This window comes from Pipra filicauda, unplaced genomic scaffold, assembly GCF_003945595.2.
Source record: "Pipra filicauda isolate LSUMZ 115617 unplaced genomic scaffold, ASM394559v2 scaffold78_size3787270_pilon, whole genome shotgun sequence".
Classification (NCBI taxonomy): Eukaryota; Metazoa; Chordata; class Aves; order Passeriformes; family Pipridae; genus Pipra; species Pipra filicauda.
Genome location: NW_024104964.1, coordinates 1,938,028 through 1,995,570, shown reverse-complemented (window position 1 = coordinate 1,995,570; position 57,543 = coordinate 1,938,028). Strand labels below are relative to the sequence as shown.

The following is a 57,543-nucleotide window of genomic DNA, read 5'->3' as shown; positions in this document are numbered from 1 at the left end:
CTAGATTTGTTTGGACAAGACCAAGAATTAAATACTACCCTCAATTAAAAAATCCTTCCAAGGGAAAGGTGGATGAGATCAGGGATTCAGGAAGGGAAGCTTAACCACAATATTCACAGCAAGGCTTCCATCATGGGTTACACCTCTCTCACCAAATATTTCTTATTTTATTCATTATTCACATACACATGGCAACATATCACCAATAAAAAGGTACCTGGCTATGGCTGTTTTCCATCCCTGGAAGTGTTCAAGGCCAAGTTGGAGCAAACTGGGACAGTGGAAGGTGTCCCTGCCCCTGGCAGAGGGTGGGATGAGATGGTATTTAAGGTCCCTCCCAACCCAAACCAGGCTGGGATTCTCTGATTCCATGAACATCTGGATGTACCAAAGGCTTCTTCTCCAGGGCAGAATTTAGGCCATACATGACATTAAATACTTCCCATTTTCATTTGCTTTGTTTCTCATAAAACCTCTCAATATAAAGCAAAAATACTAAACATTAATGCCCATTGCAGCATTTTTGACCAGAGGGACAAAAGTCATTTTCCCCCTGGAATGGTGAGCACAGCAGCTCCCTCTCCTTTGGGAAGTGGTTGTTGAGCACTCAGCTGGAGGCAGTGGAGCTCTGCCAGGCTGCACAAACCCACCCTGAACAGCCAGGAAAGTGGAAGAGCTTTCTCCTTGTAGTGCCTCCAGCTGGAATTAACGCTGCAGAAAATTAGTGCTTAGTGCTCCTCTGCTCTTCTTCACAAACTGTGGTTTTTTTCCCAGAGCTTTAAAAGTCCTTTAGTCAGTCTTGTTCCCGGATCAAAGCCCCTCTGAGATCACAGCCCTTGGTTGTCACTTGGAATTTTTTGCAGGATAAACAGCGTTCCAGCGACTCCAATGCTCATGAAAAGCACCCCCTTGGCCACGCTGAACCCTGGGCTTTGTGCAAGATGTTATTTCTCCCCCTGTTCTTTAACCCTCAAGCCTCAAGGACATTTTCATTTTGCCCCACCCTCCTGCTGGTTAAGGAATAAACCCAACGGTTCTCATACACTGAGGTGAGGAAACAAGGCCCTGTTTGTCAGAACACCGTGACTAATCAAGGGAAAAAAGAGCATTTTCTCTGAAGTTCTGGGAACACACAGTGATGCAGGAAAGGACAAAGGAGGAATTATTCCTAATCAGAACCGACAAAACGAGATTATTACGAGATGGGGCAATGATAAGAAAACTCCTTGACCATCTGAGAGAGGTGCTGAGAAAACAAACCACTCATTAGTATGTAAATAAATTATATATATATATAAATTACCTAAAGACAGTTGCTCCAGTGATTTTATTCCATGTTCATCTAATACTCAGAGTAAAAACATAATTCTAGTTGATTTTTAAGTTGCTAAGTAGTATCTACAATAACCAACTGTGAACCTCACAATGAGAACAAAGCACAGTAGGGATTTTAATTTGTTCTTTGAAATAATTTTAGAAGATCCTGAAGAGTAACTCGCCTTTCTTGCTCTCAAGGTGGTCCATCTGCTTCAGACCTGCATCATCTGGTGTTACAGAAAGTCCTTCAGAGAAGTAAATTCAGGGATCTGCACATTGTCATCACACCATTTTATAGCTGTGAGCTGAAAATTGGGTAATAGTCACAGAATCATTAAGGCTGGAAAAGACCTCCATGAACATCAAGCCCAACCTTTGAATAATACATATACATACACTAATGTTAATGCAGGTTATAGTGTTTAACATTGAGCAAATCATTTAAAAAGTAATCATTTAAAAAGAAAAAATGCCACAGATAAATTAATAAATCTCTGAAACATCTCCATGCAACAAAACTTCTTCTTCCTGGAGAATTAACCATAAATTCCACCTGTTTTCCAGCCTAAATACCACCCCTAGATACTCAAGGGAAGGTTTCAATGAGGAATATTGGTGTGTGTTTTATCTTTGGTCCGAGAGATGTCAGAAATCATGAAATAACAAATATTAGGAGCACCTTTTAGGTCTGTTCAGTGACAGTGCAGGATTGTCCCCACCTGGGCTTCTGAGGGTGTTTTGGTCATTTTGGGTTTCAGTTACAGGCACCAGGGATCTTCCAGCTCAGCATCCAGAGAGGGCAGATCCCTGGAAACAATCACTGCAGAGGGAACAGCGGGCACAGAGGGGGGACAAATGGGAGGGGACAGTGAGCGAGACACCCAAAATGTGCCTCATCTCTGATGGGCCCTTCCAAACACGTCACCCTGCAGGAAAGGTGGTTTGTGAGACAATGCTCTGGAATTCAGCAACAATTCCCTCGCTTGTCCTCACCTTCTCTGGAACAGCCCCTGAGTCATCCCCTTGTTGTGCAAATATTTAATTTAATTTCTTTAAACACGGCAACCGAACACTTCAGGAGTGATTGTTGTGTTGCAATCGCCGTTAAGAGTGACATGAACTGAATCCTTACAAAATCAGTGTCAAAAAAAGCCCGTGTTTCATCAAGGGGGGGTTTATTGCTGTCAGGTAAGTAAATGTTGACTCAAACAAATTAAAATTGTGGGGGATGAGAGGTATTGTCTCAGCATCCACCAGGATCTACCAGCAGGAATTTCATTTAGGCAGTGCTCGAGAGGCTTCGTTTTTGGGATCTGGAGCACTGCCAAACATCTCTGGAGAGGCAGAAGTGCTGCAAGAGGTGTCCAACAACCACCATCCCAGCTGAGCTCTCTGTGGCAGCCACAGAACACTCCACCAGGCCCGTTCTCCAACCAGCATTTCAGCTCGAATGGCTGCTTTAATGGCTGTTTGTTTTTAAACAGGCCCGAGCATGTGCCCCAGATCCATTTGTTACCCTAAAACAAGGCAGGGGGGGTGATTGCAGTTTATTAATAGGTGTCATTTATTGCTCCTGTTTATTCTGGGTGATGGTATCTCTGGGCATGTGAGGGATTTGTTTGCTGCTGGATTTGTTTGAATTGTCCATAACAATTTCTCTGTTCCATACCAGTTCCAGAAGCAAAAGAAAACGATCCAAACAGCTTCACAAAATGCTCTGTGTCTCTTTTCAATGCCAGACTAACAGCGATAATCTGCAATTATTTACCCCCCCTGTTTACAACACATGTCCTTTCACTTTCCCTGGGTTTAGGTCATTTCATAAATATTCTGATTTTTTAGCAAAACTTAATTTGGGAAGTACAATGAAAGAGGATCCTGTAAATGCTCACGTGCTCGAGAGTTTCTGTGCTTCTCTGTTTCCCTGGATCCCCAAAGGGTTTCTTCTGCACAAAACGTTTGACACTGTACAAGGATTGATTTGATACATTAAAGATACGGAAAATTTAATTAAATTCCTCGTGGCTTTGAACACCTGAGGGAAAGGGGGTACAGTGGGACATTAAAGGTGACTCACACCATCAAACTTTTGGACTGGAGGAGCCTCCAAGCAATGAGAGCAGAAATCCTAATGCAGAGTCCACTGGAAAAGCAGGCACAGTTAAGGAGCTCTGGAACTTATTTGTGCCTCTTCAATTTTACAGGATGTGGGCACACATTGTAAAACCAACATCCAAATATGCAAACTAATGGAAACAGCCCCAACCAACCTGCAGGTTTTTGGCCAGAAGGGGTACCCAGACCCTCCTGACAGACATAAATATTGTCCCTGACAAGTCAAGTGTTTGGGGTAACCCAATTGTGGCCTTCCAGGACCTGAAGGAGCCGACAGGAAAAATGGAGAGAGACAATTTACAAAGCTCTGGAGTGACAGGACAAGGGAATGGCTTCCCACTGCCAGAGGGCAGGGTCAGATGGGATATTGGGAAGGAATTCCTGGCTGGGAGGGTGGGGAGGCCCTGGCACAGGTTGCCCAGAGAAGCTGTGGCTGCCCCTGGATCCCTGGAAGTGTCCAAGGGCAGGTTGGAGCAACCTGGGCTAGTGGAAGGTGTCCCTGCCCATGGCAGGGGTGGAACTGGTTGAGCTTTAAGGTCCTTCCAACCCAAACCATTCTGGGATTCTGTGATCACTCCTGTTCTGACCCAAAATACAGCATTTAAGTGATGGTTTTCATATCCTTTCACTTTTCATTTCCTACTCTAACAATTCTGGTCAAAACCAGAAGTGTAACAGGAGGCCAAGTGAAAGGCCTTGGTGGTAATTCCTGTCACAGAGATTATTTCTAGGCTTCATCTGCTTTCTTTCTTCTTGTTTATCTTTTCCTAGTTCCCTATGGAGCTATAACAAACTTCCCCATAGGCCAATCATATAATAAACAGGTTTTTAGAAAACGTGTTGAAACATAAGAGAATTGATTTGGCTTTAACATAACTTTCCCTTTTGTAAAAAGATTGGGGTCTGTCTCTGCTGACACTGAACATAAATGTTTCCCTTTAAAAAAAAAGCTTTGTCCATGATTTAAAAATAATCAGAAGCCAAATTACCCCGAAAAAAATGAGCCATACTAAACCAACGCACATATTTTTGTGCCTACAGGCAAGGTCAGCCCAGCAATGCATTAGAAGATCAACTATCCTTGATTTATCCAGCAAAATATTTGGAAACTAATTAAAAATAAGATCTTGGGATTAATTATAGAGACTAAATCAAGCCACAATTATCGATCAGAATAAAATAAAGCCCCAAACAATTCAGTTCAAATCAAGTAATGGAGCTTGTTCTTAATTATAGCAAGATGGTGAAGATAAAAGTGGAAAAGTTGCACAACAAAATAAACTGAATTTTGTCCAAATTCATTGTATGCCGTTACAGTCATCTGGTAGTGATTATGAGCCAGTGAGGTCTGTTCTATCCAAAGGGTATAGAAATAGCCTTCAAATATGAAGCAAATTAGCAATAACTGGCCTCTAAACAAGCATTTGATGTATGAAAAGAGAAAATGCAAACCTCAGAATGCTTTGTGGAGCAGCTGCCTGAAACAACCCTCATTTCCATTTCCATTTCCAAAGGGTCCAAGTCAGCTGTGACACAAGTGTAATGCAAACTTGGGAACTCTCCCAGAGTGTCCTGGTTTCTGAAGGGGAACAGAGCAGGGAAGAGTGAGAGAGGCTCAGGAACTGACACCAGTCCTCTCTGAGCCTGGACCAGGTTAACTGGGATGAGAGGGAAAAAATGCTAAAGAAGGACAGAGCCTACATACACCAGACTGTAGCTAACTAGAATGTATGGAATCATGGAATGGTTTGGGCTGGAAGGACCTTAAAGCCCAATGGGTCCATGGGCAGGGACACCTTCCACTATCCCTGGTTGCTCCAAGCCCCGTCCAACCTGGCCTTGGACACTCCCAGGGATCCAGGGGCTGCCACAGTTTCTCTGGGCAACCTGTGCCAGGGCCTCCCCACCCTCATAGCCAAAAATTCCTTCCCAATATCCCATCTAACCCTGCCCTCTGGCAGTGGGATGCCATTCCCCTTGTCCTGTCACTCCATCCCTTGTCAACAGACATCTCCATGTTTCTTGTAGCCCCTTCAGGCACTGGAAGGCCACACTTAGCTCACCCTGAAGCTTCTCTTCTCCAGGCTGGACAATCCCAACTCTCCCAGCCTTTCCTCACAGCAGAGTTGCTCCAGCCCTCTGATCAACTCGGTGTCACTCTGGACTCCTCCCACAGGTCGGATCACTCACTTCAGCTCCTTTTGTTCAGATCTTGCACACTATAGAGCTTCATTTTGCTGGCACCCAAGGGCCTGAACCAGCCTACCTTGAGGCCTGGCTGCTGGAGGATGCACTCCCAGCTTTTAAGGGTCAAAAAACCACAGGGCTTAAAGAAAGTACCTTTTCTAAATGTTGTAGAGGCACAAAAGCTGTGCTTGTCCATGTTTACAAACTAGTCTTGTCCATGTTTACAAACATCACCCTGGACCTGTTCAGCATTTGAGCTTTCGTTTTCCCCGGGTCAAACTGTTTTGTAAATCCAGAGTCACGTTGGATCAACAGCAAATTACAGCAGCATAATACCTGCAGAAATGTTAGGAAACTGCCCCGGGATTGTCCCTGCTTTGTGACGCGGGTTCTGTGCCCCTGTCACCCCGACCCTGGGCTATCACAGCCCCTTTGTTGCCCTCGGGAGGAAGGAAACAGCCCTATCACTGCCCGCGGGGCTGACCCAGAAAGCAGGAAAAGGAGGGGAACCCGAGGGAAAGGGAAGGGCACAGAGAGTCAGGGATGGGGTCAGCGCCGCAGGGCTCAGCTCTGAGCCTCCAGGGGACTGCAGGCTTTTCCAGCGGGAGAGACAAAGCTGGATTTACAAGATTTTACCTCTTTTTAAGCTCTTACCTCTCGCTAGAGCCTCTGAACTCCCCCAAAACCTAAAGCAGCAGAGCTGTGAGTGTGAAGCCTGTGTGCAGGGTGGGTTTAACTCCTTCCCTGGGCCAGCTGCAGCTCGTGAGCACAGGGATGGGAGCGGGAGGGACTGAGCCCTCTCAGCCCTCACCTCCTGCCACCCCACCCTCCTCACATCCTGCACCAAAGCCTTTCTCACCGCTGATCCTGCTCCACCTCCCTGCTTCCCTTCCGTGGGCCTGCCCTACCCCTGCTCCCAGGAAATCCTCAGGGCTCATCCCGCATCCAGGCTGTGCTGCGAGGGCACGAAGGGAACATCGGGAAGCAATCGGCACTGCCCAAACCCCTCCCGTGTCAGCTGAGGAGAATCGCTCACCCTTTTGGATTTCATTTTAAAAGGAATATCAGAGCTGTCATCACAGCGAGGGTAAATGAGGAAAGGCCGGATCTCGGTTCCTTCCAGCCAAACAGAAAATATTGGAGACAAACATGGCAAGTGTCCCAATAAGGAAAAAATTAGCCTGCTCCCTCTCCTAAATTTTACACCAGGCAGGGACACCTTCCACTAGTCTAGGTTGCTCCAACCCCAATGCAGCCTGTCCTGTGTGGATGTGAAGATACCAACTCTTAATTACAGAATTTACTTCAGGAAGAAAAATCATGATCTCAAACAAAATTAGGACCATTTATTGCGCTGTGTGGCACAGAAAACAGCTTTATAAAGAATGATATTATACCTTTATTGTAATAGTTATAATAATGTAAAAATTGTAGTAATTTCCCTCACTGAGGGCAGCCTCAGAAATACTGAATTACAAGTTCTATGAAAAAGCATTACAGTAATAAAAAGAGACTTAAAGCTCCACGGGAGACAGTTTAAGTCTTTAACCAGACTTCTGATTCACTTCTCTGAGGTCCCAGCCCAGAAATATTCCCCAATACACGTCCAGAAGCATAAAAATAGACTCCCAGCTGCACATGCAAATACCCATTTGCTTGGATGGTAACAGAGTAGATCATTAAACCCGAGCATTTTTAACACAGAAAGGGTTGCAGTCTTTTACATTTTACTGCACTCAGTGTCTCCAAGAGATGCTTCCAGGACCAGCAAGGCAAGAAGCCCACTTGTATCCCAAAAACCATCCTAAGGGAATCTGGCCGCTGTCTCAGTTCATTTTCTTCCCGTTACAAGAGATATGACCACACTGGTTCCAATAAGCTTCACTCAGTGAGATTTATTTCAGGGAGGAATGCTTCCCTCTGCTTCTTGTGCACAGCTTTTGGAATATTTCAGCTGTGTCCCAGGGAAAGCACGTCTGGGTCTGAAGGAGCCTCTGTAATTTTGGGAAGTGTTGAGTTGTTGTAACGCTGAGAAGGAGCTAAGTGTGTTTTTCCACATAATTACCTATGTTTGTTCTGATCTGTGTCGTTATAGTGGCACATCTGTCTGGGAGCAGCAGTTTCTCCTCAGACGTTGCTCTTGGCTGAGGGGTTGTCTGAGGACCCCCAGCCCCCCTCAGAAAACCTGGACTGCCCTCAGAACCCCCAGTGCCCCTCAAGCCCCTCCAGCTCCCCTCAGACAACTCCCGGCCACTCTCAAGTCCCCCTTGTATCCCCCTCAGACTTCCCTGGTCCCCCTCAAGCCCTGGCATCCCTCAAATTCCCATCTCCCCCAAAACCTAAGGTCCCCCTCAGGCCCCCCTGGCACCCCTCGAGTCCCCCAGCTCCCCTCAGAACCTCCATTCCCCTCAAATGCCCTTGGCTTCCTTCAGTACTCTGGCACCTCTCAAACCCACTGACTCCCCTCAGAACCCTCAGTCCCCCTCAACTCCTCCTGGCACCCCTCAAATCCCCCTGGCTCCCCTCAGTACCCCTGGTCCCACTCACGTCCCCCTGGCTCCCCTCAGCACCCTGGCACCCCTCAAGTCCTGGCTCCTCTCAGACAATCCCGAGCCCTTCTCAGGTCCTCTCCGTCTCCCCTCAGAACCCTCACCCCTTCTTTACGTGCTCCTCGCACCCCTCATCTCCCCTCAGCACACTGGCACCCCTCAAGTCCTGGCTCCTCTCCAGCCCCCCGTGGCTGCCCTCAGATCATCCCCAGCCCCTCTCAAGTCCCCTCCACCTCCCCTCAGAAACTCCGGTCCCTCTTGGGCACTCCTGAAGTCCTGGCTCCCCTCCAGCCCCCCTGCAGCCCCCCCGGGTTCCCTCAGCACCCTCCCCTTCCATCTGCCCCGTCCCCCCGGCAGGTGGGAGGGCTGAGGGAAGGGGAGTAGCCCAGGGACAGGACTCTGCCCGCTCTGACAGCGGGCGGGGACGGGCCCCCCGCTATTAGTACAGGACCTCCGCGGGGCCGCCACAGTACCTCCCGCACCATGCCCGGGCTCCGCACTGCGCCCGGGCCGCCCGCCTTCCTCCTCCTCCTCCTCCTGCTGCTGCTCCCCGCTCCCGTCCCCGCGGACCCCGGCGCCGGGTGGCAACTGAACCCCGGGAGCCGCCGGGCCGCGGCGGCAGCGAGGGTGGCCCTGCAGTACCGCAACTTCAAGGCGGGATCGCCCGGGGGGCTGCGGGCACTGGGGCAGGTCCGCAAGGCCACCGTAAAGGTACGGGGGGAGCGGGGGCGGTGCGGGGCCAGGGGGCGCGGGGCTTAGAGCGACGCCGGGGAAAGTGCAATGAACAGCAATTATTATATTGTTGTTATTGTATATAGCTGCAATTAGCAGTAATTATTATATTAATTGTTATATAGAACTGAGGTTAGCCCGGTCCCGCGCTGGGCACCGGGAGTGCCCTCCCGCCCCTCTCAGGGGCCGCTGTCCCGCTTCCCCTTCCTCAGGGACACCCGGGTCCCCTCAGGGCACCGCTGCCCTCCCACCCCTTCCTCAGGTGGCTCAGGGCACCTGGGTCACCTCAGGGACCATTATCCCAACTCCGTTCCTCAGGGACACCTGAGTCCCCTCCAGGACCACTGTCCCACCATCCCTTCCTCAGGGACACCCAGGTCCCGTCAGGGGCTGCTGTCCCACCGCCCCTTCCTCAGACCAAGAACTTCATCTAAAGGCGATGCAGATCAGAAAACACAGCTTTATCTTCCAAAAAGCACGGCAAATTGAGGTGACAGAGAGGGGCAGCTGCAGGGGCAGAGCCTTCCCGTCATGGATCCTGCCAGGGATGCTCGGGGTGGTGCTCGGGGTATGCGGACCCTGCTCCCCAAAGGATGAGCCCCGTGCTGTGCAGCCCTTCTCCTCCTCCAGCTTTGGGGGTTTTTTTACAGCTCGATCGGTTTCTGAAGGCAAGAAATCAGGCAAAAGCTTCTGGGGAGTGTTTGTCCCGGGCTGTAGATCCTGGAAGGAAAGCACTGCCTTCCTGGAGAGCCGAGGGGATGAGATTTAAACCCAGCCCTCGGGTCCTGCTGCTGGGCAGCTCTCTGAGCAAGGGCTGCTTGGTTTGGATTCCAAAGGGCCAAATGCAGCACTGGATTCCCCTGGATCCTTTCCATGGCTCTGGAGACCTTACAACACTTGTCCTTCAGCATCTGCACGGCGTGTGCAACCCAGGCCCTCTCTCCTGAAACTGGGAATGTCAAATCTTCCCTTTCAAGAAAGAAGTTCTGAGCCAGCCTAAAAAGTTTAGGATGTGCTGTTGCAGTCCTGATCCTGAATCCTTCCCATAAATCCCACTTGGCAGTGGCTCCAAAACAATTTGAAGCCTGACTTGCACGCGATATTTAACAGGTCAAAATAATTTTCAATTAAATCTGACAAAATGCAAAATACTGTGAAAAAAATCAGACTTTGCTGTAATGCAAGGCTGAAAGACAGTGTTAGCCCTGCCGGGGAATTCTGCTATGGATTCATCTGGAATCATGCCCTTCAGGTAACTCTGTGTTCTCATCATCATTCCCAAATATGCCATTAAATATAACATTAGGTGCTGAGTATGGACTTGCTCGTGGGACATTCAGTTTTCCTATGAAATTGCTGCAGACACCCCTGACAGGAACCTCCTGTGCTGTTTTATACTTCTTTCCAAACGGATAAATGTTCCTTCTGTATTTCCTGGGCAGTTTGCATATGGATATATGGATATATTTCCATATATAAATACTTGTGCCTGGCTGAAGAACAAGCTGGCAGCACTGCAATTCCCTGCTGGAGCGCTGCAATTCCCTAGGAAAGAGACTATCAGCAGGAAGGGGTTGGTGCAGATCCCCTTCCCAGCTGAATATTTGTGAATATTTGTGAACTAATTTGGGTTGGGGGAGGGAAAGGGATTTTCCCCCCCACTCTCAGCCACCTGACTCCTAATATAGGAAGGAGAATAGTTGGTTTGTTATAGAGAAGTGAAATTCCTCCTTATTTCCTCCCAGCTCTGGATGAGGAGCTCACTGTAACCACTCTCTGCAGTCTAATTCCCCTTTTTCTTTGCACACTCTGTGAAAGCAAGAGGAGAAAAGTGCTAAACGTGGTCACTTCCTTCTTTTCTGTCCTCCACTGGGAAAAAATGACAAGAATTTCCTGGAAGGAATGTGCTCTATGAGGTGAAGGCAAGAGACAGAAATGTTGGGGTTTGGGGGTTTTCGGTTTGTCTGGGTTTTAGTAATTTTTTTAAACAAGGCAAATTTCCTATTGGTTCCTATATCACTGGATCCCATAAAACCAGGATGATTTTATCATGGAATTCAATAATGAGCGTTGTAATTTAATCCTGACATTATTAGCCCACTAGCTGGTGAAACTGGTAATTGGAAACAGGACTGGAGACAGTCTCCAGCCTGGAAAGGATCTTTCATGTTCAGGTAAAATGAGACTTCAGGGCTTTTCTCTCCTGTCAACAACTAGCAGAGAGATGCCAAACATGGAATAATCCCTGCCTTGCTGGTTGCTCTTTGTTTTGTCCCTTCTTTTTCCTTTAGCGAGGATCCTCTGGGAAACAGCAGCTCGTGGAATTGTTGAAACAGCTGCACTTTAAAATACACTTTAGATAAGAAAAGTCTTAGTTTGTGCCAGCTGAAGATCCCAGAAGTCAAGAAGGAGGCTTTCAAAGCACTGATGTAGCATTTCCCATCCCAAGCTGTCCTGGAAATCAGAACTTAGGAGGAGGTGAAGGGTGAAGGTAAAGCCAGGTAATCTTGTGGCTAAACTGCAGCACTGGATTAAACTGGACTAGAAAGTCCCCATTTTACAGGTGGATGTTTCTCTTCACAACCTCACCTGGACACAAAACAGTGCAATACCACAACTCTGGTTTTAATATTAGAAGTCAATTAAAAAATTCCTTATTTTCTTACTTCCAACAGTGAGAGCCCCCCGTTAGGGTGGGAAAGGCAGGACCTGTGGCAGGGACAGCTCGCCCTCCTCTCTCTGCAGTTCCAGCTTTTCCTGCTTAAAAAACTGGCTAAAAACTGGATCCAGGGGGAAAGTGCTGGTGGGAAACACAGAGGAGGAGAGATGGAAACCTGCAGTTTGGGGTGAGAGAGGGATCCCCCCTTCCTGTGCCAGTGGGGAGTGAGAGCAGTGATTGTAAACTGATTGTAAACTGATTGTAAAATGACTCCCTCCGTTGGGACCTGCTCTGGAATTGCTGCTTTGGCCTCCACGGCACTAAAAATCCGTCATGAAAAGCTGCAAGAATTCTGAGCCTGGAAATAAAACAATCCTGTGACCCAGATATTCAGTGGAAAAATGAATTACTCACTTGTTTTCTTCTCTTTTGGACACTTTTATCTTTGGCTTTCAGATATCCCTGGGCTCTGAGGAATTCACACTCTGGGAGGGTTTACAGATGATAGTGGGAAATAATAATGGAAAGAAAAGTGATTTTTTTTCTTCGAACCTACAAATACTTTCATAAATGTACAATTATTTCCTGCCAAATGGACCTTCTCCCTCCTCCCTGGGGGACTCAAAGAAGCCCCCCCAGCCTGAATCTGTATTTTAGCTGTGGGGCACCTCTTGAAAGCTTTCTAGGGAGTAGTAGTACTAATACCTACTAGTAGTACTGTGGTGGAGTTGTTGCAAATGAAGGGAGAATATCTGCTTCAAAAACATCTCCTTCAAAAATACCTCCTTCCAAAGCACAGAATTCTCTATTCAAGTGCTGACCCTTTCAGGTTCTCTCATGTGCAGTGATGACCCAAAGGGAATAGGCCTGGCTCACTGTGCTTCAAAATAGCCAAATTTGATCAAATTAGGAATGTTATAAACCCCTGCAATAACAGCTCTGGGGTAGCTTTACAATAATCAGAAAGTTAGACTTAACTGCAGTGATTATTGTGAGAGATTAGACCCTTCTTCCTTATAATTTCATTTGATTACTGATTCTTTGGCACTTCAGAAAGTCAGTTTTTCCCATTCTGCTACGCTGAGTGACCCCTCAGGGCACATTCTCTGCCATTTTGAGGACAGTATTTCAGGTAACACACGAAAAGGGGCAGGAGGAAGAGGAGAACGAGGAGGAAAAGAAGAAAGGAATTAAAGAAGTCTGAGCTCGTTCCGTTTCCTCCACCTTCTTCCCAGTGGGATGTGGCTCCAGCTCCACACTGGGCTCACCCTAAACTTTCAGGAGGGGGTTTTATAATATAGAACAAGTGATTAAAGCAGTTTGTCCTCTTACCTGCAGTTTACAACTCTGTGCAGGTACTCCAGGCAGGGGGGTGTGGGGCTTTGCCGACCTTATGGCATCAGTAACTTCCTGGGAGAAACCGGGAAGGGAACGTGAGGGCTCAAGGTTAGAGAAACACAAACCCACGTTTGCTTTGGCTCCTGCTCTGCAAACTGCTGCAGACAGCCACAATTCCCCTCCTGCTCCTCTGAAGAGCATTGTGTTCAAAACCCGAGCAAGGGGAACAAATGAGTGCCCGTACACTCAAAAATACAGATATTTCAGAGCTCAGCCTAAAAGTTGGCAGGAAAATAAAAGACTGACCACGAAATAAAGAGCAGATAATGACAAGACTTGTTATTGGGCTCTGCTCTTGCACAACTGGATGAGGTAATCCCAGGGAAATAAGTATTTTTCATGGCCAACATTAAAAGACAGTTTCTCTTTCAGCCTGCTTGGAGCTGAGACAGAAGATCCCACACTAGAAGGTCCATTTGTTAACTGAAACCCTCGAGTTAAAAACCCCCAAATCCAAGAAAATTACACATTTCAGAGGTTTGCATTTCTAAGGCTTTTCAGGTGTTTTGTCCTCCTGGCTGCTTCCTATCAGCAAGGAGTTATCTTTTGCTCTTCCTTACCAAGCAAAATCCTGGATAATTGAACGGGATCCTTCAGGACTGGTATTTTCAGGGCAAACCAGAGCAAACAGATCAGAATCTGTGTGGTGAAACCAGTTTCTTTCCCATCACAAATGACCAAAAGCTCAGATATTAAATGAGCCTGTGTAATTCCTGTTCAGCTGTGACTCAGCAGGATTGGATTAATTTATATATGATAGTCAGTGCAAAAATACCTCCTTGGACACTGAACACTCCCTGGGAATGTCAGTATTGGTGAAGTTACTCTGGAACAGTCTGGCCCAGGGAGGACTTTGAGCTGGATTTTCCCTCTTGCCTCTCAGTGAGGAAAGGCTTTCAAACATCCCTTGGTGTGCAGGTTATTTATGGTTGTTTCCCCTCCTCACTGCTTGTCCCAGCACATAAATAAGGCTTTAGTTCCACTAATGGCTGAACCTTTTCTCTTCCAGAACATCCCAGACTTTGGGCACAAGTATTACCTGCAGTTCAGCACAGAAGACTACAGGACTGGGGTGAGTTTGGGATCCTCTGTGTTCCCTCTGACCATGGGCATGGAATGAACTTCAGCAGCTCCAAACCAGGGACATTTATGAGCTCAGGAAACGGATCTTTCCCAATGGAAAGACCTTCGTGCTCCTCCCTGCCTGCCCGTCAGGGGCTTTGCCCCGAGGAGCACCTGAGAGATCCTCAGCCCTCAATCCTGAAGGATTTCGAGTCACCTCAGGCAACCAAAGGCCTGAGTGAAGCTTCCCCGTGGCCCAAGCTCAGTGACAGCGTGACAGCCTGGTCCTCGTTATCCCACTGGGGACATTATCCCTCTGTGCTCTTTATCCCACTGTGCTCATTATCCCACTGCAGCTCCTGCTGTCCACACCCCAGAAAGGGAATAATGAGCTGGCAGCTGCATGTTCTTCTCAATTCTAACCCCCTCCACTCTCCCTGTCACACTTGTCACCAGCAATTTCACTGCCCTCTTCCTTCATAGTTTGTGGAATTCAAACTATTCTCAGAACTTAATATGAAGCATTAGATTATTTTCGTTTCAAGGCTGAAGTATAATACAATGAAAGTCCCTGTTATCAATTAATGTTATTTCTTAAAACTCTCAAACACATTTCCAAGATGACTTAGTGCATTAATCAAAAACTTCTGTTAACTCCCTTCAACCTCGTGGTTTTAAACCATTTACTTTTCTGGGGAAAAAAATTATATCCTTCTGAAGACTTTCCTGACCCTTGACCAGCTTTACCCAAAGATTGAATTGCTGGTAACTAAAATCTTGATCAAAGGTAAGAGTTTTAAATTCTCCCTTGACAGGAAAACGCCGGGAGCTGCCTGGCCACCGTGTTGTACCCAAGGAAAAAGTCTCCTCCTGTTGTCAGCATCAAGTGCTCACACACCAAAGACCAGAATGAAATCCAGGAAGAGGACAACAGACTCTACCAAAGAATCAGGCAGCAAACCAAACCAATAACTGGGAGCAATATTCCAGGTATATTCCCCCAGCCAATCAGCTGTATTTGGTTTATCTCCCAGGGCACTGTGAAGAACACAGGCAAACACATGCACTGGAAGGAGACACGTTATTTACAGCAGCACCCTGAAACCACAGTGCTGTCAAAACATTCCCCCTTCCAGGGATCCTCTGGGAGAACAAAACCCCCTTGCATTTAACACTGGCATCAGCACCACCTTCTGAAGGTGGTTTGGGTTTAAAAGCACCATTTTAAATTCGAGTAAATGCAGAATGCCCTCCAGGAATAACAAGAGCCCCAAGCCACAACCTCTCCAGCTGTGGCTGGAAATTCACTGGGCATGACTAACAGAACTTTTCCATCCTGGAAAAATTCCATCTTTTCCTCCCAGCTAGGTAAAGACTTCCATTATCCTGGATTTTGGGGTTCTTACCCCACTGTGGGACCCCGTGAATGTTGTCTTTTGGCAATGTCAGTCCTGCCACACTTTCCTACTTTCCTGGGGTGCAGCTTTAGCATCGTTCTCCTCCCTTTTCCCTGTGACACGTCCGAGGGAAGAGTCTCATCCCAAGACCAGCCTGTGCCAGGCCAAAGTGCTCTGTGGTTCATCATTTTTCAGCTGAACAGCCAGAATTGATATTGTTTGTGTTTCTGTGTGCCCTGCAGACAGCTATGGCAACATTGAGCCTGCCCTGGAGCCAGCCTGGGCTCTGGCTGTCGCTGGCAGCAGCTCCTTCATGTGGGAAAAGTCCACAGAGGACGTGGGATACTTCCTGGCACAAGTGAAGTCGGTGAAGCAGTGGGTGAGTGGAGCAGGGAGCAGAACCCCCCAGCTCTCACTGCTGCCGTGGGTGTGATCCCCCAAACCCCAGGGCCTCCCCTTCTCCAGCATCTCCACCTCTGGACAGGCACTTTGTCCAGGTGTTGGTGGGAAAACTTTACTCATTTGGACAAAATTTGGCTTTCCTTGTTGCATGAGTGGCTTCTGCAGGTCCTGCAGTTCCTCAGCCCCACACCAGGTCACTCCCACACCCTCTGACCCTTTGTGAGGCTCACAGGCACCATCAGGCTCAGACCTGGCACAAACACCCGCCTGCGGAGCAGGTCTGACCCCCCAGCACATCAAACAGCAGCTCCCAAAGCTCTGTGTCCCTGTGATCCACAGGCAGGACCCAGTCTTTCTCCATTCAGCACAAGATTTCTCTGAAGCAGAGATTAACAGGCAATATTCTCAAATCCATCAGAGGGGGAAATTCAGTTAATTAGCACCTGGGCCAGCCTGGTGTCATGGCAGAGAGTGGGGCTGCAGAGCCACACAGCAGCCATTGCCTTCAAGAATTCCATGCAGGAAGTGCTCCTAATTCCCCATCTTTCCATGATCAAAACCCACCTCACTCCAGCCAGCAACCACAGTCCCTAAGCAAGCTCAGTGCAGCCAAGTAAATCAAAGCAGAAGCTAAACTTCAACAATACAAACCTGTGTTCATGATAATCCTTCCCTTTTTTTCCATACCCAGATGAGGAAAGATGATTTTGTTGAGTTCGACTACACTGTCCTGCTCCACGAAATGCCAACACAGGTAAGAAACAGGGGTGTAATCCCTCCTGTCCCCAGGAGATGGGCAGTACAAAGGTGATGAGTATACACCTATAAAATCAGTATTTCTCTATAAAAGAGGTGTGTTTCAATCCCTCCTGCAGGAGATGATTTCCTGCCACATGCGCCTCACGTGGCTCCCTGGGCGGCCTCTGAAAGTGAAACACTTCTGTGCCTCCGAGACCCACGGGCTGAAGGAGGGATCTGGGCTGGGATCGGGATCAGCTGCTGGCCTTTCAGAGGAAAGGGGGGACAACTTCTGAGGGAGAGTGTCAGAATCCCTGGATTCAGGGAGAAAATCCTTGTGCTACCAGAGCTGGAGCCGGCATCGGGTTTCCACACAAGTCAGTGATCGGGATGCTTTCACTACTCTGTTCTGTGCCAAAATTATTTCCTGTCACTTCTCAAACTGCAAGACTCAACTTCTAGAGAGTTCTACCTAAAGCCTTTGCTACTGCACATATACACAGATGAACATACACAGGTTGATTTTATGTCACTAATTAACTGTTACGTAGAGTTTGTAAACAAAGTTAATATATTTGGGTAAAAAATCTCCAGGAAAGTATTAATCTGTCAGTAAGAAATATCTGCCTACTAATTTTTTGGGTCATTTTTCGGGATGGAATCATGCTGGTTTTCAACTCACCTCTCCAATAAACCAAATACCATCACTCAGGGGCGAGGCTGGGTTTTCTTTCACTCTGCTGCTCTTGGACCCCAAATTTCCACCTTCTCTGTAAACTCTAAACCAAAACAGACCTGCAGAGCCAGGAAGGCTCCAGATGGATGAATTCCCACATTTGAGATGGGCAGGACACCCCTCAAACAGCTCTTCTTGGTTCCTGCCCTGTCCTGTTCCCATCCTGAACACCACAAAGTTGTGGGTTTGTCCTTTGCCTCCAAATCCTCCAGTTGGGTTCCCAGAAGATCCACCACCATCCCACCTCTGCTCTCTGAGGTTGTGCCAAACTGTCTCAAATTCACTTTTTTTCTCCCCATTTGCCAGATTTCTGCCAGGACAGACTAAATCCTTACCAAGAACACCCCATTCCTGAGGGAAACAGGTGCTGGGGTGGCTGTTCTCTGGAGTTTGTGGTGGTTTTCATTATCCTGGATCTGTAATCAGTAACAATGATTCCAGGATTTCACATGACGGTTTTCCCTGCTTGTATTTAAGCAGGGTGATGTCAACCCCCCAAATTCCAGTGTTTTACACACACAGATTGTTAAACCTGATTTCCTGACTGAAGCTTTTTCTCTCAGCACACACCAGGCACCACAATAAATTCGGGGAACGACATCCCATGTCCTCCTGGTGTTTTCTTCTGTGCTGGTAGAACATTTCTCCTCATCAAAAGTATGAAATCAGAGCTGAGAATTTCAACATTGCTTAAAGAAGCTGGTGATTAAAATAGTTTTTGAAACATAAACAAGAAAATGGGATGGATTTTGCACTTTGGGGCTCTACTTTAGTGTCCTTACCTTGTTTTTGCCACTGCTCTCCACACTCAGACCAGAGGATTGGGCACTTCCAAGTCACCAGGTCAGTGTAACTCCCAACTACTCCACAGGAACTTCTGGAGAAGCAGCAAAGCTGTTGGAATTCTAAGGCAGCTGCTTTTAGGCCAAGATTTCAGCCTAAAACCTAAAATCACACAGCAAAATTCTTGGGGTTTTGGTTTTTTCCAGATCTGTGGAGCACCAGCACATCTGGCAGCACCCACAAGCCAGGAATTCACATCACAGTGGCCTGAGCAGAGCAGGAAAACCATAACCATAAATAAAATCCCAACCACCCCATTCCTTTCCTGTTTCCACACTGCTTTCATAAGACAACCCTGAATTTTGGTAAAAGGTTGTTCAAGAAAATCTCCCAATGTCTGAGGACCTGCAGGACTTTTCTGGAAATCAATTCCAGCTGAGCAGTTGACAACAACAAAGCTGTGGATGGGGGGGAATCGGGGATTTGTCCCAAAGCAATACACAGGGATACACCACATGGATACAGCCCGTGGATACACCACCCCACGCCTGAGCCCTGTTAGCACCTCCACGTGCTCACAAATCTGTTCCCAAGGTCAAAATAACTCCTTTTCCCTGTCTTCCCGTGAGGGCTGTGGAGAAGCCTGGCTGCTGCACTCCTGACTGTGTCTGGGAATCATCCTGTGCCAGGAATGTCGCTGGGTTTGAACTGGAACTTCATCCCCCGTTTACTGGAAGTCTGTTAAGCTCAGGAGGTCAGGAAGGGAGAGAGACACTTCAACATGGACCTTCTGGGAGTCATTAAAAATACAGAATTATGGGAATATCTTCTCCTTCCCATGGAACTCCAGGATCCTTGTTTTGTCTCTGCAATGAGTCAGTAAGATTTCAGTCAACTGATTCCTGCGCTGAGCATCGGCTGGACACGCCCTCGGGATTGGGAGATTCTGGGAAGAGAAAGCTCTGGTTTGGTTTTCTAACAGAGAGCCAAAGTCAAGCCCACACAATGAATCCACATCACAAGCCCACAGAGGAATTCCAGGTTGCTCCCAGCTTTGGGAAGAGTTAACTCCCACCAACACCCTTCTCAACTCTGTTGTGCCACCAGTGAAAAGCAGATTCGGTGCCAGGGCAGTGGCACTGAGCGATGGCTTTGCCCAGTGGGTGGAGACTTTGAAGGATCCTGTGCCACTTCTGGAGGATTTGGAGGGAAAAGTGGCATTTTTCCCTGGAGGGAAGCTGGGAGCACCCTGTGAGAAGTGCTCTGTGTGGGCTGACAACTCACTCCCCGTGCCTGTCCAGCAGCTCCTACCTGACTCTCCTGCCTCAACATTTTCAAACTTCCCAAACCTAATTACACAATAATGATGTATCAAGTAAAAAATACAATTATTTTAATAGAACTTAATTAAGACGAATTTCAAGACCAATTATCAGCCGTGTTTTAACATCTATTTTGTTAAGGACAGCATTTACACGTGAACGATTCCGCTGTGATCCTCTGGTGGCTCCTGAGAATTCCACAGAGGAAGGGTATGATGACAAAATTCCAAGTCCAAATCCCACTGCCAGCCTGCCTTCCCCAGCCAGCCTTCTCTGCTTCCACGGCTTGGAAAACTGAGCTGCTGGAGGAGATTGGGAAAAACTGTTCAAAGGACTCCGGAGGAGTCAGATCAGCTCTTGGCTTTGCCCTTTTTGGCAGGAAGTCGCCCCGTTGCTTCCAGGTATTTGTTGATTATTTCTTCCTGAGTGCTGGGTGAACACGGGTGGTATCTGGAGTATTCCATGGTATATTCCCCCTTTCCCTGTAAAATTGGGAAAAGAACATCCAGGTGAAGATGGTACATGTGTAACTGTGCTGAACAGCAGGTCACTCCCTTGTCTGTGAAACAACATCCAAGAATCCTTCACAATCCCACACAAACAAAATCCAAAGCATGGAAGAACTTTTTGAGCAGGAAGGACCCAGCTCTGGGTTTGGGTTTTATCTCCTTCCCTGCTGCAGTTGCTATGGATGCAATGATGCAAAGTAGCCCAAATTTACAGAAATAAACACGTTTAAGCAAAGAGGACATGGAGGACTCACCTCTGTGCAGGACCTCAGCTCGGTGGCATATCCAAACATATCGTTCAGTGGCACCTGAAATCCCAACACAGGCTTGTAAAAACAAAACACTTTTTCCATCAACTTTGAGTCACCACCTAATTGATCCCAATTCTGACACAAAGAGTCAGTGCTGCCTGTAAAAAGCTCGGATTGAATGATCTGGTGTTGTAAAGCACCTGTTATTTTAACTGATTTATACTTGCAACGTGTTTTCAGCAGGAAACTTCAAAAATCTGAGAGTCTGAATGCACCAGGAACTGGAGCATCCTGGATTCAGGGCTGTGTCATCCAGAGATCACAAGGTTTGAGGTAACTCCAGACTGGAGCTCTGATTAAATTCCTCAGTTTTGGAAGCAGAAGGGATGCAGGGCAGCCCAAAGCCAAAGCCTTGCCGAGATGATTTTCCCTCCCACCACCCAACAGGAAAACACACGTTTTTAGAAGGGACATAAGAAAGGGAACACGGAAAATGAGTCAACCTGGCTCCAAGTTTATCCACACAAACTAAGGAAAACAGTGATGGAGTCAAAAGGCAACAGGAGGAAAGGAAAAGCCGGGAAGAGCACAAACCTCAGCATAGAGGGTGAAGTAGCCCTCTGCCCCGTCCTGCCCCGTGATGACCCCGTGGCGCCGGTTGATCCCAGCTATCACAGCTCCCTGGAATTCCGTGGGAGCCATCACCTCCACGGCCATGATGGGCTCGATGATTCGCACCGTGGCGTTTTCCATGGCTGGGAAAAACAGCGGGAGAAACAATCCAGCACCACAAGCCTGGGGGAAGTTCAGATACTCCCATGCACAGCAACAAATGGTTCATGGTAATGCCAAGGGTTTCCTATGACAGCGAGGGAAAACAAGCAGCTCCATGGAATTCCAGCTCCCCGGCTTGTTATTCCTGACACCATAATCACAGAGTCATTAAGGTTGGAAAAGACCTGCAAAGTCATCAAATCCAACCTCTGACCCTAAACCATGTTGTGAAGTGCCACATCCAGGGGCAATTCCAGGGATTGTGACTCCACCAATTCCCTGTCCCAGTGCTTCACCACTCCTCCAGTGAAGACATTTTTCCTAAAAAAGGCACAGTTTGACCAAATGTTCTCTTCCTACCCTGTAAGGATGGTGCTGCTGATGTTTCTGTACTGTATTCCAGGAAAACAGGATCTCCTTCACAGAACCACAAGAACTGTTGTGCCCCCCTCAGAAATTCTACAAACTCTTACACTGTGCTCTACACAAGTGGCCAGACTTTGGATGGATGGGTGGGTGGGTGGATGGATGGATACCCCAAATAACAAATGAACCTACAGAAATGAGGCTGTTAAATTCAGCCCCAGCAATAACAGCCAGGACACACCCAAGCAAGGAGCTCCTACCTTGTTTTAGGGCTCCTTCTCCTGCCCTGATGAAGGAGATCTCGTTGGAGTCCACCATGTGATGGGCACCATCCTCCAGGACGAACCTGATCCCGGAGATCTTGTGCCCGGACACCAGACCCTTCTCACAGGCATCTCGGAATCCCTGGAACAACAGCCCGAGTCAGCACCAGGAATCTGGAACCTCTGTGCTGTCAGTCTTTGGCACCTCAGTTGGACACTGATACTTTTTAAAACTAAAAACCAAGGAACAAGGAAAACTGCCCTCAGGATTTGGCTCTGTAAGGGACTGTATGGCCAAAACCCCAAAGAATGCTCTGTGTGGAAAGAGCTCCTGCCTGGAGAACAGGATTCCTTTAAGACTGCATGTTTTTTTCAGGATTTTGCAAAAGTCTTCAAGTGTTGCATCATAGAATAACGAAGGAATTATTCTGGGTTATCATAGGAATTCCAAGATGATGGCAGGCTAATTAAAATAGTCTGTGATAAATCTGACAGAGAGACAGTCACAGAGATGAAAAAGGAATTCAGAGATGAATTGGGAATTCAGGCAGGAAATGCAGTTTAATTGCAGCTTCCTACATAATTGGCCTCAGAGAAGTCACAGAAAAAGTTCCATATTTTGGGGTTAGAGATGAGAATTGTGGGGCCACAACCAAAAGCAGAAGGGCCAGTAAGAAGCAGACTGAGCAGGAGGCTTGTTGGACTGTGAGCAAGGAAAGGAGGCACTGCCAGGGAAACAGAGCCAGCACACACCACCAAAGCAAACAGAGCAGCTTCTAAAGACAGTGGAAAACCCAGGAATGTGAGATATGAAGTAAAACCACACAAATGATTCTGTTTCCACTGAAGAAACGGGAAGAGCCCCCTTGCCTGTGGCAAGGCCAGCACAGTAAATGTGGGTGATATGGCAAGAAAACACAGAAATCAGTATTTACTGTAGCACACAGATGGTTTGTACCTTTTCCACAGCGGGCACGAATTGTTTGGGAATATTTGTGCCAACGGTTCTGTCTTCAAACTCTACTTTGGTGTAGTCCTCAGGATCCAGGGGCTCCAGCACCCCGATCACTTTGCCATACTGGCCCGCTCCTCCTGTCTGCTTCTTGTGGGTGAATTCAAACCTGAAAACAAACAACACCCCAAACACATGAACCTGCTGCAACCCCAGGGAAAAAATTCCCATTCTGCAGTTCATAGAATCCCAGACTACTCTGGGTTGGAAGGGAATGTAAAGGTTATGGAGTCCACCCCTGCCATGGGCAGGGACACCTTCCACGGGCAGGGACACCTTCCACTAGCCCAGGTTGCTCCAACTTGGCCTGGGACGCTTCCAGGGATGGGGCAGCCACAGCTTCTCTGGGCAACCTGTGCCTGTTCCTCACAGGGAAGGATTTCTCCCCACTATCCCACCTAACCCCGTTCGCAGTTAAAACCTTCACTCCCCCCGGCCGGAGGGACCCGCGCCCTCTCGGCAGCATCAGCGCCGTCCCCGCCCGCTCCCCGGGGCGGGACCCGCCGCCCGCGGTCCCTCCCCGTGCCGGTGCCTTCCTGCGGGCGGAGGAAGCTGCGTGGCCATGGAGCTGCCCCCGGCACAGTTCCCCTCCCGCCGGGCCGCCGCCGTGGCCGTGGCGTTCCTGCGGTACCGGCGGGGCGGCCCCGGGCGGGCGCTGCGGCTGCGGGAGCTGCGCCGGGCGCGCACCGAGGTGAGAGCGGCACCGGCAGCGAGGGGCGGCAACTAAACCCCCGGGAACTGCCCTCCAGCGGGGCCCCGGAGCTCGGGGACAGCTGCCCAGGGAGGGTGTGGAGTCTCCTCTCTGGAGACACCCCAATCCCACCCGGAGCGTCCCTGTGCCACCCGCTCCAGGTGCCCCTGCCTGGGCGATCCCCCGAGGTGCCCTCCAACCCCCGCTGTCCTGGGATTCTGTGTCACCGCGGCTCTGCCCACCCACGTTTGGGGGGCACGGAAGGACCTGTGTGTCCCGAACAGCCCGGGGGCTGGGAGCAGTCGGGCAGGCTGGGAAGGTGGAATACACCCCGTGCTGTTCCCACGATGGCATCGGGCCCGGGGAACCTGCCAAGGACGCTCAGGAGGGAGGAGGGTGCTCGGACTGCGGCTGCCAGGACACACCTCGCTGCTCACCCAGGCTGGGTTACAGGGAAACAAACCCATGAGAACAGGGCACAGCAAACCCCACCTGTGAGAACAGGGCACAAAACCCCAAAACAGGGGCACAGCAACCCCCCCACTCCCTTCAGTCATTACAGCCAAAAAACTCCATGACATGATTCATAATGAACTGCAAAAGGGACTTCATTGGAGGAATCACTGAGCACTCCCACCAGCAGCACATTGCTGGATGGAATCACATGGGGAGCCCCAAAATGTTAATTCAGGGCTAGAAATGAGGGTGGAGAGGCCCTGGCACAGGTTGCCCAAAGAAGCTGTGGCTGCCCCATCCCTGGAAGTGTCCCAGGCCAGGTTGGAGCAACCTGGGCTAGTGGAAGGTGTCCCTGCCCATGGCAGGGTGGGACTGCATGAGTTTTAAATTCCCTCCCAACCCAAACCATTCTGTGATTCTCTGATCTTGTCCACTATGCAAAGTCATTCAACATTTGACAAAATAAACATCCTTAATGTTTTCCCTTTCTCAGGACATCAAGGATGTTGGGCACAAGTACTACCTGGAACTGGAGCTGGAAGATGTCCTGGACAAAGTGAGTTCAGGTTGATTTAATTAAACACTCTGAGGGCAGAGCTTGGCAGCACTGATGTGTCATAAACTCATTTGATGCTGCTCCTCTGGCTCAGCATCCAGGGGACACACCAACTAATCATATTTGGAATCATGTTTCTGATTTTCTATCCTGCAAATCAGGTAAAAAAAGGCTAAATTTTACCACCATAAAAGCCCTGCCCATGTGGTACCTTCCACTCCAGCACCAGACAGTGCTGGAGGGATGACAAGGACATTTCAGTGTCACTCAGCTCCAAGTGAACAGCACAAGGGACATTCTGCACCCCATCCACTGCCCTTCCCATCACTGCAGAAAGCAAATCACCTTTATGCATTCACAGATAAACCGTGAATTTAACCTTGTCTTAAATAATCACAAATCTCTCTGGGCCAGACTCAGAGAAAGCAGCAACTCCATAAAAAAAAAGACATGTCAGAAATGCAAATTACCCACATTACACATGTACTTAATGAAATATTAATGCACATAATTAACTCTGTGACAGGACAGTACTGTTAACTGCACTGCTGAGGTTCTGTATCATCTGGGCAACAAAAACATTGCTCCAGATGTGCAGTTCACACTTGAAGGAGAACTAAAGAGCACAGAGGAAGCAGATCACGTGTTCTACACTCGAATCAGGAGCCTGGAAAAAGAGCTTGTGGCAGAGAACATTCCAGGTACAAGGATGGGGCTGGGGGAGAAGGATCAGGCCTCCCCCCTGCTCTGAACACGTGCTGCTTCCCTTTCTCTGTCTGGGGGTCTCTCAGTCACAGCTACTCAATTTATTCTGATTCCTGAAATCCAGAATTGAGGCAGGATTTGCATGTGGCTGTTCTGCAGAACCACCTGCCACTGTCACCTGCTCCCTCTGAGCTGTCCTTGGCACAGCACATCCCACACCCCGACTGCACAACGAGGGGCTGCTTGGACTTCAGAGCCTTGAAAACTTCATATGTCAGGGGAAAAAAGTGGAGGAGAACACCCTGGAAATGTCCAAGGCCAGGCTGGACGAGGCTTGGAGCAACCTGGGCTAGTGGAAGGTGAACTTTAAGGTCCCTTCCAACCCAAACCACGCTGTGATTCCACAGGAGGAATCACTGCGGGGACGGAGCAGCTCTTCCAAGATCCCGTGGAAGGTTTTGTGACATGGATGGGAGTGACTTTAGCACCAGGTGATGAAGTTCTGTTGCTGGCTCTTGTTTAACCCCCGGGAATTGTTTTGTTTCCCAGACAGCCATGGCCACGTGCCCCCAGAGCTGGAGCCCCTCCACCTGCTCGCCTGGGTCGCCTCGGGGTACCTGGTGTGGCAGAATTCCACGGAAAACACCCAGCTCCAGCTGGCCCAGATCAAACATGTGAAGCAGGTGGTAAGTCTCCATCAGACAGAGAATTCCAGGGTGGTTTGGGTGGGAATGGACCTTAAAGCCCATCCAGTGCCACCCCTGCCATGGGCAGGGACACCTTCCACCAGCCCAGGTTGCTCCAAGCCCCGTCCAACCTAGCCTTGGACACTTCCAGGGTGTTCTCCTCCACTTCTTTCCCCTGACATATATTCCAACCTGGCCTTGGCTCTCAATGCTCTGCAAGAAAAATAGTGTTTAGGAGCTGAGCAGGATCCACATTCTTAAAAATCCACATTCAGGAAACCTCAATTATGTCTGAACTTCCTGCTCTGGTTTGGTTTTAAGAATCTAGTCCAGTGTTTGAATTTTGTTCCACTACCCCTTCCCTCTAATCAAACAGCACTTAAAAGGGATTTTTATTTGAGCTCTTGGACTTCCCTTACCATGATGAGCATCAACTGAGTTTATGGTGAGAAACCTGAACTGAGGAAGACAAAAGGGGAAGACGAGGGAGAAAGGGAACAGAATATTCCAGGATAAGATATTTCCTGTTTTATTTCTGGGTGGTTATAAGGGATGGGTTTATCTTGAGCACACCTGGATCTGCCCTAAACTCAGGAATCAAAACCTGGCAAATCTCACTGTAGCTCCTGACATTAACTGAGTCATTAATTGCCACCACCAGGCCTGACAGGCCCCTTGCCTGGAAGAGGCTTAAGTGAGAGAAAGCACTTTGCTTTCACAAAACTTACTGTCACAGCCAAGTCCTTTTGGTTTGATTTGTAAATTAATAGAATTCTATAGATTCTCCCTAATTCCTCTGCTCTGTTTGGAAAAAAAAATATATTGTGAGTTAAGAATAACCTCTAAAGGGCTGGTCAGCTTAAATCTGAGGCAATTTTGGATGTGAGCCAGGAAAAAGAAACAGGATTTAGAAAACTCAAGGCCCAAATGGTTTTGCCACTCAGAACAACCAGTGAATTCCCAGGAAGTGCTGGGGATGAAGGAGAGACAAATGGCTTCAGGGAGCAGGATTTGTGAATGTTTTGCTCCCTCTGATGGCATCTCGGAGCAATTCACAGCTGCTGCAGGGCTGTGCACCAGCGAGAGTTCAAAGATTTTAAACCCCTCTTTAACAAATTCGAGGACAAGGCAGACAGAAAACTATTAAATTAACCCAGCTGCCACCTCTCTTGGGGAATTTTGTTCCTTTTCCTTGAAAAATACATGGGAAAAGAGTATATTCCAAAGGCCAGTGTGTATTTTGTCACTCAGAATCCCTGTAAGGCCTCTGGGGTGTGTCCTTATCCTACTGACAATTTGATTTGGGATTATCTGGGTTAAACTGACACCTTGTAGAAGGAGGTGTTCCCATCCCAAAGGAGTTCCTGAAGTTGATATTTATCTGATTTCCTTAAGGGAGGCATTAGCAGAGTTTTAAGCCTCACATTCATCTCTCCAGTGCAAATTTGGAGTGACAAAAACACAGATCAGGATCTTTTTTGTTTTGTCACAGTGACTGAGCTCCACCTGCTTTATTGGTTATAATAACCTGTTTTACCTGAAATACAGCAGGGAATTCTTGGGATAACCAAAGAGAACTGACTCACTGCTCTGTAGGTGGGGAGAAGCCCCAAATTCAGCCCTTTTCACCTTGTCTTTCCAGAGGAGAAGTGATGAATATCTGCAGTTTGACTACCTGGTTCTACTGCACGAAATGGTGTCCCAGGTAAATACTGGATTTCTTAAAAGCCTTTTTTGTTGTTGTTTGAAGCCTGGCAGCTCTGCAGCCTCCAGCTCAGGCACACAGACGGTGGGGTGGACACAGAGGGTGAGGGTGAGGTCAGGGCCACCTTCTCTGTCCATCCCAGCATTCCAGGACACAACAGCAACAATTTCTAGCTGTTTCTGGGCTTTCTTGGGAATGGCTGAGGTTCAAAACACTGGTGGCTTCACAGCTCTTTCCTCCTGGGAGATCCCAGTGCCAAACTGGCTGGGGATCAAGGGAAGAAGTGGCATCCTGGAGTGCTCAGCAGAATTCCAGGGGGGTGGAAATGCTCCCATGCCAGAGGACAGCACTGGTGCCCAGCAGAGACCTCACCCATCCCAGTTATCCCAGCACAGACTGGTTCCTAGCAGAGTATTCACACTTGGAGCCATTCCCCATCATAATTCTGTGATCTGAGCAAGTGTTTTCATAAGGAAAACACAGAAAATGTGAGAGAGAAGTTCCTGATTGTGCAACCTCCTGGAAAACCCACCCAGGGATCTCCCTCCCAGCTCCAGCTCCGCTGCTTCCAACCCCTGCACTCTCAAGTTTTAAATTAACAGAATTCTATGGATTCTCCCAGTTTTTCTGTGTGTTTGGAGAAGATATACTGTGAGTTAAGAGTAACTCCTAAGGTGATGTTCAGCTTTAAATTTAAGCCAAGGTCAGCTTTAAATTCAAATTTAAACCAAGGTCAGCGTTAAATTCCAGCCAAGTTCACTCGGGGCACCTACGTGGGTTTGGTTCCTGAGTTTTCCACGAGGAGAAATTCCTGACTAACCAAGAGAACGGAAGCCCAGTTTGTTCCCTGCTGTCACTCCCACAGGAGATCATTCCCTGGGAGATGACAGTGCTGTGGCACCCTCGGGATGGTGTCAGAGTGACACGGGAGAGCCGCCAGCCCGGACACACCTCGGGATAAGGGACCCCCTGATCCCACCTGGAAGCAGCTCCAGAGCTCCAGCAGGCATTTGGAGGGAGGGCAGAGGAGGGGAAGGGGTGGGGAAGCAATCAGGGTACAAAGACATTAAATTAAACTTTTCCTGTGCCTTGGGATTTGATCTGATCTTTTCTTCCCTGCTGCTTAATCAAATGCTGCATCCAAAGAAATGACTAAAACAATTCCCAGAGGGAATACTCACGGCACAGGTGCAGAGATGTTCTCCCTGAAGGCAACTTTGGGCTTCCCTGTGGTGCAAGGACAACCATATTCCCTCTCCATTCGCTGCAGGAAAAAAACCCAGAGTTGTTCCATTAGAGCAATTCTTTGGAAATTATTGTATTAATTTAATCAGGGTTAACCAGGGGTTTTTCACTGATTTTGGGGGGCTTTTTGTTGTTGTTTTTTTTTTTTTTTAATGTTATAAATTGTTCACTGTCATTCTGCATCCAACTTTGCTTAAGATCTACACAGGGAAAGGGAACAGCATTAATTTTTCTATTAAAGTTTAAGTTTTTCAAGAAAAAAGCATCTTTTCTTCATTCTGTCAACATTTCAGACACATCTCTTGTGTTAATTAAAATACAGGCATCAACTGGAATGAGACTAATCACTGTAAGTAGGTATTCCCTTCTCCCTGCATCAGCTTTTATATGGAAGGATACATTTAAAACCACAGAAACACAGTATTTTTCTGTAGTAATTAATTATTATTAATTATTAGTTCATTATAAGCAAAGGCTGCTAAAGCAAAGTGTAGTGTTTAATCCATTTTTATGGATTTGAACTGAAGAAGTGAAAATATTCCAGGCAGAAGTTTCCTTTAAAATGGAACCACTGGAGAGAAAGAACCTGCAGAGGTTGATTTACAGTTAAACTCTTCCCAAAGCAGCTGGAAAGAAGAAAGAGGAGGGGGAAAAGGAAGGAGAATTCGTGGCTGGAAAACCAGTGAAAAGCAGAGTCCATGGAATCTGCTTTCCCAATTACCTGGGCATAGATTTCCAGGTGCAGCTCCCCCATCCCAGAAACGATGGTCTCCTTGCTCTCATCATCAAAGTGGACTCTAAAAGTGGGATCTTCCCTCGTGAAGCGGTTCAGGCCTTTGGAAAACTTGTCAAAGTCGTTCTGAAATGCAATTAAACACACAAGATTTGCTCAAATTCCAGAAATTATCCACGAAAAAGGCCTCGACTTTTCCTATCAACAGCTGAGCACTTCTGCTCTCTGAGGTGATTTTCTGAAACACTTCTAACTGTGTTTATTAATGTATTAATTGTGATTTAATTTCAAGTTCAGGTCAAAGAAATGCACCTTATTTATGGCTGAGTGACACCATCCAGCCCAGCCACGTGCTGGGTTATCCAGAGATATAATCTTAGGGATTGTGGATAAAACACTTTCAAACAGTGCTTGTTTTAGCCTGTTCCTTATTTAAGCTGCATAAAATCCTAAAAAGCAGCAAAGGGAGGGGAAGCCAGGGGGAGATGTGGATCCCCAGGCTCCTACCTTGTTGGAAGGCTTCATGGCCACGGAGATGACGGGATCGGGGACGTGGATGGATTCCTGCAGTGGCCACCAAGGAAGAGGTGATGATTACAAACTTCCCCAGCAAAATCCTGGTAAATGCCAGTGCCTGAGGCCCTCAGGGAAAGGGGAACTCACCATGGAGATGGCAGTGCTGGTTTTATCAGTGAAGGTGTCCCCGCTGGCACAGTCAATCCCAAACAGGGCACAGATGTCTCCAGCATAAACTTCACTGACATCCTGGGGAAAGAAAAGTTTCCTGTTTAGATAACACTGAAAGATAAGAGAGGCTGTGGCTGCCCCATCCCTGAGAGTGTCCAAGGCCAGGCTGGACAGGGCCTGGAGCAATCTGGGATCATGGAAGGTGTCCCTGCACATGGCAGGGGGTGGCACTGGGTGGGCTTTAAGATCCTTCCAACCCAAACCATTCTGGGATTTCTCCTCTGATTCTATAACCTACAAACTACACCTGGTTTACAGAAGACACATAAACATATTCTGTGTTTTAAAGCTTGACATTGAGCTCCTCTAAAATTCCAGCTGGGATAAAATGCTCTGTAAATCTTCCACCTCTTTATTCCAAGGACAAAAAGGAGAGCTCGGCTTGGATGCTAACTTGTTCTAGTTTAGGGATGTGAAGCAAACAATGTGCTGTGTTCCAGGCAGTCCTGGCCCACTGCAGGAATGCCAGACAGTGGCTCAGAGTCCATCCCTAGGGATCACTCACCTCCATGTTGTCCGAGTGCATCCGGACGAGCCTCTGCACTCGCACCCTCTTCCCAGTCCTGGTGTTGTAGATGTAATCAGACTTCTTCAGCCTCCCCTGGTAAACTCTGATGTAGGTTAACTGCCCAAATTTACCAGCCTGGAAGCAAAATCCAGGGAAAAAAAATCACATATGATCCTTCTGGGAACCAAGAGCACTGTTACTGAAAAGCATCACCTGCACTGACTGAATGTTTCTGGTTTGAATTTCCACACTAGAAATGTAACTGAAACGTTTCTAAGAGTCTCAGCTTTCCCTTGGCTCTGGGATGGAATTTGGCATTTCCTGGCAATTTTCTGAACTCATATTATCCCTCCCAAACCTTCCCAACAGAGACACACATTGACATGCAACATGAAATCTCAAGTGCTGCTCTTTAGGCAGAAACAAATTGTTTCCTTAAAACTGTGCACTTTATCCTCTCCAAACCTCTCCTGTTTCATTGTTTTCAAATCCAGGATTTTTCTCTGAAAGTATCTGAAATAACCCATAACCTCCCCAAATGTTTAAGTTTTAACTAAGAAAACCATGAAATACCTGAGGGACATGACCCCATTCTAAACTTCCAAATTGGCAAGTGTTGGACACGCTGGTGGATTTTATGGTGGGAACCAGTTTTTTAAAGGTTAAGTTTAAACTGAATTTAAATATAAACTGATTTTAAAGCTTGCTCTACACAACTTTGGCAGCCCCATCTGTTTGGATTCACTCTGTGAGTCGTTAGAAAGAACTCAGTGGACTCACCTCCAGTTTGAAGGCAAGGCCGATGAAAGGTTGGGAATCATCACGAGCAGAGTTCAACAGGAACTTGGATCCATCCTCAGAATCCCTTAAAAACAGGGTTGGAGAGGGAGGTGAGGTTATGAGGCAACACAGGAGCCTCCTCTAAGCATCTGCTGGCTCTTTACTGGCTTTAATGTTGGGGTTCACACCTAATTGTTGGACTTCTCTCCCAGGGAACAAGGGACAGGACAAGAGGGAACAGCCTCAAGTTGTGCCAGGGGAGGGTCAGGTTGGACATGAGGAGGAATTTCTTCCTAGAAAGGGTGGTCAGGCACTGAAGGGGGCTGAAGGCTTGAAGGGCTGCCATCATTTCTGATGAACTACCTCATAATCATTTTCCATATTTAACATTTAATGTGTTAATAACACCAGTATAAAGGGTAACCCTCAGATGAAAGGAGCTCTCTTAGTTTTGGGAGTTTGTGCCAAATTCTGGTGCTATTATTTAATACAAATGGTAAATGATCCTGGATCTTGTTACTGATGTTTCCTGCTATGTATTAAACAGCTTTGAAACTATTCCATAGGATCATGAAATGGTTTGGGTTGGAAAGGACCTTGAAGGCCTCCTAGTCCCATCCCCTGCCATGGGCAGGGACACCTTCCACTAGCCCAGGTTGCTCCAAGCCCCGTCCAGCCTGGCCTTGGACACTCTTGTTTGCTCCTGGCTGTCCTTACCCCTGGTTCAGAATAGCATAGTTCTCCACCTCAGAGGGATTGGGAAGGTATTCCAGGACAGCATCCAGCAGTGGCTGCACCCCTTTGTTCTTCAAAGCACTTCCCACAAGGACTGGGGTAAAGGACTTGTTCAGCGTCGCTCTCCTGATGGCAAGCTGGAAAACAGCCCTGGTAACTCTCCTCCTGCACCCTCAGGAGCCTGAGATTCCCTGGCTTCCCTGGGCATCTCCACTCCTGGAGCAAGGAGCTGCACCCCTCTGGAGGTACCTTTAACTCAGCAGCCGTGGGAATCTTCTCTTCCAAGAACATCTCCCCGAGCTGATCGTCGGCGTTGGCGACGCACTCGACGAGCTCCCGGCGCCGCTCGGCCGCCTCCGCCCGCAGCTCGGCCGGGACCTCCTCAACACGGAGGGTCTGCCTGCACACACGGGGACAAACCATCACCCACAGGGCATGGACCACGTGGATCCATCACCTTCCATCACTGCCATGACCAGCCCGACCAAGGAAAACTCGCTGCTGACATGGATAATGGGAAAAATCCCCTACGAGGATCAGCTTTGGCGCTTTGGCAGGAGAAGGTTCCTCCCCACTCCTGGCAGGAGTTTGAAGGATGCAGGACAACCTGTCCGACAGCCCCACCCACATCTCATCTTCATCCCAGAAGCCACATGTGCACTGTCAGATCCCGTTATGGAGCAAGTCTCCCTGTTTCTCAGGGTGGGAAGTGTGGCCACCACCCCTTCCCACCACCCAGCTCCTCCTGCAGCCACCCATCCCAGAGCTCACCTGCAGGGCCAGGGGATGGGAATGCCAGAGGCTGAGCTCAGCCCTGGCACAAGCCCCACCCTGATATTCCCAGAGAGCAGGGTTTCACCTCTGCAGGAGGAACTCCTCGTGTAAAGAGCAGCTCCAGCCAAGAAAGGAGCAAGTTCCACAACTCACCCAAGTGCCCCATCAAAATAAATGGCTTTTTCTTCAATAAGATCTATAATTCCTTTAAAGTCTCCCTCCAGCCCAATTGGAATCTGGACAAAAGCTGCATTGTGTTTCAACTTGGACCTGAAAGAGGGAGAAAACAGAAATTAGTTCAAGAAAAGCGTTGTTTTTATGGGTCTCCTCCAGATTGTCTTTAAACAACCTCCCACAAAATCCCTGGATTTCATCCTTTGGGCAGTGCCAAAAATCTGTCAGTGCTGATAAAAACCACCCAGGTGTTTTCCAGGGTGGCTCAACCCTCTGTATCCCAACAGGAGCAGGGAGCAACTCCCCTGGGAAAGAAGGCAGAGGAGACTGGTTTGAGATTGATTATTTGATTAGGGGAGAAGGCTTCATGCATATTAATGAGTTATCTCACAGATCAAATTAGGAGCAAGGAGGATTCCAGGCATCCAAACCACCCCATCACCTCCCTGCTGGAATTCCAGCGGCACACGTGCTACCAGGATCTAGGGAAAACCAAAAGGCTGCTTTCCAGGTGGCTCCACATATAATTCCATCAACAAAATAAATATCAAACCCCAGCTCTTGGTCCCTGCAAGTCTTGGCTGACCAAAATATTTGGGGATTTTGGAGACTTATGGGTCAGATCTTAATCTGAGTCAGGCATTCCCCAAACTGCAGGTACAAAGAGAAGCCTCTCCAACATTCTTCCCCTGCCATGGGAGTATTCAGAATTATTTCCCAAGTCATTTTAACTGGTAAATACCTGAGTTGCTGCACGGCCCTGGCTGGGTTGGAGCCCATCCTGTCCAGTTTGTTGATGAAGGTCAGGAAGGGCACGTTGTACCTCTTCATCTGCCTGTTCACAGTGATGGTCTGGCACTGGACTCCTCCAACAGCACAGAGCACCAGGATTGCTCCATCCAGGACTCTCAGAGACCTCTCCACTTCAATGGTGAAGTCCACGTGTCCTGAAGGACAATAAAACTCATTAATCATGACAAATGAGTGCAGAAAGGAGCAACAGCCAACAGAGCCAAACCCTCCAGCCACAGAGTCACACCAGCTTGAGTGGCTGATCATGGAACCATGGAATGGTTTGGGTGGGAAGGAGATTAAAGCTCATCCAATCCCACCCCCTGCCATGGGCAGGGACACCTTCCACTAGCCCAGGTTGCTCCAAGCCCCGTCCAACCTGGCCTTGGACACTTCCAGGGATGGGGTAGCCACAGCTTCTCTAGGCAACCTGTGCCAGGGCCTCCCCACCCTCCCAGGGATGGATTTCTTCCTTCCTGAATTAAATCTCACCTAAATTCCCCCTCTGTCAGTTTGAATCCACGCCACATTGTCCTGTCACAACACAAAGATGCACCATGTCCTCTGTATCCATGAGGAACAGCAACCCCCAGGTGTTCCCAGCTCCCTCACCTGGGGTGTCAATGATGTTGATGTTGGTGTCTCTCCACATGGTGTAAGTGGCCGCAGACTGGATGGTGATGCCCCGCTGTCGCTCCAGCTCCATGGAATCCATCACAGCTCCAACTCCATCCTTACCTTTCACCTTAGGAAAGAAGAAATTAAAAAAAAATGTAGTCCCAGGACTTTACTAAGAACACACGTCCCATGCCTGGAGGTGCCCAAGGAAGGACCGGACGTGGCACTCAGTGCTCTGGGCCGGGGGACAAGGTGGAGATGGGGCATGGGGTGGATTCGATGACCTTGGAGGGCTTTTTCAACCTCAGTGATTCTGGGATTCAATCCCCTTGCCCTCCACTAATTTTTAAAGGGTTATCAGGGGAAGCAGGAGGGTTTCAGGGCTCCCCCTGGAGCAGCCCCACCTCGTGCATCTGCGCGATCCTGCCCGTGTAGAACAGGATTCGCTCCGTCAGCGTCGTCTTCCCAGAGTCGATGTGGGCCGAGATCCCGATGTTGCGGATCCTCTCGTTGGGAAGGACCCCCGAGGAACAGTGTCTGCAGGAGGTCAGGAGCAGCTGGAGGGCAAGAGGAGGTCATGAGTTGGTGAGGAGCTGACCCAACACAGCAGCGAGTGACAGGACAAGAGGGAAAAGCCTCAGGCTGTGCTAGGGGAGGGTCAGGTTGGACATCAGGAGGAATTTCTCCCTGGAAAGGGTGGTCAGGCACTGGCAGGGGCTGCCCAGGGAGGTTTGGAGTGCCCAGCCCTGGAGGTGTCCAGGGAAGGCCTGGCCGTGGCACTCAGTGCTCTGGGCTGGGGACAAGGTGGGCATCGGGCACAGGGTGGGCTCGGAGATCCTGGAGGTCTTTTCCCACCCTAACTGCTCCTGTGACTCGCTGTGCCGATGGATAAACTTCCAAACCGCTTCCCTACGGCCTCTGCTCTGTGTCAAACCGGTCACTTAAGGCCCAATGGCCTTTCCAGCTCACCCGGGACTGTCCCCAGCCCGGACGCACCGCGCGGCCCCTCCTCGCCATCCCCACATCCCCACCCCGCTGACATTCCCGCTCTCCCGTGTCCCCCATCCCCGTGCCCGATCCCACGGGGCGGGTCACGCGTGTCCTGCAGCCGCCGGGGGGTTCGGGCGGGCCCGGCCCGGCCCCTTCCCCTCCCGCCCCTCACAGCGGGGCCGCCGCCTCCTGAGGGGCCCCTCGGGCGGTACCTGGAGGTGCCGCGGGCGGCCCGGGGCCAGCCCGGCTCTCAACACCCTCAGCATGGCCCCGAGCTCAGCTCCAGCCCGGCTCCTGTCCCAGCCCCAATCCCGGCTCCAATCCCGGGTCACTCCCGCCCCTTCCGGGGCCCCGCGCAGGCGCCGCCCGGGCCGGGACCGGCGGCTCCGGGCCGGATTCTCCAGGACGGACCGGGGGAACCGGGAATGGGGGACGCTCCTCCCGACCCCGATCCCTCCGGGGAGCGCCCCCGGCCCCGCGCGGGGCATTCCCGGTGCGCACACGGGGAGTTCTCCACGTGCGCCGTAAAACGGGGACCGGGACGGAGCCTGGGATGAAGTGAGGGGGCACCATCCACGGGCGGGCAGCTGGAGTTTAGGGATTGTCAGTCATTAGCTTCAGCTGGAGTTGTTTCTAATTACTAATCAGAAACAACTGTTAACAATTAGCGGTTAGAAACAAGGGCTCTCGGCCCTAAGGGCGTCAGAAGCGCAGGGACAAGGGGAAGGCGATCCCGCGATGTGCAGGAAGGTGTGTGCGGCACAGGGACCCGTCTGGAACGCGCTCTGAAACGTTAAATATGTTATCAATATAAAAAAATTCCCCGCTGTTGGATAAACCAGGAAGTTTTTCATCCCGGGGAAGGCTCCAGGAGCAGCTCTGAAGTTGGGAACGGCCCAGCCCTCTCCATACTCGAGTCCCACTTCCAGCAGTTTCCTTCTCTCAAACTTTTTGTGGAAAATTCACATTTTCCTCTGGAAACGGAGGGGTTTCCATAGAACCTCGGAGTGGTTTGGGCCCATCCCATTCCACCCCCTGCCATGGCAGGGACTCCTTCCATAGCCCAGCTTTCCCTGGTGGTGTCACACCAGAATATTTCAGAGCCCAAACTAAATAATGCACAAGTCCCTCTGTGGTGGAGAATAAACCAAAGCAGCCCCATAAATAATAAATAACTTTATTCAAGAACTGCAGTTTCAGATGGTTCTACAGAGAACAGCTTCTCGTGCATTACACTGGGAACAGTCTTGGCATAACAAAGTGATCCATAAGGAATATTTGCCCCTTCCCACTGTAATTTCCAAACCAAAGGATGTGCTTGTTTTATTATGACATGTCTGTATCATGGGTTTTTTTAATCTCAGACAGAAATCCAAGTTGTCAGGTGAATTTTCTGTTGAACAGCAGAGTCTCTCCAACATTCCTGCTCAAGTTCCAACTTGGAAAACTTTGCTGCTGTTAATTACTGGGAAGTTTGAGTGACATACCTGGAAAACGCCTCCACAGCACTATATTGTCTATTAAATTAATTGCAAAAGCCATGTTGTCTTCAGTGGAGGGAAAAGGAGCCCCTGGATTGTGCTCTAAGGGGTGTCAAAGCACCCCCTGACCCCCCCTTGCCTTCACTGCTCATTAGATGGTTGAATAACCCCAATTAATGCCACTAATAATTGATCACATGAACTTATTGCCACTAATATTTGCTCTAAGAACAGGAAGAGACCACTGCAAGAAACAACAAGTAATTGTCCTTCCCTTTGTCAGAGCTCAACAAAAGTGCTGGTGATTATTTTTCAACATTATTAAAAACATTATTTCATTAAACTTAAATAATCTGGGGAAACTGCAGGAAGATTAAATATGATTTAAAGGCTTTCTGGCCAAACAAATATTACTCTTAACTTACAAATGCTATTTTATCATATAAACAGTGCTTCTTAAGGCTACACTTAATATAGTCTTGAATTTATGTAATGTTATTTAATTTACAGAAATTCTTTATGCTACAACATGTGGATAATTCTGTGTGACAAAACAGCACGTGGACACCTGGAATACAGGGATTTTCCTGGCTTTTCTAGAACATCAGACTCAAACAACATCATCCAGGGACATCAAATGGAGATTTGGGATCATCACAAAGAACAAACTCAGCTGAGGGGAGATGGTTTCCTGTCTCCAGGGCTCTCCTGGCTCCTTAGAACAGGAGAAATGGTGACATCATTCCAGTTAAACTCATTTCTCCCACATATTTTTCCCATTAATAAGTGCCAGCTGAGTTTCTTAGGACACATGAGGTGATTAAAAGCTACTACAGACAATCCTCAACAGCGATGGGCCAACTCCAAACTAAACACACAGAGCATCAGAGGTACAAAATGGACACTTGAGGAGCAGAAAATGAGGTGCAAGCCCAGCTTATGAACTTAAAAACGATAAAGTATTGCCATTTTAGTATTTCGCTTTTCTTCACGTTAAAACAGGGTGAATGGGGGGGGTTCTGTAAGAATTTCCAGTGTGATTTTAAAGAGAGAGATATATATATAGTGGCTCTAAGGTATTCCAATTCCTATTAAGCACCACCTAAAAATCATTTCAGCCACACAAACTGAAGAGAATTTATTTTCTGTGCAACTTATAGAGTGGGGAAAAGTAGCTGCACTGCCAGGCTTGATAAAGTCTGAGACTGGTGCAGTTGTAGCAGAAAAACTTTGCAAATCACTGCTTTTTTTAACAGAATTGGTGATAATCCATAAAGTGCTTTCAGGCAGAAAGTTGTTGGGTTTTTTAGTTCACTGAAAGGAGAGGGTTTAACTGAGGAGCTGAAGGTTGAGGAACATCCAGGAGGAGCAAAGGCACAACACAAACAGAGATTGGTCACATATCCCGTGTATTTGTATGGACATGAGCACCATTATCTGCTGGGAGAAACTCCATCCCGGGGGAATGGGGCCACTTATTTCCTGTTGCTTTTGTTGAGGGGGACGTGTGTTCCTTTCACACTGAGAGACTCCAAGGAATCTTTGGGCACTCTGGAACCTCCAGTTCCAAGTAGCTTCTCTCTGGAAAACAACAACAACAACAATCACAATCGCCAGGGGAAAAGGAGGGATAAAACCTGCTGTTCCTCCTCAGCATGACAAGAATTGGCTGTTCATGAACACATCTGCTCCAGAATTGGATTTTCCTTGTGCTGCTGGAATTTCCTTATTCAGGAAATTACTCCTACCTTTTATAGGTATATATTATATATATTATTATTATATATATTATATAGTCCTGCCTTATATAGGTAGGAAACTGTTTTTACCTTTTTGATCCATTCTCCTTGTAATTGATACTTCTGGATTTTGGAGTTTCTAAAGAGCTTCTAGTTCTGGATGGTCTGAACTTCATGACCTCCTTCTGCCACTCCTCATCAAAGCTCTGGGCCTCATCTGGAACACAGATAAATTTATATTTTATTTTTAATAAAGACAAGAAAATAAGCATAATGAATATCAGTGAGTTTGAGTAGTGATTTTTTATTTTGTAGTCCATGATTCTCCACATGGTCTGCAGCTATTTTTTGGGGAAAGAGGATTTGATGTGCAGACTTTCAGTCTGTTTAAAGTCCCTTTTAAGATGCCTCAAGCTGGAACTCCCACACTGCTGTGTGAAACAGTGTAAAGCCCATTAGAGAACTGCCTAAAAAGACCTACTTTCATCCAGGTTGATGAATTCTTGGTTCATCTCCTCATCCCCAGTCTTGCAGTTCTTGGATTTTTTGATGACATGAGCCCGATCCTGGATGTGATGGCCAATGGCCATTTGTTCCAGGCCACTTTCAGAATCCTTAAGTGCTTTTCTTGTTTCCTTAACCTGTACAAAAAAAAGGGGAAAATCAGTATCTTTCCAACCAAAACAGAAGTTAAACAGTTCACAGAATCCCAGAGTGGTTTGGGTTGGAGGGACCTTAAAGCCCATCCAGTGTCACCCCCTGCCATGGGCAGGGACACCTTCCACTAGCCCAGGTTGCTCCAAGCCCTGTCCAACCTGGCCTTGGACACTTCCAGGGATCCAGGGGCAGCCACAGCTTCTCTGGGCAACCTGTGCCAGGGCCTCCCCACCCTCCCAGGGAAGGATTCCTTCCCAATATCCCATCTAACCCTGCCCTCTGGAGGCCATTCCCTGTGTCCTGTCACTCCAGACCCTTGTGAAGTTATTTCCTCCCCCAAATGTTTTATATCTTTCCTTTATAAAAGTCAGGTTTCACAGGCTTTTCCAATTATCCCATTTACTGTGTTGGCTGAAAATACACCAACAAAACACAAATCAAGTCTATTTTCTTTTTGCCAACGGACAGGAAGATTAACCTTAACTGGACATTAATTATTGGGGAGGGAGGGAAAAACCCCAGTCTAAATTTACTACACAGCCAAGTCTTCAACATTCTCCTTGACAACAGAACGAGCAACACCCGATGGCAAAATTCCCAGTGTGAGGAACAACTCATTATTAGGTTGTGGTGTTGACTGGCCTGAAACCCAGGCAACCACTTATCCTGCTGTCCATGGGGTATTATTATACCCACTGTGATGAGTGAGAGTGTGCAGGAGCTGGCACAGCCCCAGGGCTGCCCCTTTAGGGAGCAGTTCTAGGCTTTCAGGGCTCAGGTTCCAAGGTCTGGGCAGAATTAGACACAACAGCTGCAGGGAAGTGGCTGGAAGGGCAGCTCCAGCTCGGGGTTATGTAATGCCTGAGCAAAGGGGGCATCCAAAGGCAGGGCTGGCAGAAATAGATGCCTCTCCTGGAGTTTAAATGGGCAGGAAAAGGATTAATTATAGCAAAGAGAAAGACATCAGAGGCTGCCTTGGAGAATCAGCTGTTCTGGCAGTGTTTTTCCAGTTTTGGATAAACATATAATTTATTTAGGTTCTATTTAAAGCATATAAATTACAAGGAGGAAAAGAGTCCTTTAAGAAGCCTTTAATATAAAGCAGTGTTTGAGAGACATGTATTTTCCTCACTTTTTACATTTTCTTTGTGTTGCTGGTGGGTGTTGGGCTCTGCTCCCAGGGAACAAGGGACAGGAGGAGAGGGAACGGCCTCCAGCTGTGCCAGGGGAGGCTCAGGTTGGACATCAGGAGGAATTTCTCCCTGGAAAGGGTGGTCAGGCACTGTCAGGGGCTGCCCAGGGAGGTTTGGAGTGCCCAGCCCTGGAGGTGTCCCAGGAAGGCCTGGCCGTGGCACTCAGTGCTCTGGGCTGGGGGACAGGGTGGGGATGGGGCACAGGGAGGATCCATGGGCTGGGAGGGCTTTTCCAACCTCAGGGATTCTGGGAATGACAAGAGTAACTCTCTCCAGTGAGAAGAACTTTGAGCAAAGCGTGGTTTGGTGTGGCTGAACCTCAATCCTGGTAAGGGCAGCCCAGCTTTAGCTGGATGCCAGGAATACTTACACCTCCCGGGGCCGTGCGAGTCTGGGCCGAGGCTTGGAAAACCTTTGGAGGTTCATCCCCCACTTTGGAGTAAGTCATCATGGAGGAGGAGCTGAACGTGTGTCCATCGGGGTTCATGGACAGGTCATCCTACACAGCAACAGCAACTCATCAACAACAGTGAAATCTGGTGGTAACAGGTATTTCTTACTATTTTATTGTGATTAAATTAACTCTCCTGGCACCCCGGATAAGGCCTGGTGGGCAACACTCTCAATTTTACTTTCAAAGACTAAAGAAAAATTATAACCACAATATAGTCTGGGCAAAAAATATAAATTCTCACTGTCTCCTTGAGATGAGTAACATTTTTCTGAGTGACATTTCAAATAACTGTCATTCTTCAATAGTTAATTTTATAACCAATTTTAGAAGAACTTACAAATTTCCTGTGCATTTCCAGCATACTGTTCCTCATGTTTGACATCATCCTGTCCATGGCAGAAAATGGATCCCCAAAATCTGCATCCTGATAAAAAGATATCACAGTTAAAACACACTCTTCTAACTCTTCCAGTCCTGAAGCTGTTTTTTACATGCATTTTTAATGCAACTCAGAGCATCAGAAAGGTTTTCAGACTGCAATTCACACACACAGACAAGCCAAAATGCATCTTTTCCAAGGAAAACTGAAGGTAGCATGGAAGCTTGGTTAAGTTGGAGATACTGGGAAGATGGAAGTGGAAGACTGGACATTCAGATGTCAAACTGGAGACAATATGAGTTTATTTTACAAAAGTTTTCATGTACCTTCCAACCTCATCAGGTTCTGCTGTAAAAGTACTGTGTGACCCTTCGTGCTTTAAACTGAAATAAATTAATTCCAAAGTTTAAAAACTGAATCTGCAGCTTAAGCCCCAAACTAAGTAAAATTCAGATATATAAAATCTTCAGCTCATTTCTTGAGTACAAGAATTTGGAATCCTTAAGGGCTCTGAATTACAGGCAGATTATAGATATTTTACAGGATATTCCAGCCCCCCAAATTACAGCAGAACAACACTCCAAGGCCAGTTGCAGTGAGATTCCCCCTCCAGGAGCTGGTTTGCCTCAGCTGTGACCAGAGCTCCTGGTTTTGTGGGATCACCCCCACAAACACGCTCAAGCTGCCAATGTCCATCCACAGGCAGCACTCAGAGCTTGGAGTCTCTCCAAGGACCATCCCATCCATATCCAGGGATCAAAGCCCAGCATTTTTATTTAGCAAGGGGAAAAACAGTCTTTGCTGAAGGATATTATTCCCTGTCTCTGAATATTCACCCCCAAAGGCAGGTTGCAAGCACAGAGCCCATGCTTTGGTTACACACACAGCATACACCCACTAGCAGGAGTAGCAGCTACTCCTGGGATACTAACCCCTATCCCAAAGCCTGCAAAGGGCATGAGGGAGTAGCTTGTTGCCTGGAAAAAAAAAGGACCAACAGATTTAAGTATTTTACCTGTTGTCAGAAATAACTTCTATAGACAGCAGGTGACATTAAACACTTCCAGTCAAATCAAACCAGTCACTCAGGAGAACTTGGTAATTAATAATATCAAGTAGTCTCTGGGTATGTAGAAATATTTATACTAATGATATTAGACAGTGAGAGCTGCCACCACATTTAATAAATATTGATAAGGATGTACTAAAAGCACTTAGAGCTGGAGGCTGAGAAACATTTGCACACCACAAACCCCCTTGTGATGTGATTTAAACACGGCTCAGAGCTCCAGACATGGCCTGAAATGCTCCACTCCAGCTGTGCAACCACTGAAAGCTTATTAAAATCAACAAATCAACACCTCTGACCCACTGCCAGTGAGCACCCCAGTATGACAGGGCAGGGAGATCCTGGGAAACACTGGGATGTTTCCAGGAAACTAAGATGGGAGGGTCAGAGAAAGGCCTGCCCAAAGACAGGCGGGGCACACAGAAGGACCAAACCCTTCACAGGAACTGTAACTACAAAAGGAAGGAATTATCCAGTTCTGGAATATCTTCAGGAACTCTTCAGATTTCTGGCAGTACACACTGGGCAGAACTGTAAAAAATAATCTATTTCTTCCTATATATATATATATATCAAGTGCAAAAGAGATCCTCTCAAATAAGTTGTTAGCCATAAAAAGTTTATAAACTTTGGTTTATAATACACACTGAAAGCTGTAAAGTAGTTGTCTAATATACAGGACAATCAAATAACCCAACAAACCTAAATGACAGTGTCTCTTAAGATATTCACTCCATTCCTCCTGCTCCATCCCCTTTCCTCCTCTTCCCTCAAAACTGACACTGCTGCTGGTTTCAAATTTGAATGCTTTAGTGACACACATGGCAGGTTTTGCAACTAATTTAGTTTCTTTTAAAGCAGTTTTAGGCCTGCTACAGTTTAATTAAACATAAAATTACAACACTAGTAATCAGCGTGGGTAATTTGAAACAAGTGTATTTTACATGGCAGTAAGGGTTCAGCCTTTTCCTACATAAAAACCTAATTTTGAGTGTTTAAATCACTGGTGGAGCAAATGATGAGACTCATCAGTGCTGAGTCTCGTGTGACATCTGCCAAGTCTTTGGTGAAACGTGAGGGACATCAAAAGATCCTGGAAAGATTTTGGCAGGTGTGGAATTCCTTTGTGCTTCTCAAACTCTCACAGTGCTCCTGGACCTTTAACTTCCTGCTGCAACCAAAGGAAAGCTTTGCTGGGGGGCTCACATTGACCCCTCCCTGCAGGAGCAGGGACACAACCCCCTAAGCTTTAAAGGCAGTTTGACATTTCCTTTACTAAAGGAAAAAATCCAGGTTTAGGCACCTGCTGATCCAAAGCCTAAGGATCAGGAGAGCAAAGCTCTGCCCTAATTAGATCCAGCAGCTTCTATATTTGAAGGGACTGGCAGTGGATGAGGAGGGGAAGGAATGACACACTGGGTTTGAGCTCTGCTTTACTGAGCTCAGACTATCTGGGCTGGACCAACCACCCAAACCTGGCCCAGAGCCACGAGCCCTCATCACGTGCCTTTGTCTTCCAACGGTTTTTAAACTCCATTCAGCAGGAGATTTGCAGCTGCTAAATATGTACAGGGAAAGGAACAACCTCCCAGTGTATATCCTCTCTAGATACAGCACTGGGAAAAGGCTGAGCTGCAGCAGGGCAGCAGAGAACTGTCCTGTGTGCCCAGTTGAAAAGACACTTTATTTCAAAGTATCCCTGCCAACCTCTCAGTCTCAGTTGGCAACATCCAGAAATACTAAATTTTGTATCAATTTCCCTGATCTTTAATTGTTACAGGCTTGTATCCAGAGCAAACATTAAGAATCAGCCCAAATACGGAGCGTGAAGCCTTTATTCACTGCTGCAAAGATGAAATTGTGTTTAAAATCTCTACTTAGAGGGTGAAACACGGGGGTGTGCCAAACATAATAACCGAAGGTAGGACACTAAAATGCACAGGGAAGGCATAAAGATACCAGGGAATGGTTTGGGTTGGAAGGGACCTTAAAAGATCATGTCATGGATAGGGACACCTTCCCCTAGACCAAGTTGCTCCAACCTGGCCTTGGACACTTCCAGGGATGGCAAGAGCCATATCCAGGTACCCTCTTAAGTAAAGTGAACATAAAAAGGGAATAGGTGTTCAGGGAAGTCTCTGTCCTTGGACATTTTTTAATGCCTTTATGTAGCAGAAACATTTACTACATAATCTTGACTAAACCAAGCGCGAAGTGTTTGGTTTGTCCGTGGAATATCGTGTGTGACTGAGCAGGGAACACCCAGAGCTGAGCTCAGCCTGGCAGGGATGAGCCCAAGAGAGGAGTTATTCCCATTGCACCGGGCGATGAAACAGCAGCACCAAGGTTCCCAGGGCCGTGTTTCCCAGGAAATGCCCGTTCCCCGGGCAGTGGGATCCGCTCCCCGGGCAGTGGGACACGTACCCTGGGCAGTGGGACCCGTTCCCTGGGCAGTGGGACCCGTTCCCTGGGCAGTGGGACCCGTTCCCTGGGCAGTGGGACACGTACCCTGCGTGTCCCGCGCGGTGCCAGCCGGGAGTCCGGGCGCGCTCTCCGCTCCAGCGCTCGCTCCCCTCTGTCCCTGCCCTCGGGCAGGCTCGGGAACGGCTCCCTCCCGAAGGGCTCCGAGAAGCTCCTCATCATCTGCCTCACGTGCTCATGGTGGGCAGCAAAGGGATCCCTGGAAAACACATTCCACAGGGTGACTCGCTGGGGTTCATTCCGAGCCACATCCAATGGCTCTGAAAGCTTTCAAACCCCATTTTTCAATCGTTCCACGTGGTTCTTTATGCAAAAACCTTTATTTTCATAGGACCCAAGTGGACAATCTCCAGTTCCTAATGAACTCTTTTGTTTCTCAATGGCTGTATTACTTTTTCCTTGTCTTTTCCAGAAATACTCCATCCTTCCCAGCCATCTCCCACTCCAGCCTACGTTTATTCTCTGCCAGGAACTATAAACTCACCTATGTTTTATTTATCTCTATTTCCACTTCCAACACCTGATATTAAAAGAATTTATTTTTGATTTTCCCCCTTTCGTCTCCCAAAGCCTGGCACAGTCCTACTCACTGACCTCCTCACATCCCACTGGATTCCCTCTCCTCACCCCTCAAATTTATTCTGCTGCCAGCTCCCATCCTGCTTTTCCTCCTCCTTGTCCCAGATGCTTGAAAATCCACATTATCCTCTAAATTCAGGCCAGCTCCATCTCCTTTAGTCACCCACTGTTGCACCTTTGCCTTCCCTCTCCACAAATCATGTTCCCACATCCCTTTTCTCTGCTGAGGAACAAAGATTCCCACTGACTTTTTGTGTTCCTGTTGGTTTCCCCCCTTCTCCTCTCCCAAAAACCTACAGAACCCCATTGGCATTCCCAAAGTTTGACTTGCAGGGAAAACACTGCTCAACTTTCTTGATTTTCTGCATTTTCTAATTTGGACAAGAATTAAATATTTCTAGTTGAGGCCAAAAGAGGAGCAAACCAGGATTTTTTTCAGGAGCACAACGGATGAGCAGCTGTGGCCTGAGGTCCAAACTCCAAATTAATACTTCCCATGGATTATTTCCTCCCTCCATCTAATTTCCCTCTTTGTCATTCTACTGAAAGCCACCCTATTAACATGAACAGTCACTTCCCAGGTATGTTTATTTAGACTTAACAGCACCTCATCCTCCCTCCTCTCAATCCCTGGCACTCCCCACACCCTCATCCATCCAGGACACCACAACCTTTCCCGGGATATCTCCTGAGGAAAAGCTTCAGGCTGTCCCTCCAGCTCCTTCCATGCCCATTATCTCCTGGACAGCCTTTCTGCTCCCCAGCCCTTATCTCCAGCCCCCAGTTTCCACCTCACGTGCCCAGTTTGATCTTCTGCCAAAGCTGCATTTAATTACTTTTTTTTCTCCTCTAAGTGATAAAAACATGACGCAGGATTAATTTCCAAACAGGATTTTTAACTAAAAATATCCCTTTAAGCTACACCCAGACTTAAAATCACCCAGTGCAAGGAGATCTTTAGAGTTTAAAGCATTTTAGTGCTGTCCTGGAGCAGCCCCTGCCCCGACTCCCAGCTTTGGCTCCAGCCCTGCCATGATAAGGAGCTGTTCCCACACTTCAGGATGAAGAACAGATGGAAAAAGTGGAGGCACGAGCCAAGAGGAGGGAAGGACACAAACACCTCCCCAGGACCTGCACAATTCCATCAGATCTCCAGCTTCAGATAGTTTGGTCACCAAACACAAATGAACAGGAATTGTATTCCAGCAGGAACTGATCCATATCAGGATTCTCCCCTGCCCCTTCCAGTTCAAAAGCAGGACACTCACAAACTACCCACAACACAGGAGCAAGACAAGACTCCAGAGGTTTAATGGAAACAGGGAGAACTGGTGGAATTTAGCATCAAAAACATGCTGTAACACACCTCACCTGCACCTGGAACCCTGGGGGGTTGTGGTTTGTTTGTATTAAAGATTTATGAAATATCTCGGAAATCCAGCTCCTCACTGCCAGAGACAGGGAATGAGGATCCAGAGTGTGGAGTGACAGCTCAGGAACAGAAGTGAAGTCTCCCAGTTCCCTTGGGATATTTTAGGGAGCCAGCCCTAAAAAGATCCAGTGTTGTCAAGCTTTGGTATGACCTGGAGTGGGCAAAACCAAAGGAAAGGGAACAGAGAACCCATCTGGGACACAAGGATTCCAGGGAATTAAACTGATGGCTCTGATGACTGAAACTCAAACCACAGTTACAAAAGGAGGAGGTCACCCTTAAAAATAGAGATGGACTGGACAAGTCTCTGCAGTGCAGGATGCAAGACTTTCAGATCCTTGCTCCAATCACTGATTTTATGGGATGGCAAGAGGTGTAGAATACTCTGATTTTTACTGATTACATCTGACTTTAACTCTGATCTCTTTTAGGGGGCAAAAGATACTTTTGATGAGAAAGACATTTCTGTTATAGCATAAAAGTGATGTAGAAAGGGAGCTCCATAAGAATTTTGCACATCAACTTCATGCCCTTCACATGTCACAAACTGTATTATTTTTAAAATTAAATTCTGGATGGAGACCAACAATTTATACATTTGTTGTTCCACTACTCTGCAGTAACAAAATTTTGTCTACTGCATATTAACCTGACCTTCACCTGACAGTCAGGTGTTTGCAGGGGTTAATAAAGGGGACAGCTCCAAAGTTTAAGGATCTATTTTCCAGCTAAAACCTTTCAGGGTGTTATAGCAAAAGTACAGTTTTACTCCTTACTGGAGGGTGTGAAAAATCAGTGTCTTAAAACAATAAATTCCTTTTACTCTTCTTGAAAAGTGTATTTTGTCTTAGATATATTTCCTGTTGTTAGATATATTTCTTGTTACTAGATATATTTCTCAGATATGTTTTTATTAGATAATATCTTAGACATAAACATTAGATATTCTTTCCCCCCTCGGGATGTTCTGGGAGGCTGCAGTTGCAGATCCCCTCTGGAGACAACAGCTGGCACAACACCACAAAAGCTGTGCTTTGGTGCATTAAAAGCACAGGCCAAGTGCTCTTGGCAGGGAAGACACAGGTCCTGCACCTGCCCAGGGTTCCAGGGCTGGATCCAGCTGGACACCTTTGGTGAGTGACTGGTGCTTCCCTGGGACAGCTGCTCACACGTGGGCACTCGAACCCAGGCACTATTTCCAGTTCAGCATCAAAATCTCTCCTTATGAGGCAACACAAGCTCATTATTACACTATTTGGAGATAAGATTATCTCAGTAATAAGCTCATTTCTTAACGATATGCAAAACAGATTTACAAGGATAGAGCCAAGAAAACGAGCCTCCATATCCACTTCATCTCTTTCACACACACTCCCTTCCTCTGCCTCCTGTAATCTTCTTTCCCTACCTCAGTGGCTACAATAAATAAAACTCATAAACAAGAAGAAAGCCACAGATATTTCAAACAAGACTTAATTTCCATTATTACTTTAATTCCACGCACAGGGAAGTTTCCTGCAGGGAACTCAGGAGCTGTTGTAACAGCAGGAATATTCCTGGAAACCAAGTGCACTAATCCCTGCAGTAGAGCTTTGGGAACTCCCCCCCTGCTCGGAATGTGCTGGAGTTCAGCAGAGGGTTGTCCTTTGAGCAGCCTCAGCCACAACACCCCGTAACCAGGAGATCAGACAACAAACCCACAGCACAGGGCCTGATTCCCCTTCCTCATCCACCCCCCAGGCCTCACCCCTGATCTTGGCTGTAATTAAATCCCTCATAGTTTTTCTAAAGATTAACAACAATCACTGAGGCTCCTCAGAGTTCTCTGATGCCATTTTCACCTGCTGTTATAAGATTAGATTCTGACCAAAGACACAACATGGGGCCAGAGCAGATAACTCAGCAGTTTGGGCTGAGGGCAGAAGGACTTGCACAACTCACTACTCAGATTTAGATTCCAGTGCCAAAAGAAGATTCCCACAGGGAATCAACTGATCTTAGACTTGAATACACAGACATGACCCACCACTGTGCTCATGGCGTAGAAGTAGAATCACAAGTTTGGGTTGGAAGGGAACTCAAAGCCCATCCAGTGCCATCCCTGCCATGGGCAGGGACACCTTCCACTGTCCCAGGTTGCTCCAAGCCCCGTCCAGCCTGGCCTTGGACACTCCCAGGGATGGGGCAGCCACAGCTTCTCTGGGCAACCTGTGCCAGGGCCTCCCCACCCTCCCAGGGAATAAGAACTAAAAAAAAAAATCAACCAGCTGAGAAAAAGCACCAACATCCCTTTGAGAAACAGCACAAGGAGACAGTTTGTCCTCAGTGCTCTCATGCACGCGTTTGCAAAGTCTTAACTGAAGAACACCGGGTGCTGCCTGTAGTGCTGGCACTGACAAGAGCCGAGAGATAGCTAAACAAATAAATAAATCAATCCGGAAAAGCTACAACACTCAGCCTCTGTGTTTAGGAAAAAAGGACAAAAACACAACCAAGAGACTCCATCCAAGGGAGGTGACCATTCCCCCTCAGTCGGTGCCACCACGGGACGGGGGTTCAGCCCCTCCCAGTCGGGAGTGGAGACAGAGACCCGGCTCTGCTGTTGGACATCGCTCAAGCCTTTAACCCCTGCTCGGCTCGGGGGGCCCGGGCGGTGCCGGGTGCGAACACAGCGGCGGTTAAACCGCGCCGACCCCGTCCTTCAACCGGCACCGAGCCCTGCAACCCCACAGACCCCGTCCTTCAGCCACCGACCCCTCTGACCCGCACAGACCCCGTCCTTCAACCACCGACCCCTCTGACCCGCACAGACCCCGTCCTTCAGCCACCGACCCCTCTGACCCGCACAGACCCCGTCCTTCAGCCACCGACCCCTCTGACCCGCACAGACCCCGCTCCCGCGGCGCCCGGAGCCGCTTCACCGCCGGCCGGCCCCTCACACCCGCCCCTTTACAACCCCCGGCCGGCGCCTCGTAACACAGGCGGTCCCTTAGTCCCCCACCGCCTTAGACCCATCCCAGCCGCCTCTTTACAGCCCTGGACCGGCCCTTCGCAGCCCCACGACTGCCTCCGACCCACCACCCCTGACGGTCCTCGGAGCTCCTTGTCACCTCACACGCACCCCAACCGCCCCCTTACAGCCCCAAACTGGCTTCCCCGGAGCGCCGGTCCCCGCCCGCCCCTCACCTGAAGAAGGGATCCTCCTCGAAGCACCTGCCGAGCCCCCCGAACATGGCGGCGGTCTGTTCGCTCTGCGCGCCCCCGGCCCCGCGCGGCCCCTCCTCACCGCGCCGCGCGCCGCCCCGCCCACCACGTGACCCCCCCCGCGAGCGCTCCCATTGGCTGCCGCGCCTCCAGGGGCGGGGCCTCCCCGCGCGCCGCCGTTGCCGTGGCAACCGCGGGGCCGCCGCTCCGGGAGCGTTCCCGGGATCCGGGAATTGGGGGAAGCGGGAACGGGGAATGCGGGAATCGGGGCCGCGCTGCGCCTCGGGATGGCCCTCCTGAAGCCCCGCTCTGCCCCGTGAGGCCGCGGAGGGCGGCCCGGCCCGGCCCGGCTTGGGGAAGAGCGGGGGGGCGCAGGCCCGGCCTCAGCCCGTTCCTGAACAATTTTAAAAATAATTCTGGTTTTTCCAGTAGATGGCAGTAAAATAATAAAGCTGCGGCCCCTCTGGCAGGAAAATAAAGCTGCGGCGCCCTGGAAACACGCGTTGGCCTCAGCACGACTGGAAAGCATCAGGAGCCTGCCCTGGAATATCCATAAACAGCTATTCCAGGGAAATACAGCGCTGAGGACACACCGAGCAGGGAGGGAGGGGGATATTGGTGCCAGGGTTACCTGACACTGCACCGACCAGGCAGATCCTGTTTCCAAGGCTTTGTGGAGGTTCACTCTGTTCCTTAACTGCACCGGCCTTGGGAGAGGGAAGGGTGGGGATCACAGTCCAACAGGGAAAAGGAATCCTGGGCTCCCAGCAGGGACAAAGGGGCTCACAGGGAAAGGAAAAATCCCCCAGCAAACCTGGGATGTGGTTGTCAAAGGGAGGTGTCAGTGAAAGAAGGACCTGGGAAGTCTTTTCCAACCTTAATCATTGAATCATTAAGGCTGGAAAAGACCCTTAAGATCATCCGAGTCCTGCCATGACTTGATTTTAAATACAATATTCCGTGATGTTCTCTGATTCCAAACACATGGAGAGTCCTGTCAGGGCTTCCTGGAGAGCAGAGGTTGGGATCATTTAGAGGTGTGGATAAGAACTGTGGGCACATGTAAACCTAGTTCTGAAGGGAAACAGCCCGAAAGAACCAGAGGTAAAGGAATCTCACCTTCATTCTTCATAAAATGGGAGGATTGTGGAAAAAATGTTTATGTGCTTGGAAGTGACCCAGAGCTCTGAGCCCTGGGGGTTGTTCCCTCTGTTCCCTCCTCTCCTCACATCTCTTTCAATATCCCAGTTTTTAAGGGAAAGATCATGGACTCACAGAATTATTTGGGCTGGAAAGACGTTAAAGCCCATCCAGTGCCACCCCCTGCCAAGGGCAGGGACACCTTCCTGAGGTGCACTGAGGAGGAGAGATCAGGGAATCAAACAGCTCAGGGAAGGGAATTCTGCTGCTTTTTTGATTTTTTTATAACCAAATCTCGTGCTAGTTATGATGTTTTTATTGCCCAGAGACAGAATTCAGCTTTGTTTCAAGCCACACACAATATTACAAATACATATACATATAAAATATATAGAATATATAATATTAACCTCTTCACTGCAGTTATTCAATCCACAGATTGAACAATTGGCAGGGGGTGGAACTGGATGGTCTTTAAGGTCCCTTCCAACCCAAACCATTCCATGATTCTCTACCTTTGCAGTGAATTTGACTATTTTTTTTTGTTGCAAATTCTTGCCCTCTTATTTCAGGACTAGTACAAGTTACTGGTCTGGGTGACTGTGAACTGAAGAGATGCTTAAATGAAATATTAATGTAAATGTTATTACACACCTACCTCCAGTTGTTTGCAGCAAAATGATGCTTTTATCTGACATTTACCACCAATTTATAACAAGCTGCCTTTGCAGAAGCCTCTGCACTGGGCTGATGTCACAGATGGAATTAAATCAGCTCTGGAACAGCACTGTCCAAAGGCCTCTCCCACTAAAAACACACTTAAACCTCTGGGAATTGCACTGCAGCTCCGAGCCCACCTGGGAAGGAACAACTGGCAGGACGAGGGGGCCTCATTGATGCCAATCCATTGAAAATGTAAATAGGAACTGCTGATCCCTCCAGAAGTGCAGGGATTGAGCACTGATTGTCTGAGTCCTCTCAGGTTTCCTTCAACCTTGCTGCTGACATTGCTGGGCAGCACATGGACACTCAGCACAGAGCTGCTCACAGCCCCCCACTGCTCTCCTTTTTGTCCAAAATAGCTGGAAAAAGACCTATTTTTAATAGCCTGTGCTAGTTCTCAATAGGTGGGCAGACAGAGAAATGTTTCCTGCATTGTTGGAACTCCCAGGCTGCAAAAAAAGCAATTGTGTAATAAAAGGTTTGTTGTTTGTTTTTTTTTTTTAAGGTGAACAATGAAAACTCTTCTTGACAATTAATTCTTGCCCTACCTGTCAAACCAGCCCTAATCTGAGCTGGATGTTGTGAGAACTTGTGCACCGAACACTCTTGTTTTGCACAGGACTAATTGAAACCTGTAATTGATAATATCTGCTGAAGCAGCAAGAGTCATTTTTAGCTTCAGAGGCCAAGAGCCTGAGGCAGGGAAGACCTTTCAGATTAATTCCATTATCTGAACTGTGGGCACAGGTTTTAAACAGTGAATAAAAGTGGCTTCTTGGTAAAAACCAAGTAAACTTGGGTGTGAGTTCCTGTGGAAATGGGCTCTTGGAGGCACTGGGGAAATCAAGGTGTGGGTTTTTATCCATTTTTCTTTTTCTGTTTTTTCAGGCTTGCCATGGCCAAATTCTGGGCTCAGTTTTGGTGATGTTCCCCATTAACCTGAGGCAGATTTTGCCCCAGCACTGCCTTTCCTGCCTTTCCTCCTGCTGCCAGCAGTTCCTCTTCTGCTTGCAAGAGAAATACCTCCAAAATACCACCCAGGGTCCCTTCTCCTGGTGCCTCTCAGCTTTGGAGAGGAATCAGCCACTTCCCACAGGAATTGCTGTCCCCTGGACGTGCTGCTGGAGGAAGCACCAAAACAAGTGCCAAGTGACTTTATCCCATTCATTAAAAACTCGTGCAGCTGAGGCCGGAGCAGGACCTTTTTCTCTCCCTTCCAGACAGAACTTTCCAGGATTTAAGGAATGCTTTCCAAGCTCAGCATCTTCAGTGTTTATTTTCTGGTCCCTTGGGCAAAATGAGGGAGCTGCAGTTCTGGATCAGAATTCCCTCTGCTCCACCTGTGCTGCCAAAGGTTTATCAATCCCTAGTTATGCACACAATGGCAGCAGAGCCCATTTAAACAAATATTAAATCTGGATCAAATCCTGGAATCAATGATCAACTCTCCCCCCAGGGCCAAATCTTGACTGGGTGTGGACTCTGTTGTTTTTTGAGAATATTTATATGCCTCAGTTTGTACTTTGCTAAACAAAAACACGAAGACAAGGTAGAGGGAAATGTCACAGAATTAGGGCTGATTAAAAGAAATGCTGGTTCTCGTGGTGGAAAATGAAGCTCAGGAATTCACTGCTCCAAGATGGAATTAAAGCCAAAAACTCAGAAGGTCTCCAAAGGACAGATGATTTGAAAAGTAACATCCCAGCTAAAAAGATTTAAACTAAAAGTTTATCCTGGATGTCTTGGATGTGAGTTGGGATGACAATAATGGGCTGTTGGGGACATTCCTTACAGAACATCCAGCCTGGATAACTCAGAGACACCGGACACCACAGAGACATGGCAGGTAATCCAAGCTGGCAATTCCTACATTTAGCTTGGCATTTGGTAAACAGTTTGGTGGTTTATATTGTACTTTGTCCCCAGTTCCTTCAGCTGCCTCAAAGAAACACATGCAAAAAAAAAATAAATCTCATTTTTCTCTGTTGAGGACCTGGAAGACTCCGACCGTCATGATCCCAACACGAGGATCTCCAGCACTCTGAGGGGTGGCTGTTGCCCTGCCAACAGCATTATTTATTAGTGCCTCCATCATTGATAATGCTCTCACTGGGGTGGGCTGGAGGAAGTTGCTGGGCAGTGAGTTATAAATGGCAGGTTATCACCAGCCTGGAGGAGTCGGTGACAACTCTATAAATACCCGGGGCCGGCGCGCGCTCGGCCCGGGCCACAAAACGTGTTTCTTACCCTTTTTTGGAGCTGCAAGTTCAGGGTCAGGAGTTCCCTCCAGCCAGGAGCCCCTCCTGGGCTCTGGAACAGACTTCTTTTATCAGCTGCACAGACACAGGGGCAGTTTTTAAGGATAATCCCTGATTCTCCACAGGCAGTGTCGCAGGGCGGACACGGGAATGTTTCACCAACTGCTGGGTGGGGAATGGAAAAATTGGGAAGAACAGTGAAATAAATTGCCTTTTTTTCCCATAAAAAGCAAGAATTGTTCCTCCATGGTTTGCATCTTACCTAAAATATGGTTCCACTTGCCCAGTTAAGGCTGACAAGATGCTCCTGAGGAGGTGTTTTATTATTTCATCAGAGGCAGAACAAAACCACTGCTGGTCACCAGCACCAGGTTTGCTCTGATTGCTCCATTCCCCTCATTAGGGTAATTAATTAACCACCTTTTAAACCACCCATGTCAGACCTGGACATTGAGAGGATGGCTCAGGATTCACACTGGAAAAATCTCCTGATAATGAGCTAAGGAATATTAACAATATTAAATCTTTCTTTTCTCCTGGTTTCTTCTTTGTGTGTGCAAACCAGTTAATTCCTTACAAATTCACTTTTTTCACTTCCATCTGTATTTATTTTTAGAACAAGGGAACTTTATAATTTAGTCCTAGTAATTACATATTTTAAAATCTAGCCAGCAACACATGTCCAGCCCTAGAAAGGGTTCTGGCTCCCACTCTCCCAGCCCAGTTCCTGCCTGGCACCTTGCCCACTGAAACACATATCCAGGAATGCAATTTTCACCTCCAGGTGTTAAACATCCCTGCTGCCTAAAAATAATCCTTGTAGAGGAATTAGACTTGATGATTGCCCAGACAGAAAGGCAGAAATATCCCTGCATTTCTCAGCAGTTGCACTAAATATTTTCCAGAGGTTTCAGTATATTTTATATAAATAATTTGATCACAATCAGGGTGGGTTTTTTTCAGCATCCCTATAATTGAGTTTTGCTCTGGAGGGAACACAAAACACAATCCAAAGGGAAATGGCTCTGGAAAAAGGCCTCCCAGCATGAAGAGTTAAGAGGAATAGAAGGGTTAGGAGGAAATGTTTGGGGCAGGAACCCAAACAGGGATCTCTGGAATGAAGAGAGAACAAGAGAATTATAAATACCAACAAAACTCCAACATGACAAAATGACCTTTTGTTCCAGATGAATGTGTTCAACAGAGCTCTGAAGTCTGAATCAGATTTAAACAGTCATATCACCAAAATGAATAAGAATTAAGAAGGTAAATTAATTCCTAAGGGAAATCACTGTAGATCTCATTAGTTCAGCAACAAGATACCTTAAAACTTTTAATTAAAGATAATATTTACTGCAAATGAATAAGAGTTGGCAGGTTTCAGCAGAAACCATAATCTCATTTATGCAAAGTTTTCTTCTATTAAGGCAGACATCATTAATCTCATTGGAGATGCCCTCCAGACTGGCAGAGCTGGAGAGGTGATTTCTTCCAGGAGTCTTTTTATCTGCACCAAAGAGCTGTAACAGGAGCAGACACACCATGAGAGGGGCTGAGCAATTAGAGGGGTCTCTGTGCAAACACAGCCCTGACGTATCCCCGGCGCTGGCTCCTGTAATGAGCTCCTTCCAACGGGCCCAGCTCCCCCCAGAGCAGAACAGCAACACCCACTGCAGCTCCCCCTGCTCAGCTCCTGCCCAGGGATCAGTGCTGGGAGACAATTCCCACCCTTTGGAGTCGGTGTAAAATGGAACAGCCAAGGGCAGGGCATGGAAGCGCTCGGAGCAGCTGTTGGGAAGCTCCACTTTCTGCTTCAGTGCTAGAAAAGGTTTCTCTTTACAAGGCTTAGTTCATACAATCCCAGAATGGTTTGGGTTGGAGGGACCTTAAAGCCCATCCCATTCCACCCCCTGCCATGGGCAGGGACATCTTCCACCAGCCCAGGTTGCTCCAAGCCCCGTCCAGCCCGGCCTTGGACACTCCCAGGGATCCAGGGGCAGCCACAGCTTCTCTGGGCAACCTGTGCCAGGGCCTCTCCACCCTCACAGCCAGGAATTTCTTCCCAATATCCCATCTAACCCTGCCCTCTGGCAGTGGGAAGCCATTCCCTGTGTCCTGTCCCTCCATCCCTTGTCTCCAGTCCCTCTCCAGCTCTCCTGGAGCCCCTTTAGGCCCTGCAAGGGGCTCTCAGGTCCCTCTGGAGCCTTCTCTTCTCCAGGTGAGCAACCCCAGCTCTCCCAGCCTGGCTCCAGAGCAGAGGGGCTCCAGCCCTTGGAGCATCTCTGTGGCCTCCTCTGGATTTATCCCAGCAGCTCTTTGTGGTGTTGGGGCTGAGGATGGTGGGAGCAGGGCTGGAAGTGGAGCCCAGCTGTGCTGGTGGCACTGAGCACCCTCCTCCCCTCCAGGGCTGAGCTGCAGCTCCTGCTTCTTCCAGAAAGAGGAGGCACTTGGTGTCCCCTCAGCCCGGAGTGACAATTCCAGAGTGACTCAGGGTGACTCACTCCCAGGGTCACCTAATCCAGCCCAGCCACTGCTGCTCTTCTTTCCAAAGGAGGAGAGAACAGCCAGGAAAAACAAAGCAGGCAAAGCTGCCCTAAGTCCAAATTCCAAATGGGGACCATTTTAAACCCAGGTTAACAGTATTTTTAGCATTTTGTATCACTGTTTCGAGCTGAAGAGTCGCCGCAGCCCCGGGTCAGGCGTGGGTGAAGTCACAGGTTCAAGCCCATCTCTCCTCAGACAGGTCTCTGGAGTTCAAGGATCTCCCCTAAAAATAACTCCCTTCTTGTCAGCTGACAAAAGTGTAACCATGAGAGGGCTGGTTTTGGGTTACTGGTGGATTCTGGGATCATCCAGTCCTGCTCCCACTGGAGTGACTGAAGCAGAAGGAGCAACACCTGATCTCCTGGCTGGGAGTGTTTCCTTAGATACCATTATCTGAGCTGCTGCACCAACAATAATAATAACAATAATAATAATTTTAAAACTAAGCACACCTCCTTTGCAAGCAATTATCCCACTAACAACTAGCTGTGGAGGTGCTGGATGAGTCAAGGAGCCAGGAAGGGCCCGTGCCCATTTTCTCTGAGTGTTCCCAACTCCAGCCCAGAGTGATGTTAATCCCGGGTGGCTGCTCCCAGACCCAGGGAAATGAGTTTCCTGATGGAATTCCTGCAGGGAGAGCTCTTTGCTGACTGCCAGGAGTCAGGGCTCCAGTTACAGCATTATCTTCCATCCCTGCACTCCGTTCCTGAGCCCCACTTAAGGTAGTTTGGCATCAGCAGGAA

At 48.1% G+C, this 57,543-nt stretch overlaps 4 protein-coding genes and 1 long non-coding RNA gene across 6 annotated transcripts; 2 read left to right on the top strand and 3 right to left on the bottom strand.

Annotated features, from left to right (window-relative positions):
* Nucleotides 1-6,994: 6,994 nt before the first annotated feature.
* Nucleotides 6,995-8,891, bottom strand: LOC113992828. The gene is made up of 2 exons (XR_003542363.2): nucleotides 8,642-8,891; nucleotides 6,995-7,613 (listed from the first exon to the last, which is right to left on the bottom strand). It is a non-coding gene; the product is annotated as an uncharacterized LOC113992828 (long non-coding RNA).
* LOC113992817 (ovocalyxin-32-like) lies at nucleotides 8,584-17,267 on the top strand. The gene is made up of 6 exons (XM_027730493.2): nucleotides 8,584-8,879; nucleotides 13,967-14,029; nucleotides 14,835-15,009; nucleotides 15,659-15,795; nucleotides 16,510-16,572; nucleotides 16,694-17,267. The coding sequence occupies exons 1-6, from the start codon at nucleotides 8,652-8,654 to the stop codon at nucleotides 16,850-16,852; spliced, it is 825 nt and encodes a 274-aa protein (XP_027586294.1). The 5' UTR covers nucleotides 8,584-8,651; the 3' UTR covers nucleotides 16,853-17,267.
* A 2,179-nt stretch (nucleotides 17,268-19,446) lies between these two features.
* On the bottom strand, nucleotides 19,447-35,786 carry GFM1 (G elongation factor mitochondrial 1). The gene is made up of 18 exons (XM_027730509.2): nucleotides 35,680-35,786; nucleotides 34,882-35,034; nucleotides 34,472-34,604; nucleotides 33,810-34,014; nucleotides 33,047-33,163; nucleotides 32,369-32,519; nucleotides 32,102-32,256; nucleotides 31,385-31,469; nucleotides 30,602-30,739; nucleotides 30,013-30,114; nucleotides 29,857-29,913; nucleotides 29,338-29,475; nucleotides 28,553-28,635; nucleotides 22,519-22,681; nucleotides 21,558-21,702; nucleotides 20,752-20,912; nucleotides 20,161-20,214; nucleotides 19,447-19,879 (listed from the first exon to the last, which is right to left on the bottom strand). The coding sequence occupies exons 1-18, from the start codon at nucleotides 35,731-35,733 to the stop codon at nucleotides 19,748-19,750; spliced, it is 2,226 nt and encodes a 741-aa protein (XP_027586310.2). The 5' UTR covers nucleotides 35,734-35,786; the 3' UTR covers nucleotides 19,447-19,747.
* LXN (latexin) lies at nucleotides 23,135-28,734 on the top strand. Of its 2 annotated transcripts, XM_027730534.2 has the most exons (6): nucleotides 23,135-23,263; nucleotides 24,213-24,275; nucleotides 24,802-24,976; nucleotides 25,530-25,666; nucleotides 27,309-27,371; nucleotides 28,237-28,734. In XM_027730534.2, exons 1-6 carry the CDS (start codon nucleotides 23,135-23,137, stop codon nucleotides 28,330-28,332), a joined length of 663 nt encoding a protein of 220 aa, XP_027586335.1. In that variant the 3' UTR covers nucleotides 28,333-28,734. The 2 variants fall into 2 exon arrangements, with proteins under 2 accessions (XP_027586335.1, XP_027586329.1); XM_027730528.2 differs by lacking the exons at nucleotides 24,802-24,976; nucleotides 25,530-25,666 and having other exon boundaries at nucleotides 27,309-28,329.
* Nucleotides 35,787-38,060: 2,274 nt separating the features above from the next.
* MLF1 (myeloid leukemia factor 1) lies at nucleotides 38,061-50,214 on the bottom strand. The gene is made up of 7 exons (XM_027730554.2): nucleotides 50,118-50,214; nucleotides 44,948-45,119; nucleotides 41,329-41,415; nucleotides 40,908-41,036; nucleotides 39,169-39,328; nucleotides 38,778-38,904; nucleotides 38,061-38,529 (listed from the first exon to the last, which is right to left on the bottom strand). Exons 1-7 carry the CDS (start codon nucleotides 50,162-50,164, stop codon nucleotides 38,424-38,426), a joined length of 828 nt encoding a protein of 275 aa, XP_027586355.1. The 5' UTR covers nucleotides 50,165-50,214; the 3' UTR covers nucleotides 38,061-38,423.
* Nucleotides 50,215-57,543: the final 7,329 nt, after the last annotated feature.

Coding starts and splice junctions, on each gene's coding strand:
- LOC113992817 (XM_027730493.2), top strand. CDS start 8,652: ATGCCCGGGCTCCGCACTGCGCCCGGGCCGCCCGCCTTCCTCCTCCTC. Junction 8,880..13,966: donor TCCGCAAGGCCACCGTAAAG/GTACGGGGGGAG, acceptor TTTCTCTTCCAG/AACATCCCAGACTTTGGGCA. Junction 15,010..15,658: donor AACTGGGAGCAATATTCCAG/GTATATTCCCCC, acceptor TGTGCCCTGCAG/ACAGCTATGGCAACATTGAG.
- LXN (XM_027730528.2), top strand. CDS start 23,135: ATGGAGCTGCCCCCGGCACAGTTCCCCTCCCGCCGGGCCGCCGCCGTG. Junction 23,264..24,212: donor TGCGCCGGGCGCGCACCGAG/GTGAGAGCGGCA, acceptor TCCCTTTCTCAG/GACATCAAGGATGTTGGGCA. Junction 24,276..27,308: donor TGGAAGATGTCCTGGACAAA/GTGAGTTCAGGT, acceptor TTGTCTTTCCAG/AGGAGAAGTGATGAATATCT.
- MLF1 (XM_027730554.2), bottom strand. CDS start 50,164: ATGTTCGGGGGGCTCGGCAGGTGCTTCGAGGAGGATCCCTTCTTCAG. Junction 45,120..50,117: donor GAGGAGGATCCCTTCTTCAG/GTGAGGGGCGGG, acceptor TGTGTTTTCCAG/GGATCCCTTTGCTGCCCACC. Junction 41,037..41,328: donor TGGAAATGCACAGGAAATTT/GTAAGTTCTTCT, acceptor GTTGCTGTGTAG/GATGACCTGTCCATGAACCC.
- GFM1 (XM_027730509.2), bottom strand. CDS start 35,733: ATGCTGAGGGTGTTGAGAGCCGGGCTGGCCCCGGGCCGCCCGCGGCAC. Junction 34,015..34,471: donor CAACATCATTGACACCCCAG/GTGAGGGAGCTG, acceptor ATTGTCCTTCAG/GACACGTGGACTTCACCATT. Junction 30,115..30,601: donor TGCACTCGGACAACATGGAG/GTGAGTGATCCC, acceptor TTCTTTCCCCAG/GATGTCAGTGAAGTTTATGC.